This window comes from Lissotriton helveticus, chromosome 7 (genome assembly GCF_964261635.1).
Source record: "Lissotriton helveticus chromosome 7, aLisHel1.1, whole genome shotgun sequence".
Classification (NCBI taxonomy): domain Eukaryota; kingdom Metazoa; phylum Chordata; class Amphibia; order Caudata; family Salamandridae; genus Lissotriton; species Lissotriton helveticus.
Genome location: NC_136068.1, coordinates 1611840013 through 1611912101, shown reverse-complemented (window position 1 = coordinate 1611912101; position 72089 = coordinate 1611840013). Strand labels below are relative to the sequence as shown.

At 47.0% G+C, this 72089-nt stretch overlaps 1 protein-coding gene across 1 annotated transcript; it reads right to left on the bottom strand.

Moving 5' to 3' along the window:
* Positions 1 to 41269: 41269 nt before the first annotated feature.
* Positions 41270 to 63831, bottom strand: LOC144767571 (achaete-scute homolog 1-like). The gene is made up of 2 exons (XM_078650991.1): positions 63193 to 63831; positions 41270 to 42319 (listed from the first exon to the last, which is right to left on the bottom strand). The coding sequence occupies exon 1, from the start codon at positions 63702 to 63704 to the stop codon at positions 63201 to 63203; it is 504 nt and encodes a 167-aa protein (XP_078507117.1). The 5' UTR covers positions 63705 to 63831; the 3' UTR covers positions 41270 to 42319; positions 63193 to 63200.
* Positions 63832 to 72089: the final 8258 nt, after the last annotated feature.

The window sequence follows — 72089 nt, the reverse complement described above, 5'->3', positions numbered from 1 at the left end:
AAAGCAAACAATTAATAAACAGGACGGGAACAGAGGAGGGATAATATTAGCCTCCGTGCCTTAAATAAAATCATGATTTTCTACCCATTAAAACTGTGGAAAATCTGCATTTTATAGTAAGACCTGGAGGCCAATATTATGCATGTTCAATGTTCATCCAAAACTCTATCCAACACATTTTCCACAAGTTTAAAATAGAACCTCTTGGCGCCGGTCTTGGAGCGGACCTGGGCGGATATTAAAACGTGGTCCCGTATGCCCCTGACTATATATGGCAGAGCGGCCATTTTTAAAATGATGGCCCTGCCTCGGTTACTTTACCAGCTGCAAAATCACCCCTATCATGTCTCACCTCACTGGTTCAAACAGGTGGATTCCGCTTTAGGTCAATTCTTGTGGGCGGGCGGCTCGGTCAGGGTGGCGTTGCGTACATGCTTTCGGTCTACGTATTGTGGTGGACTGGCGACCTCGGATGTCCTCTTCTACTATCAAGCCTCACATCTCCTAGTATTGAATGAATGGTGGTATGGGGACAGGGGGGACCCAGCCTATGCCCGCGAGCGGTTCCTGATGGGTCCTCAAACATTACACACTATTCTATATATGGCACAGAGGCGTAGAGCACTGCCACCGGTTACACAGGTAGTGTTCGACATTTGGAGACAGGCCCTGTGGCGAATGGGGTGGTGGCAGACTGACTGCAGAAACTTCCCTCTGGCCTAACGGCCGCCTTCCTGTCCTGGTGACACTGCAGGGCTTTACAGGGTGGGACAACATAGGGATCTCCAAATTGGGGGATGTCATGTCGGGAACATCACTTAAGTCGTTCCAGGAACTGAGTGCAGAATATGATATGCCCCGCACCCAATTTTTCAGATACTTACAGTTCCGCCAAACTCTTACCCCCCACCTGGAGGGGTTGACCTCACTCCCCGAGTTTAGTCCATTAGAAGCTAGGGTTTTCATGGGAGTGATAGAGACAGAGAAAATATCACATATGTACCAGTTCCTAATCATACACTGCTCTTCCACGTTGCAAAAGCTGAGGGAGACTTTGGAGGAAGACATTGGAGTACTGGAGGAGGAGGACTGGAGTGAGGCTCTCACAAGTCCTAGAGGTGCTGCCATTTCAGTCCGCCTTAGGCTTATCCGATTTAAATACCTGCATAGGGTGTACTTTACTAGGCGGAGGCTGTGGTGGGCGGGCCTTATTGCATCTCCGGAATGTACTAGATGTGGTCGGGAGGAGGGGACATTCCTGCACACGGTGTGGAGTTGCAACCAATTAGACAGGTTCTGGAGCGGGGTGTGAAACGGTTTGGATGAGGCCCTGGGGTGGGTGCTCCCACGTACACCACAATTAGGCCTATTGCATGTGATGGAGGGGGTGGGGGGTAACCTGTACAAGAGGCATTTACTGCTGCTGGGGCTCACAGTGGCCCAAAGAGATATAGCCAGGGCATGGAAGGACCCAAGGGCCCCGTCGGTAGTGGCATGGAAGAGAGGACTGGACTTTTGTATGGGGATGGAGAAGCCCATCTTTCTTGCCCGGGGATGCCCACGTAAGCACTATAAAATTTGGAAGTGTTGGGCCGATTATAGGGGTCAATGGCTCGAACCTCCGCCTGAACAGGACCCAATACTGGACATTTAAGGGCGCTGGGGCCTTGGATGTGCGTGTGCTGCTCGCCGAAAAGTTACCAACCGTGCGTCGGGGGGGATCCGGGAGCGGGGGGAAGGGGCATTCGGGGGGGGGGAGGGAGGGTTGTTTATTGCATTACTCATGTTCTCTTGTTACCTATGTAAAATATCAATGACGGATGGCGATGTCACTTATGCATACATTTGGCTGGCAGATACCTCTGGGGTACGGAGCTCTGCGATTGGTTTGTGATCTGTCAATAAAATCTGTTTTAAAAAAAAATAAAAATAGAACCTCTTAAACGTTGAGTCATTAGACCAATCTGATGCTTTCATAATCCCACTTAAACTAAAACCTCTCATAAAAGCTTTGCTAGCCACAGCCCCTCTAACAGATGATGCCCCAAAAGCACTCACATCAACAACTGCCTTTGACATAACCTCTCTCACCCACCTTGCCAGCGTAGGAGTTGACATAGCCCTAAAAGGCTTCCTATAAGAAATCAAAAGTTGAGAACCACCTCCTTGCCTCAAATCAACAGTTCTTTTTTCATAATCTCGAAGACAACCAACCACACACAAATTATCATGCCCCTCTAAAAGAGGATAAAAAATCGTCCTACACATAGTCTTTGTCCTTTCCTTAACTCAAAGCACACACCCTCAGGCTGATAACACCTTGAATCCACCTCTAAAGCCCTAATATCAGAAACTCTTCTAAACGAAACCAAGCAGAGAAGCCAGCCAACTTCCATGACAAAAATGTAAGCTCCAAAGACGAATTAACACCCCAACTATCCAATTCCTTCAGAACCACTGAGACATCCCAAAGCACACCATACTTAGCCTTTGGAGGCAGAGCCACTCTAACACTCTAAATCAATCTTTTAACCAACACATGTTGCCCCACTAGCAGACCACTCACCAAAACATGACCTGCTGAAATTGCAGATCTGCTTATGTTAACAGTATTGTAAGCCAATCCACTCTTATACAGTTCCGATAAATAATTTACCACCTCCACTACTGGTGCTGATACGGAATCCAAATTCCTCTCAGCACACCAACCAGACCATCTTCCCCAAGCTGATCTATAAACCTTGGTTGTTCCCTTAGACCATGATTCCGCGATAAGATCCTCAGCCTCTTTTGATAGTCCATGCAAGTGTCATGCTCTCCTGAAATCAGCCATGCCACCAACCTTAACTGACCTGACACGACCAAATCGTGAACATTTCCCTCCGGATCCAGAATTATCTCTCTTAAACTCGGCAACAACACTGGATCCTCCACTACCAGACTCATCATATCCGGAAACCACACCTGAGCTCTCCAGAAAGGCGTTATCATGACTAACTCTGCCTTCTTCCTCCTGACTTTCATCAACACCCTCTGAATCAATGAGAAAAGAGGAAAAGCATAATTTCTTCCTATTTTCCAATCCTGAAGAAAAGCATATATCCCCATCGCCTCTGGATCTGGTTTCCAACTGTAAAAATCCTTCAGCTGACAATTCAGTCTATCCGCAAAGAGATCCACTCGCAGTGAACCCTATCTCTGCTGTAACCTCATAAAAACCTCTCTGTTTAATCTCCAGTTGCTCACGTCCCTGAGATACCTTGAATACCAATCCGCTTCTATGTTGCTCAACCCCAGAATATACTGAGCCTGAACCATAATCTCCTTCTCTAAGCAAAACTTCCAAAATTCCTTTGCCAAATCCGCTGAAACCCTTCGATCTCGGGCCTCCCAACTTGTTCATATATCTCACTGCTGAGAAGTTGTCCATTTTCAACAGGACACAAAATTTCACTTGATCCTTCAGGAAACTCTTTACTGCAAATGATCCCGCCAGAAGCTCAAGGCAATATATATGCATCACCCTCTCCTTCTTTGAACATTGTCCTCCTGTTGACACCATGCCACACCGTGCTCCCCATCCATGCAAACTCGCATCCGATTCTATTTCTATTTCTGACATCTCCTCAAAGATCGCCGTTCCATTCCAGGCTGCCAGACTCATCAACCGCCAATTCAACTCTTCCTTTGATTCCTGATTTAACATCACCTTCTCTGAATACTTCGCCCCTCTTCTCAGATGATAACCCTTCAACCTCTGCAACGCTCTGTAATGAAGAAGAGCTGGAAAGGTCACCTGAATCGACGCAGATAACAGACCCAGTAACCAAGCTAATTGCCTCAATGTAATCCATTTAGCATTCCTCACTCTTTTCACCTCCTTCCTGATTTTCCTCACCTTCTCCATAGGCAACTTCAACACACATTCCAAAGTCTGTATCTGAAAACCTAAAAACTGCATCTTCTGCTGAGGCTTCACACATGATTTCTCTTTGTTCACCACAAAACCTATATCCTCCAGAACCCTCACAGCAAACTCTGTTTGTTCCCTTGCTAATTCCTTCTCTACTGCCATGATCAACACATCGTCCTGATAGACAATCATACGTATTCCCCTTGACCTCAACCAAGCTACCACTGGCCTCATCACTTCTGTAAAGCACCATGGGGCTGAAGTCAACCCAAATGGGAGACTCTTGAACCTCCAAAACCTTCCTTTCCACCTGAACTGTAGATAATCTCTTTGCTCTTCGAACATCGGTATAGTCAGATAGGCATCCTTCAAATCCAACCTTGTCAACCAATCCCCTTTCCTTAACAGCTCCCTCAACATATGGATGCCCTCCATCTTGAAATGATTGTAAGAAACCCAATCGTTCAACTCTCTCAGATTGATTACCCGCTGCATACCTTTTTCCTTCTTCTCCACTAAAAATACATTGCTTATGAAACTGCCTTTCACTTTCTTGCCGGTTCTATTGCCCCTTTTGCCTCCAATGCCTCCAATGCCTCTATTTCTTTCTTTACCATGTCCTCCATCTCCTCTGAGAACCTCAGAATATTCGGAGGCCTCTCTTGCACTGGAGTCTGCAAAAAATCTATTTTGTAACCTGACACTGTTTCCAAAACCCAGGGATCCTGTGTAATTTCTCTCCATCTCGAAACAAAATGGGTTAGTCTGCCGCCCAACTTTATTTGGATAGAAATAGGGTCTTCAAAACAGCTTACCTGAGGCACCCCTTGACCGCCTCTCCGATCGCATGCCTCTCGCTCTGCTTCGTTGCCTTTGTGGGAAAAAACTTCCCTGCCCCCATCTCGAACTGTTGAAGTTTGAACCAAAACCGGTTCCATAGGGTCTGAAACCTCTTTCAAAGTTTCCTCTAGAAACACCTTGTCCATGGCCAGGGAATCGACCCCGCATTCGTCCGGCAACGCCAAAAACTCTACTCATATCTTTTTGCGCCTTCTCTAGTGAGCTAAAAGTTCCCACATATCTGGACATATCTTTTACAAAATCGTCACCAAAAAGTAATCCATCACTACGTTCCCCTAGCTCCTTACTAGCAAGATCCGCCAACTTCGGATCTATTTTTAAAAGAATACTTTTCCTTCTTTCAATGCAAAGCGCAGTGTTTGAATTACCAAGAAGGCATATAGCCCTCTAGACCCAGTGACGCATTTCTGCCACATCAATTCCCATATTATTGGAATGCGCCTCCTCACACATGTCAAAAGATTTTGTCAGGGGCCCCAATACATCCAGGAGTCTATCTTGGCATCCCTTTAATCCTTGTTCAAGACCTCTTCCAGGGTCTTTACCTGTTTTGTTTATGAATGCCAACATTTTCTGGTTCAGCTCAGGGGTGTAAGCAACCTTACTTTCCAGACTTGGCCTAGGACATTCGCTCCTCATCCTAGTTCTCACATCCTTTGGTATTTCCCTTCTAATCCAATACCCCACTTATTTGGCTACATGCTTCACAGGAGCCCATTGCAGAGAGAGTGGATGTTGTATCAAAAGAGGATCAAACATCTCTTCCCCTTGTGGATCTACAAAGTAATTTTCCTCTATTTTAAACTTTCTCTCCTTCACCTTTCTCCTCTTAAGTGGAACCTCCTCCACACACAACTCTTCTATACATGAGCTACATGTAAGTTCAACATCACCACTAGAGGAGCTAAAATCACAAGCCACCACTGTGTGTTTTACTTTATGCGCCTTTATAGCGCTCCCTTTTGCCTTGATAAACCTTCCGTTCTTTCCCCTTCCTTACTGTTTCAACATGCTTTCTCTTCTGAGTTTTTTTCTTCCCCTGGCTAGTCCCCCCTGCTACCACTTCCATCTCTTCAGTGGTCCAGAAGTTCTCATCCTAGCCAGATCTTTGTCTTCTTTGCATTGTTTTTTCTAAACTATTTTCAATTTTTTTTGTCGAGAGACACAGACATCTCTCCAAACAATTTTTCCATGTGGCTCTTCATTCTTTCCTCAAAACTTCCTTCTGTACTTTCCATTTTATCAACAGAATAAAATTGTATCTCCTATTCCAAACCTTTCCAATTTACTTTCAACCAAAAAATCACATAAACAATCTGACCACAGCTCAGCCTAAAGCTTCCTTTAAATTGAAATTTTGTATTTACCAAACACTGACAACTTATCACAAACTGTCCTCTTATAGTAAAACTGCCAAACCTCTCTCCTCACGTAATCAAACTCGATCTGCACGTGAACTGTTGACCAAAGTCTGACAGACTCTGTGTTAACCCCAAAATATGGGCGACAAAAAAAATCCATTATTTCTAATGCACCTTCCCAACTAAACAAAATGGCCACATGAGTTGGGTCTTTTATTAATCATGGGCAGTGTAGTCTTTTATTAATCAAGGACTTTGTTTTTGTTTATTATTCAGAGACAGCTGGATCTTTTATTAGTCACGGACAGAGGGGTATTTTATTAATCAGGGGCAGTGGGGTCTTTTAATCAGCCATGGAAGTGGGATCTTTAATAAATCAGGGGCAGTGGAGTATTTGTAATCGGAGGGAGTGAGGTGAGCGTCTTTTATTAATCAGGGGCAGTGGGGACTTTTATTAGTCATGGATAGTGAGGTCTTTTATTATGCACGGACAGTGGGTTCTTTTATTAATCAGGGAGAGCGGGGTCTTTTATTATTCGCGTACAGTGGGGTCTTTTATTATTGATGGACAGTGGGGTCTTTTATTATTGACGGACAATGGAATCTTGTATTAGTCACGGACAGTGTGTTCTTTCATTAATCAGGGACAGTGGGGTCTTTTATTAATGAGGGACAGTGGAGTCTTTTATTATTCACGGAAAGTGGGTTCTTTTATTAATCAGACAGAGTGGGGTATTTTATTATTCCCGGACAGTGTTTTTTTTATTTAATCAAGAACAGTGTGATATTTTATTATTCATGGACAGTGGGGTGCAGATGGTCCTGGCCTTTTACCTCTAGCCACAAAGTATAATGAAATCGTAGCCGTGCTGGGGAGTGTTAGGACACACAACGGAACGTCCTCGCAAACGGAGCAAACTGATTACTGGAACTACAACTCCCGAGACCTCCACGCCGAAGACTACAATTCCCAGGGGGGCACCGCGCGGGACGTACGCATGCGCCGCCATAAAACAAACACCGGTGGCAGGACGCGGCTTCGGATATTCCGTGTTCCTGTTTCCGAACTCTACCACTGGACCTTACAGAAGGAGAGACCTGACGCCGAACAAGGGGTTTGCTGCCGGAGACCTTCGGTTCCGGGTAAGCCGCTTGTGTTTTGTCTACTGTCAAGGAGCTGCCGTCCCCGCTCGAGGTTTGACGAGCGCGAGGGACGCTGACCATCCTGTACTCTCTAGCAGTCCCCGCTCGAGGGTTCTCGAGTGAGAAGAATGCGGTCCCGTGTTCTTGCCCTGTCCCCGCTCGAGGGTTACCGAGAATAGAGTAACCGGACCTTCTAGTACACTTGTCTCAGTCCCCGCTCGAGGGTTATCGAGTGTGAGAGACGCCAACGCCACAGACACTTGTCTCAGTCCCCGCTCGAGGGTTATCGAGCGTGAGAGACGCCAACGCTACAGTTACTTTTGACTCCATCCCCGCTCGAGGGTTATCGAGCGTGAGAGACGCCAACGCCACAGATACTTTTGACTCAGTCCTCGCTCGAGGGTTATTGAGCGTGAGAGACGACAACGCTACATATCCTTTTGCCCCAGTCCCCGCTCGAGGGTAATCGAGCGTGAGGGACGCGGTCCAGTGTTATTGCCTAGTCCCCACTCGAGGGTACTCGAGGAGGGGGAAGCTGAAAGCTGCAGCACCAGGGAGCCCTCATACCACGCGTGCTTGCCCTCCGTTGGAGAGTGTCGGGACCGACACCCATGCGGAGGACGAACTGAGGAGAACCATCACACTCAGCTTAATACTCGAGTGGCATTGTCGGCCACTGCTTAGCACGGTGTCCTCTGTTGGTGAATGCCGGGACCGGCATTCGTGCAGAGGACGGTTGGATAAGGGTTCATTGAACCAGCAAAGGGTGTACTTGACACTTTGCCCGTATTCGTGCTGTTCACCCATTACAGGCAATACAGTGCAACAAATAAAGCTGATTTAAGACAACCTACAGGTCTGTTCTCTGTTGTGAGTTAGAGCGTTGGTGTGCTGTTCTTCGTTACCCAATCCTGAGGAACGAGGAGATTACAGGGAGGGCTGTGCTTGAATTATTTTGCAGCGCCCGCCTTTCACTGGAGCGTACCATGGGGCTGACGAACAACTGAAATACACAGCAGTCAACAGCTCTAAAACAAATGGCTGCTGGAAAAGAGTCCCGTTGTTAGATGTTTTCTAAGCGGTGTAAGGTCTGTGGCAGGCCCTGGAGGTGCGGGTGCCTTCCAGCTTTGGCCGCTGCTTTGACAGAGTGCGGCCACCCAGCGTTACTAGGGGACTTCGAGAAAGGCGGGCTGACATCGGCCCCGCCGCAAGTATGGTGGAGCACCGCCCCCCCCACACACACACGCTCCATGGTGAGGCACACCCCCGCCACGTCACTATGACGTGGTGGGCGTGCCTTATCATGGATTGGATACAGGGGTTCCCAGTGACCCGGAAGAGACTGAATCGCTTCCGGGTCACTGGGGAGCAGGGGTCAGGCCGGTTAGAACCGGCATGACTATCAGGGGGTTTAAAAGGCCGGGGAGTGCGGGAGTCTGCCTATTTGACCCCGCTCTCCACGGTCTGCCCCCCAGTCTCTAGGAGGCTGTAATTATCTTTCGTTTTGTTTTTCAGGTCACGTGGACGGGCTCAGGAGTATCGGCGAGGATTTGCAGAGGTGGTTTTTTCTCTTCTCGCCCCCTTGCAGGTACGCGTGCTGCAGGTGGAGAGCGGCAGCCGGAGATCCGTTTACAAGGCAACGTCGAGATCGGATCTCATAGTTGGAGCCAGTCCTGCAGTTACGGGCGGACGCTTGGTCGTGCAAGGCGCTCACGTACCGGGCGGGAGGTTGGAGGGGTCTGCAGGGGTCTGCAGTGGAGAGGGGCAGGCTGCATGTGCACAGGGAGCTCCTCGGGTAATGCTACTCCTTTTGCTCTGCCAGATGCCTTCTGTTGCCCCATAGCGCTGAACCACCTAAGCGAGGCGTATAATGAGAAACAAATCCAGGTCACCTCCGGGTGTGAGCGCGATTGGGAAGACAGCGCGGATATGTGAAAATTAACGTTTTTTGTGGAATTTTTACCATTTTAAGGGGCATATCGAAGTATATTCCACAAAGTCCTGTAAGAGGGGTGCCGAAGCTTGACTGGACTCAATAGGGAGTACATACATCGCCTACCATTCATAAAGTGGGGCAACTTTTTTGATCGATGTGAGGGGCACATGAACCGGCTCTTATTGTGATAATTATGTATTGAGAGCAGAGGGGGGCTGTGCAATGGTTTTGACCAAGGGCTTCCCCGGTGCTGGTTAACCCTGGCAAGTTACTGAAGTTATTCAATAAGAGGGCACATTGGGGCTATGCATTTCACCTGTATTAGCTGCAACAATATTAAGGTGTGGGAATTACCGCCTGAATTGTCTAAATGCTGCGTGGTTGGATACTCGCTATAAGGGTGTCAAGGTTTTAAAAATTTCCTTTTCATTCTCACAGATTACTTGTGCTGTTTCTCTGGTCAAGGGCGCTCATTGGACATTTCAGAGCATATTATTCACAGAGGGCACAGACAGGCCTGCATTCACTGCTTCTGTGGGCCGCCGAGTTTGAGGTTACTCACCCAACACCCAGGTTGGCTGGTGTGGTGCAGCTCCAGTTGCGTGGTGCTCACGGCCGGTTTGTGTTCCTCCAACAGTCCTCAGGTAAGGACCTGGACAAATTCCAGGCCTGGCAAACTGTATAGGGAGACTCTTAGAGGGAGTGATCACTTAAGTACAGATAACATTGTGTTTGCGGTGTTATTACCTACCAGTGTGTAAGTTACCTCTCAATTGTTGGCCCAGCAGCTATGGCTAGTAAGCGTGGGGCAAAGCGTTCCCGCATGGAACATATGTTGGAGTCAATGATACGTAGGATGCAGACGATGAATAGGAGATGGGGAAAGGTGGAAAAAATGGGGCAGAGCCTTGCAGAACTTAGACAAAGAGTGGGAAGGCAGGGTGAGCCGGTGGGCAGGCCTAAACAAACCATAGTGCCCCCAAAGCCCAGGGGGGAATTAGACCCGCTCCCCAGGCGGGCGAGGCCCAAGAAGGGGAAGACTCAGGACATAGCCCCCATGCCTTGTCAGCCGCTAGGGGAGGATCCTTTGGGTGAGGGCCCCTCAGGAGTTACGATGGCACCAGTGAGCCCTACACCCATGGCAGTGGTCCCTACAATGACTCCATTGGCACCTGCACCCATCACAGTGGTGCCCACGCCAAGTACGGTAGGTACCGCCCCAACACCGGTGGTCCCCGCAACAATACCTGTAGTGCCTACACCTAGCCCAGGGATACCAGTACTGAGTGCAGTGGTCCCTACCCCAGTCACAGTACCAACAGGTAGCAATCAGGTCCCACAGGAGCTGGTGGCACAGATAGCAGCAGTACTCCCATGGCTGGGAAGGGGGAGATGTTGCCAATGTCAGTAGGGGCTAAGGAAGTGGGGGAGGACCCGTTGGCAGAAGCGAGGAAGTTGGTGGCGAAGATTATTGCAACCCCAAGCGGGTCGCCAGGTGAAGGGCCAGGGACTCCATTTCTCCCACAACCTACAGGGGTGGTGCCATTAGCAGGAGACAGCAAAGAGCTGCCATCGGCCAGCAATGAAAAGGACAAAGTGTCGGAGCCAGCTGGAGTTGTGGCTACAGGTAAGGAAGTGACATTGCCATTGCTGGGAGCGGGTGTGCTAACCACAGGAAGGGAGCATTTAGCCAGACATGTAACACGTGAAGTGAAGGAATGGGTATGGTCTGGTGCTTACATTAATATTTTCTCCCTGCTGGTGGATGATAGGGAAATGGAATAATCAAGGAAGCAAAAAGATTGGATGCTTCCTAGTAAATGGAGCGCTGAACTGTTGAAATTCAGGGTAGAGGAGAGTTTGAGCAACTGGATTAGGGCCTTCTCTGTATTTATGGTGATAATAGCTGAGCGTTGACCTACTCTACAAGCAGAAATGGCTTGTTACCAGAGCAGGATTACTATGTCTCACAATAAGTATGGGGGCGTACGATGGAAAGATTATGACATTAATTTCAGGAAGCCCAAAGCAGTTGACCCATCACTTTCCTGGGACAGAGTTGACACACTTTCCTGGTTGGATCAGTTTGGGCCAGGGCAGCCGGGTAGCGCAGTCCAACAGGCAAAAAAGGGTAACACATTTCAAGGGTCACAGCCCTTTCGGCCGCCCCAAACCTCGGCCGGGGGCCCTAGTCCCGGGACAGGGGGGGGGGGGGGGCGGAAGGGGACATGTTGGGATTTTAATAGACGGACATGTACCAGGGCCCAAGGCACTTGTAAGTTCAGACACACATGTTCTTTCTACAACAACCCTTCTCACCCAGAATCCAAATGTCTCAAGAAAGCGGGCCATAGGGGAAAGAAGAAGCAGGATTGACGAGGGGACACAACTGGTGACACACTCCCCCATTGATGTTATGGCAATGACCCCTTCGTTAAACAAGTACCCTGATCAGGTCACAGTTAGGACTTTAAAAGAGGGTTTTTTGTACGGTTTCAGGATTCCTGCATTGAACTACATAGGGGGCAGCTGAGTGTAAAAATCAACTCTCTGTAAGGACCAATCCGGGGGTAGCAGCTGCAAAGATTGACAAGGAATTACGCTTGGCCAGAATAACTGGTCCTTTTGACCACGTCCCTGTACACAATTTTGTATGCTCGCCCCTTGGGGTGGTCCCAAAAAAGGAGGAGGGGGAGTTCAGGTTGATTCATAATCCGTCAGCCCCTAGAGGCAAGTCATTAAATAACGCCATCAATGAGGAAACCTGTAGTGTAAAATATGCCTTCTTTGACCAGGCGGTGGATATGCTAAGGGTGTTGGGCCCAGGGGCTTTGCTCGCGAAATCTGATATTGAGTCTGCTTTTCGGTTGCTGCCTGTACATCCTCTGTATCACCACCTTTTGGGTTTTAAATTCCGTGACAAATTCTACATGGATATGTGCCTACCCATGGGTTGCTCTGTTTCCTGCGCTTACTTTGAAAAATTCAGTTCATTCTTGGAATGGGTTTTTAGACGGGAGACAGGGCACCAATATGTGATGCATTATCTGGATGACTTTCTCTTCTTGGGGTCGGCAGGCTCCCGGGAGTGTGTTTGGGCATTGCAGGAATTTTGCGTGCTCATGCGTACCTTCGGGGTTCCTTTGGCGCCGGGGAAGACCGTGGGTCCAGCGACCACAATAGAATTTTTAGGCATTGAGTTAGACTCAGTCCAGGGATGTTTCCGGTTACCTAAAGAAAAAATTACAAAATTCAGAGCCACACTGCAGCAATGCTTGGCAAAAGACAAAGTAACTTTACATCAGCTGCAACAAACGGTGGGTCAGTTGAACTTTGCATTAAGAGTCATACCTATGGCATGCCCATTCTCCCGCTCCATCTCCCAGGCCATGGCAGGTCTCCAAGAAAATCACCATCACACAAGACTGTCATCTGAGGTTCGCCAGGACATGCGGATTTGGATCGCATTTCTGGAGGGTTTTAACGGCAGGGTAGTGTGGCCTGGTCCTCCCACTTCTTCCACGGAGTTAGGTTATGGACTGACGCTGCGGGCAGTGTGGGATTTGGTGCTGAATGGGTGGCGCAACATTGGCCAGCATGGTGGGTGGAGAATGGTGTGACAGTCAATATTGGTTTTCTGGAAATCTGTCCCATCTGGGTGACACTGACGGTGTGGCCTCATCAGCTGCGTAATCAATCTGTGATTTTCTGGTCAGACAACATGACGGTGGTTGAATGCATTAACCAGCAGGCTGCACGGTGTAAAATGATCCGTCGCCTGTTGAAAGAGATTGTGCTGTTGTGTACGAAGCTCAACATACAGTTTAGGGCTAAACATGTCCCGGGGGTAATGAATAATGCTGCTGACGCACTCTCTCGCTTCAAGATGCAGGTTTTCAAGGAACACCTACCTTCTGCAGAAGTGACACCAACACTCTTCCCGGAAGTACTCTGGCAGATTGGTGCCTCCAGCTACAGAACCTCGTGGCAGCTAGCCTAGCTCCCAGGACCAGGAAAGACTATGAAGGGGCGTTTTGGTCTTACTGCGCTTTTTTGGGGCAGGGTTGGGAAGATAGCTGGCACAAGACAGGGGCATTCCTCCGGTATATGGACTCTTTAAATAAGGAGGGGCGCTCTGTGGCAACATCCAGGCGTCATGTGGCAGCAGTTTCTTTCTTTGCGCAAATCAAGGACACCAGGGACCCCACTAATAGTTTTATTGTGAGGAAGGCACTGAAGGGGTGGCGGCGCCTCCAGGTGGCCGTTCCAGACACAAGACGCCCTATTGGTTTAGAGCGGCTGACATCACTGCTAGCAGCCCTCGGTGGCATTTGCAGCTCAACAGGGGAGGCATTGCTATTCAGAGCAGCTTTTTCACTGGCCGTTTATGGAGCTTTTAGGGTAGGGGAACTAGTGGCGTACAACAAGCAAGATGTGCAAGGTGGGCTCCAGCTGGAACATGCAAAGAAACAGGGTGATACTTTGCTAATAACCATTAAACAATCCAAAACTGATCAGGAAGCTGTGGCGAAGGGATAGTGCTTCACCGCGCACAGGATAATCCATGCTGTCCAGTGATGCATCTGGAAGCGTTCCTCCGACAGAGGGATAGTGTGGGGGGGCATTGCTAATGCATGCTGACGGTACCCCTCTTACCAAGTTCCAATTTTAAAGGGAATTGGCTATGGCAATAGACAGGACAGGTTTGGATTCAAAAGACTTTGGAACTCATTCATTCAGAATAGGGGCTGCCACAGAAGCAACAGCCAGAGGTTTGCACAGCAACAGTGTGAAGAGAATTGGAAGGTGGTCGTCCAATTGTTATAAGCACTATGTGGGGCTGCACATGTTGTGAGGGTGGCAATTCATGTTGTGCTGATGCCTGTCCTATTTTCTGCTTACATTTCAGTTTCTCAAACCTGTCACGCATGGGGGAAACGGGCATTGATGCTTCATCAGCAAGATACTTCACAACAGCAGGCATGTCCACAGGACACAGGAAGACGAGTTGTTTGGGTCATTCGTCTTTCACTAGTAAGGAGTCTGAAATCAGTTTTTCTTTCAGGTAATTACTGACACAGAGCGGAGCAGGATGGTTTCACGGTTTCTTTCCATGGTAAAGGGGGCCTCTGCCTAAGTCAGTTCAGGGCTTTTGTTACAAAGCTGTTGAGTAGACACAGTCCTCCACCCAGGATAGTTATCTTATATGTGGGTGGGAACGACCTGGTGAAGCTGGGTAGAAGAGATTTGATGGAGGACATAATCACTGAAGTAGGCTGGTTAGCTAAGACATGCCAGGGCTGCACAATAGTTTGGTCTCAGATGGTACCAGATTTAAATGGAGGGGGGCGATTCTGTGAAAGTGTTGTCACTCAACAAAGAGGATCAACAATAAAATGGGGAAATTGTTCAGGTCTCCTCAGCTACAAACCATTGCACACGGGTGTGTCAGGGGGGAGCCATGCTTCTTAAAAGACTGGGTCCACCTGACTAGGCTAGGTAATGAAATCCTGTTGGAAAATATATGGGCTCGGCTAGTGAGTTTTAGGGCAGGGCATGACCTTCCAGTGTAGGAGGGTAGGGGGGCCAGATAGTCGGTCAACTACGCTGGCCTCGTGGCGGTAAGGTCGTGATTGGTGAGCAGTAAATTTAAGGTCCTTAGAGGGCGGCTCCATTCTTGAATGGGGTCGCGCAAGGGGAGGGACAAGTGGTCCCTCCTAGAACTCCAGGGGCGGTACAGCCGGTTGGCTGGATGGGTGCAGGGGAGGGGGGAGTTACGCTTTCTTTAGGTTGGTTGGACACCCCGCACGTGCACAATAACATCAGTAACGGCGCAGAGATGCAAGGGCCCCCTGTAATGGAGTTAATAGAGCATATGGAGGGGAACCGGGGGGGGGGGGGGAGTACCCTCACGGTAAACGGGTGCACGGTAAACTCTGTGCATGCGCACTCCTCCTGGAGGGGGTGGTTAATTGATAAGGATCTGACACCAGTTAGTGACCTTGCCGTAGGCCCAAATAGGATACTCAGAAAAGTAATTAATGTGTGATTATGATTCATAGGTTAGATTCGGATAGGAAGTATCCTGTACTAGAAGTATGTTAAGGTTAGCCATCTGATATCTGTAAATATTAGTTGTAATTAAATGCCATGCAACGTGTTCTGCCTAAATATGTAAATATTGTTTATTTGATTTTATGTTTTAATAAATACGGCTGGGGGTTGTACGACCCCCGCCTCCAAAAAATTCCCTCTCATGTCCATTTTTAATAAATGTTGGTTAAAGTTACAAGGGGGGGGGGATATTTCCAGTAGTCCCTGGCCATAGAGAAAGGCGGGGTCGCAAGTATGGCGGGGCACCGCCCCCACTCTCCCCACACACACATGCTCCATGGTGAGGCGCACGCCCGCCACGTCACTATGACGTGGCGGGCGCGCCTTATCATGGATTGGACACAGGGGTCCCCAGTGACCCAGAAGCGATTGAATCGCTTCCGGGTAACTGGGTAGCAGGGGTCAGGCTGGTTAGTACCGGCATGACTATCAGGGGGTTTAAAAGGCCGGGGAGCGCGGGAGCCTGCCTATTTGACCCCACGCTCCACGGTCTGCCCCCCAGCCTCTAGGAGGCTGTAATTATCTTTCCCCACCCACCATCCCCTAAAGCAGATAATTGTATTGTGTATTGAAGGTTGTTTCATGTGTTTTGTTTCCCAATGTACATGGATGACAGGTGTGTTGTATTTATTATTTTGTTCCTTAAAACTTTATCCCGTTTACAGGTCATCAATCGTCGTATTTATTGCTATTCCTTGGTTAGGTGGTAAGGTCGTGATTGGTGAGCAGTAAATTTAGGGTCCTTAGAGGGCGGCGACATTCTTGAATGGGGTCGCCCAAGGGGAGGGACAAGTGGTCTCTCCTAGAACTCCAGGGGCGGTACAGCCGGTTGGCTGGATGGGTGCGGGTGAGGGGGGAGTCACTCTTTCTTTAGGCTGGTTGGCCACCCCGCACGTGCACAGTGACATCAGTAAACGGCGCAGAGATGCAAGAGCCCCCTGTAATGGAGTTAATAGAGCGTACAGGGGTAACCGGGGAGGGGGGTTGGGGGGGAAGTACCCTCATGGTAAACGGGCCCTCTGCGCATGCGCATTCCTCCTGGAGGGCGTGGTTAATTGATAAGGATCTGACACCAGCTAGCGACATTGTCGTAGGCCCAAATAGGATACGCAGAAAAGTAATTAATGTGTGATTATGATTCATAGGTTAGATTCGGATAGGACATACCTTGTACTAGAAGTATGTTAAGGTTAGCCATCTGATATCTGTAAATATTAATTGTAATCAAATGTCATGCAACGTTTTCTGCATAAATATGTAAATATTGTTTATTTCAATTTTATTTGATTTTATGTTTTCATAAATACGGCCGGGGGTTGTACGACCCCCGCCTCCAAAGAAATCCCTCTCATGTCCATTTTTAATAAATGTTGGTTAAAGTCACAGGGGGGGATATTTCTGGTAGTCCCTGGCCATATAGGAACTCAGGACTAACTGGCAGCTGATCACAATAAGGGCTCACGGTTTTATGGTATATTTTTCTTTAACATTTCCCTCTGTATTTATGCATTTTTTTGACCATCTTATTAGTATTTATCCATATTTATTTTGTGTTTTGTAAATAAATAGTTGTAAAACTGCATATTTCCACGTTTATTTAACTGATAAACGCGTACTAATACTTTGATATCTGTTCTGTTGCAGCAAATTAATCAGCCAACTCTAACAGAACACATCACAGCTAAATGTTAGCCTTATTCCACAAGCATATGTTAAAATATACCTTTATTTAAGGAAATGTAATCCCGATCCTTAACTTCCCATGTTGTCTAAACTGGAATTCATGAGAATTCATGAGCGGAGAGGCGCTTAATAGAATTCCAACTTTCTGTATTTATCTGCTTTTATAAATAAATGCAGACAAAAAGTACATTGTTTGTTGTTAAAGTGTATTCTATGCTTTACGGGCAGGCAATGTAGAGACCTCAGAGCCTCAAAGAGGTGATACCAGGGGACCACAGGGTTCCCGGTTCGATCCCTGGCTCCAGCGGCAGGTTAACCCAGCACCATGTGACTCTGGGCAATAGCTTGCTTAATCTTCCCGAGGGCCCCCAGCGCCGGGACACCTCCATCGGAGGGAGCTGTGCACTTTACAAATGCTGGCATTTACATTTACAAATGGAGTTGAAAAAAGGTCAGTTCTTTACAACTGCCTTTACGTGGTCTTTCATTGTTAAGTCAGGATCAGTTTTTACTCCCAGAGAAGTTATGCTATTAGCCAATTTAGGCATGTGTCCTACTAAAAGAAGGCAAAAGGGAGTTCCAACACTGGAGAAGGAAAGAACAGTCTAAAGATTTCAGTTTTCTCTCTGTTTAACTTTAATTGAATTTGAGTCATCCATTCATCTGTTTTTAAAGGGATAGAAAGGATATGGTCAGCCTCTTGATTTAGACTGAAGATAAATTGAGTATCATCAGCATAGAACAGTGTTTTAAAACCTTAAGAAAAGACGGATGGATGAATGAGTGAAAGGGTGGATGGATGTATGGATTGATGGATGAATGTGTGAAAGGATGAATATAAGGAGTGAAAGAATGAATGGATAAGTGAAAGGAGGGTGGGTGGATGGATGAAGGGGTGGATAGATTGATAAATGAAAAGGTGAAAAGATGGATAATTGAAAGGGCGGATGGACTATGAGAGAAAAGATGGATGAGTGAAAGGTGAAAGGGATGGATGAGTGGATGAATGGGTGGTAGGGTGGGTGGATGAGTGAAAGCATGGCTGAGTGAAAGAGTAGATGAGTAGAAGGGAGGATGGATGGAGTGAAAGAGTGGATTGAAAGAGTGAATGGAAAGGATGGGTGGATTAAAATCAAGAGGGGAATTATACAGGGTTGTGTTTTGCACCTTTTTTGTTTCCTCTTTTTATTTATGAGATCGACGATGCCCTAATCAGGGTCTGTGGGCCTACACGTCCATCGTACCCGGATGTTCGGTCGCCAAGTTGTTGTACGCTGATGGCGCTGTGCTGATGTCAAGGACTTCCGGCGGCTTGCAGAGACAGTTTGACACATTTGCTGATTTTACGAAAATTATGATTAATACATTTTAAACATACACAATGGCATGTGGTAAAAAGATGCAAAAGTGTAGGTTCCCCAATTTAGAGTGTGAACTAATTTTGTTATTTGGGAATCCTATTCTGTAATATTGGCTCATGGACCCAACATATACAAAATGCCCACTTGACAAAGGAATCGAGTTTGTGAAGGAGTCTTAAGGTTCGCCTGCAAACTTGGCAGCCGTTCAAAGGGCCTCATTATGAGTTTGGTGGTGCAGGAGCGGAACCGCCCGCTCCGCCTAACCTATGTTTAAACCGCTGGCCAGATTAGGAGTTTTCTCCCTTCTGATGGGCTGCGTTTTGGCGTTTCCACGCCAGTGCCTATAAAATTGGCACTGCAATAGGAACATGGAAGAGGTGTGGCGCAGAGGCCAGGATGCCTGACTCCGGACCACAGGGTTCATGGTTTGATCCCCAGCTCCGGCAGCAGGTTAGCCCAGGACCATGTGACTCTGGGCAATAGCTTGCTTAATCTTCCCGACGGCCCCCGGTGCCGGGACACCTCCATTGGAGGTAGCTGTGCGCTTTACAAATGCTGGCATTTACATTTACATTTACCCCCCTGGTGTGGATCCACATGGTGTGAGGCACCGTTTCCTCACGTCACACTTTTAATGGCGGTTCCACCGCCATGAAAAATGTGGCGGTGAGGAAACTCGTAATATGCTTAACCGCCCGCAGTGGCTCCACCAAACATAATGCGGCCTCAAGACCGGCGCATCACCGCCAGGGATCAGCGGTCCCAGGGTGGCCCGACCACCCTGGTCACAATAAGATGGTAAGAAGACAGCCACTGCCGCTCCCCTGCGAGTCTGGCGATCCTTGGGCCACCAGACTCGTAATAAGGCCCTAAGAAATTATCGCCATATTTAAGGCAAGAGCGCTGTCGGCTGTCATGTATGGTGGAGGCCTTCTGGGCTATACGCCCTGCAGACCCCTTCAGGTTGAGGAGAATGTTGTTCTTCGGCATCTGTTGTGTACTCTGGCCTCCATACCTTCATTTACTGTTTATAAGGAGGGTGGGCTAACCAACCTGGAGGACTCAATTTTGCTGAAGTCTACACTACTTTGGCATTCTATCTGGGCCGAAGCGTAAACTAGTTTTACCAAGCCAATTATTTCAGATTTGTAAGCATTTGCCTCGTTTCTAAAATCCCCTCTTACATTAACAAATCTTTTTAATCACTATTCGATTTGCCCATACCGCCTGATCCATATAGTATGTTAGTTTTTGATAACAGTGTAATTAAGGCTTCCTTTCTCAGTATTAAACACGAAAATAGAGTAATTTCCTATGTGTCAAATATTTCTCAGGAAGATTACCAACAATATCTGTCCCTGGTGACCATTACCCAACACTGCTTTATTTTAACTAGGTAGCCGTTGGGCTTAGCACATTTTCTTGTTGCCTTCCCCATTATGAATTAACGGCCACTGGAAATTATCCCATGCCCATTTGATGGCATTTCGAAGCAAAGCACCCAGCACTTTCTCTTATTTTGCAGCTTTTATGATGGTCTAAAAAGATATTATCTGAAACCGATCCTCCTTGCGCAGAATAAAAGGCGACTATTATGCTCCATTACGATACTTGTATGTACTGAAGGCTCTCCTTATGCCTCAGCATTATTTTTTACATATGGGTCATGATTCAAATTAGGAAACTTATTTCCTTTTAACTTATAGTATGAGGTTGGAGCCAAGGATTTTTAACTGTGCTATTTTTATCTTGTATACTGTATATTTCTTTAAATGTTTTATTACTCATGAGATAGTGTTCTCTGTACGTTATTGAAATATCATGATTGTGCTGAATAAAGATTTTGAATCGAAAGAGTGGACAGATGGATGGTTGGATGAGTGAAATGATGGCTGTAAGGGAGGATGAGTAACAGAAGAAAGGATAGATATGTCGATTGCATGTGGCTGCTCTACAACGAGTTCTATACATACGATGCCCCTGATGATTGCATCATCTGTTTGTAACATTCTCATTTATGTTATGTTCATGATTATGTGCTGAATACCTACGCTCATACCCGCCATGCCTGTCTACAACTGTGCTCTGTTTTTCGTGGAATTTGTTGCTTTGCATGACGTGTCATGAGTTCTAAAAGCTTAATAAACACATTTGCAACACAAAAATGGATAGGCGATTGAAAGGGACTGTGAATGAATGGATGAATGATAATTGAAAGAGTGATGGATAAGTGAAAGGGTGGATAGATGGATGATGAGAGAAAGGATGGATGAGTCGATGAAAGGCAGGACAGATGGATGATTGAAGGATGGATTGGGCAGGATGGGTAGATGGAGTGAAAGGGTGGATGGAGGGAAAGGGAGGATAGATGAGTGAAAGAATGGATGAGTAACAGGATGGATGGATGAGTAAAAAGATGGATGGATGAATGAGTGAAACTGGATGAACGGATGTATGAATGAAAAGGTGGCTAGATAATGGGTGGATGGGCTTAATAGATAGGTTAGGAAATGGATGGATAGGTTTGGATATGGGTGGGTGCACATATGGACGGACAGATGGAATGGTAAAAGATTGAATAATGGGTGAAAGAATGAATTGATAACAACAGGTTAAGGTTAAACAGTGGATATCAGCGGGTGGAAGGATGAAAGGATAAATGGATAGATGCTTGAATGGAAGAGACAAGAGTGCTCTTATCGGGATGGTTGCGACGACTTGTTACACTTGCTTTGTGCCATAAGACGTTTGGTTTAAAGTGGGGGGTATTTAACTTTTCGGGCTACTCTCTGCGTAAATGCAAACCTGGTTTGGATGAAGAATGTCAGGTTTGTCCTTCGAAAATCTCGACAGTCTGCCCACTCTATTTAGTGTCGGGCAGACTCTCCTGTTTCTACCAGCAGACTTGCTGGCTCTGCCAATGAAAACCTTACACATTAAGGCCCCTAGGACTCGGAGTTGTATGTGTAAGTGCGTCAGACCATGTGAAGTATTAATTGGAGGTAGTTAGGGTAGGCCTTACTCCTGTACCATTTTGGAAGAAGTACACCAACCCTCTGTGCACATCCAGTATTATCACAACTATCTCAACCATGTACCTTAGAGAGAGAATGTCAAGATGGTGATCTCATGTATCACTCATCTATGTATGGCACTGTGTTTTCTTACTATGGGGATAACGCTCTCCGTTGTGCGCGTCACTGTAATGTGGTAAACTTGTCATGGATCCTTTGGGAAGGGCCATGATGGATGGGGTTTACTTATTCATCCGTAGCTGATTAAATGTAATGATGTTTAGCGTGATCTACATCTGCAAGAAGTTTCTGCTAGATGTACTAACAGATCACATTTGTGTTAAATATTGCATTGTTTGAAAGCTACAAACTGTTATATTATTATTTGGTTAAAAGTCAACATTGTGCAGTGTAACCCAGTGGACATGATTTTTATGAGGACACACCTTTTGTTATCAACAGTCAAGCAATAAAGAGAGAGAATACTTACTAATATAATGTAATGCCCATTACACCATTCAGTTAATATTTGTTATTTTTTCAAATAAGAGTTCTCAAAGCCTAGTCAATTACTTTCATTCGTCGAGAATAGATAAGTGACCCACTTCATTTTGAGGGAATGTTCATTTAGTAAAATCATGATGAATGAAAGGAGAAAATATCCCAATAACAGATATAACTAATAGATAGATAGGGGCAGATTTATGAAGGCCTTGCGCCACCGGTGCGTCACTTTTTCCCATGTTAAAAATGACGCACCGGCGGCGCAAGGCCTTCATAAATCTGCCCCATAGTTTTTTTTCGTACACATAGAAAATATTACTCTTACCTCAGAACGGAAAACAATAGTAACGCAGTATATGGAGGAGAGATGATACATTTGTTAGGTCATATTGGGGTGTAGTTCACTCTTGTACATAGCTAGATATACGAATACATGCGCTATTGGTGGTAGGTATTGATATTGCCAGGTAGACCTTATAAAAGATCCAATCTGCCACTCTATTAAGTCATTTAAGCTGATGGTACTTAGGTTTAGTATTCAACAGATCTCTTTCTCTGTGTGAAAGTTTTCAGTGTAGTTCCCTCTCCAGTCTACATGGATACCCCAAGGGCTACCCAGTATATATTGTTTTTTGAATTAGGTTTGTCCACATAAAGTTCAAAAAGTGGTTTGCCACTTTTATAACTGTTCATAACAAATGTATTGTCCTCATTGCTATCCTCTTTTTTACTGGGTTACAGGAGCTGTAGTGTTGTCACTTGTCATCACAAAATAACGTTCAGGATGGAATCTATGACATAATATCGACAGACAGAATATAGACATACAAAAATATCGACACAAAAATATCGAAATCAAAAATATCGGAGTTCTATCTACATAAAGGTAAGTACAAAAATATCGAAAAAATATATAGTAATACAAAAATATCGAAGTTGAAAATATTGTTTTTTTTAAATGTATTAATAATAATGTAAAAATAATTTGAACATACATATAATTTAGCAAATTAAAAATATAAACATTAAAACATATTAAAAAATTAATAACTAATACATACACATTTAAAATAAATTAAAAACGACATGTAAATTATTATATATACTTACTCTACATATTGCAACAGTAGGAAAAGCGTTGGATAGCGTAGGGGTAAAAATTACTATTCCCACTCCAGAGAGTGCAACAGTAGGGAAAGCGTTGGATAGCGTAGGGGTAAAAATTACTATTCCCACTTCAGAGAGTGCAACAGTAGGGAAAGCGTTGGATAGCGTAGGGGTACAAATTACTATTCCCACTCCAGAGGGTGCAACAGTAGGGAAAGCGTTGGATAGCGTAGGGGTAAAAATTACTATTCCCACTCCAGAGAGTGCAACAGTAGGGAAAGCGTTGGATAGCGTAGGGGTAAAAATTATTATTCCCACTCCAGAGAGTGCAACAGTAGGGAAAGCGTTGGATAGCAGAGGGGTAAAAATTACTATTCCCACTCCAGAGGGTGCAACAGTAGGGAAAGCGTTGGATAGCGGAGGGGTAAAAATTACTATTCCCACTCCAGAGAGTGCAACAGTAGGGAAAGCGTTGGATAGCGTAGGGGTAAAAATTACTATTCCCACTCCAGAGAGTGCAACAGTAGGGAAAGCGTTGGATAGCATAGGGGTAAAAATTACTATCCCCACTCCAGAGGGTGCAACAGTAGGGAAAGCATTGGATAGCGTAGGGGTAAAAATTACTATTCCCACTCCAGAGAGAGCAACAGTAGGGAAAGCGTTGAATAGAGTAGGGGTAAAAATTACTATTCCCACTCCAGAGAGTCAACAGTAGGGAAAGCGTTGGATAGCGTAGGGGGTAAAAATTACTATTCCCCCTCCAGAGGGTGCAACAGTAGGGAAAGCGTTGGATAACGTAGGGGTAAAAACTTACTATTCCCACTCCAGAGGGTGCAACAGTAGGGAAAGCGTTGGATAGCGGAGGGGTAAAAATTACTATTCCCACTCCAGAGAGTGCAACTGTAGGGAAAGCGTTGGATAGCGTAGGGGTAAAAATTACTATTCCCACTCCAAAGGGTGCTACAGTAGGGAAAGCGTTGGATAGCGTAGGGGTAAAAATTACTATTCCCACTCCAAAGTGTGCAACAGTAGGGAAAGCGTTGGATAGCGTAGGGGTAAAAATTACTATTCCCACTCCAAAGGGTGCAACAGTAGGGAAAGAGTTGGATAAAGTAGGGGTACAAATTACTATTCCCACTCCAGAGGGTGCAACAGTAGGGAAAGCGTTGGATAACGTAGGGGTAAAAACGTACTATTCCCACTCCAGAGGGTGCAACAGTAGGGAAAGCGTTGGATAGCGTAGGGGTAGAAATGACTATTCCCACTCCAGAGGGTGCAACAGTAGGGAAAGCGTTGGATAGCGTAGGGGTAAAAATTACTGTTCCCACTCCAGAGGGTGCAACAGTAGGGAAAGCGTTGGATAGCGTAGGGGTAAAAATTACTATTACCACTCAAAAGGGTGCAACAGTAGGGAAAGCGTTGGATAGCGTAGGGGTAAAAATTACTATTCCCACTCCAGAGGGTGCAACAGTAGGGAAAGCGTTGGATAGCGTAGGGGTAAAAATTACTATTCCCACTCCAGAGAGTCAACAGTAGGGAAAGCGTTGGATAGCGTAGGGGTAAAAATTACTATTCCCACTCCAGAGGGTGCAACAGTAGGGAAAGCGTTGGATAGCGTAGGGGTAAAAATTACTATTCCCACTCCAGAGGGTGCAACAGTAGGGAAAGCGTTGGATAGCGTAGGGGTAAAAATTACTATTCCCACTCCAGAGGGTGCAACAGTAGGGAAAGCGTTGGATAGCGTAGGGGTAAAAATTACTATTCCCACTCCAAAGGGTGCAACAGTAGGGAAAGCGTTGGATAACGTAGGGGTAAAAATTACTATTTCCACTCCAGAGGGTGAAACAGTAGGGAAAGCGTTGGATAACGTAGGGGTAAAAATTACTATTCCCACTCCAGAGGGTGCAACAGTAGGGAAAGCGTTGAATAGCATAGGGGTAAAAACTTACTATTCCCACTCCAGAGGGTGCAACAGTAGGGAAAGCGTTGGATAGCGTAGGGGTAAAAATTACTGTTCCCACTCCAGAGGGTGCAACAGTAGGGAAAACGTTGGATAGCGTAGGGGTAGAAATTACTATTCCCACTCAAAAGGGTGCAACAGTAGGGAAAGCGTTGGATAGCATGGGGGTAAAAATTACTATTCCCACTCAAAAGGGTGCAACAGTAGGGAAAGCGTTGGATAGCGTAGGGGTAAAAATTACTATTCCCACTCCAGAGGGTGCAACAGTAGGGAAAGTGTTGGATAGCGTAGGGGTAAAAATTATTATTCCCACTCCAGAGAGTGCAACAGTAGGGAAAGCGTTGGATAGCGTAGGGGTAAAAATTACTATTCCCACTCCAGAGAGTCAACAGTAGGGAAAGCGTTGGATAGCGTAGGGGTAAAAATTACTATTCCCACTCCAGAGGGTGCAACAGTAGGGAAAGCGTTGGATAGCGGAGGGGTAACAATTACTATTCCCACTCCAGAGAGTGCAACAGTAGGGAAAGCGTTGGATAGCGTAGGGGTAAAAATTACTATTCCCACTCCAAAGGGTGCAACAGTAGGGAAAGCGTTGGATAGCGTAGGGGTAAAAATTACTATTCCCACTCCAAAGTGTGCAACAGTAGGGAAAGCGTTGGATAGCGTAGGGGTAAAAATTACTATTCCCACTCAAAAGGGTGCAACAGTAGGGAAAGCGTTGGATAGCGTAGGGGTAAAAATTACTGTTCCCACTCCAGAGGGTGCAACAGTAGGGAAAGCGTTGGATAGCGTAGGGGTAAAAATTACTATTCCCACTCAAAAGGGTGCAACAGTAGGGAAAGCGTTGGATAGCGTAGGGGTAAAAATTACTGTTCCCACTCCAGAGGGTGCAACAGTAGGGAAAGCGTTGGATAGCGTAGGGGTAAAAACTTACTATTCCCACTCAAAAGGGTGCAACAGTAGGGAAAGCGTTGGATAGCGTAGGGGTAAAAATTACTATTCCCACTCCAGAGGGTGCAACAGTAGGGAAAGCGTTGGATAGCGCAGGGGTAAAAATTACTATTCCCACTCCAGAGAGTCAACAGTAGGGAAAGCGTTGGATAGCGTAGGGGTAAAAATTACTATTCCCACTCCAGAGGGTGCAACAGTAGGGAAAGCGTTGGATAGCGTAGGGGTAAAAATTACAATTCCCACTCCAGAGAGTGCAACAGTAGGGAAAGCGTTGGATAGCTTAGGGGTAAAAATTACTATTCCCACTCCAGAGAGTGCAACAGTAGGGAAAGCGTTGGATAGAGTAGGGGTAACAATTACTATTCCCACTCCAGAGAGTCAACAGTAGGGAAAGAGTTGGATAGCGTAGGGGTAAAAATGACTATTCCCACTCCAGAGAGTGCAACAGTAGGGAAAGCGTTGAATAGCGTAGGGGTAAAAATTACTATTCCCACTCCAAAGGGTGCAACAGTAGGGAAAGCGTTGGATAGCGTAGGGGTAAAAATTACTATTCCCACTCCAAAGGGTGCAACAGTAGGGAAAGCGTTGGATAGCGTAGGGGTAAAAATTACTATTACCACTCCAAAGTGTGCAACAGTAGGGAAAGCGTTGAATAGCGTAGGGGTAAAAATTACTATTCCCACTCCAGAGGGTGCAACAGTAGGGAAAGCGTTGGATAGCGTAGGGGTAAAAATTACTATTCCCACTCCAGAGAGTGCAACAGTAGGGAAAGCGTTGGATAGCGTAGTGGTAAAAATTACTATTCCCACACCAGAGAGTGCAACAGTAGGGAAAGCGATGGATAGCGTAGGGGTAAAAATTACTATTCCCACTCCAGAGGGTACAACAGTAGGGAAAGGGTTGGATAGCGTAGGGGTAAAAATTACTATTCCCACTCCAGAGAGTGCAACAGTAGGGAAAGCGTTGGATAGCGTAGGGGTAAAAATTACTATTCCCACTCCAGAGAGTCAACAGTAGGGAAAGCGTTGGATAGCGTAGGGGTAAAAATTACTATTCCCACTCCAGAGGGTGCAACAGTAGGGAAAGCGTTGGATAGCGGAGGGGTAAAAATTACTATTCCCACTCCAGAGAGTGCAACAGTAGGGAAAGCGTTGGATAGCGTAGGGGTAAAAATTACTATTCCCACTCCAAAGGGTGCAACAGTAGGGAAAGCGTTGGATAGCGTAGGGGTAAAAATTACTATTCCCACTCCAAAGTGTGCAACAGTAGGGAAAGCGTTGGATAGCGTAGGGGTAAAAGTTACTATTCCCACTCCAAAGGGTGCAACAGTAGGGAAAGCGTTGGATAACGTAGGGGTACAAATTACTATTCCCACTCCAGAGGGTGCAACAGTAAGGAAAGCGTTGGATAACGTAGGGGTAAAAATTACTATTCCCACTCCAGAGGGTGCAACAGTAGGGAAAGCGTTGGATAGCATAGGGGTAAAAATTACTATTCCCACTCCAGAGGGTGCAACAGTAGGGAAAGCGTTGGATAGCGTAGGGGTCAAAATTACTGTTCCCACTCCAGAGGGTGCAACAGTAGGGAAAGCGTTGGATAGCGTAGGGGTAAAAATTACTATTCCCACTCAAAAGGGTGCAACAGTAGGGAAAGCGTTGGATAGCGTAGGGGTAAAAATTACTGTTCCCACTCCAGAGGGTGCAACAGTAGGGAAAGCGTTGGATAGCGTAGGGGTAAAAATTACTATTCCCATTTCAGAGGGTGCAACAGTAGGGAAAGCGTTGGATAGCGTAGGGGTAAAAATTACTATTCCCACTCCAGAGAGTGCAACAGTAGGGAAAGCGTTGGATAGCTTAGGGGTAAAAATTACTATTCCCACTCCAGAGAGTGCAACAGTAGGGAAAGCGTTGGATAGCGTAGGGGTAAAAATTACTATTCCCACTCCAGAGAGTCAACAGTAGGGAAAGCGTTGGATAGCGTAGGGGTAAAAATTACTATTCCCACTCCAGAGGGTGCAACAGTAGGGAAAGCGTTGGATAGCGTAGGGGTAAAAATGAATATTCCCACTCCAGAGAGTGCAACAGTAGGGAAAGCGTTGGATAGCGTAGGGGTAAAAATTACTATTCCCACTCCAAAGGGTGCAACAGTAGGGAAAGCGTTGGATAGCGTAGGGGTAAAAATTACTATTCCCACTCCAAAGTGTGCAACAGTAGGGAAAGCGTTGGATAGCGTAGGGGTAAAAATTACTATTCCCACTCCAAAGGGTGCAACTGTAGGGAAAGCGTTGGATAACGTAGGGGTAAAAATTACTATTCCCACTCCAAAGGGTGCAACAGTAGGGAAAGCGTTGGATAGCGTAGGGGTAAAAATTACTATTCCCACTCCAAAGTGTGCAACAGTAGGGAAAGCGTTGGATAGCGTAGGGGTAAAAATTACTATTCCCACTCCAAAGGGTGCAACTGTAGGGAAAGCGTTGGATAACGTAGGGGTAAAAATTACTATTCCCACTCAAGAGGGTGCAACAGTAGGGAAAGCGTTGGATAGCGTAGGGGTAAAAATTACTATTCCCACTCCAAAGTGTGCAACAGTAGGGAAAGCGTTGGATAGCGTAGGGGTAAAAATTACTATTCCCACTCCAAAGGGTGCAACTGTAGGGAAAGCGTTGGATAACGTAGGGGTAAAAATTACTATTCCCACTCCAAAGGGTGCAACAGTAGGGAAAGCGTTGGATAGCGTAGGGGTAAAAATTACTATTCCCACTCCAAAGTGTGCAACAGTAGGGAAAGCGTTGGATAGCGTAGGGGTAAAAATTACTATTCCCACTCCAAAGGGTGCAACTGTAGGGAAAGCGTTGGATAACGTAGGGGTAAAAATTACTATTCCCACTCAAGAGGGTGCAACAGTAGGGAAAGCGTTGGATAACGTAGGGGTAAAAATTACTATTCCCACTCCAGAGGGTGCAACAGTAGGGAAAGCGTTGAATAGCGTAGGGGTAAAAATTACTATTCCCACTCCAGAGGGTGCAACAGTAGGTAAAGCGTTGGATAGCGTAGGGGTAAAAATTACTGTTCCCACTCCAGAGGGTGCAACAGTAGGGAAAACTTTGGATAGCGTAGGGGTAAAAATTACTATTCCCACTCAAAAGGGTGCAACAGTAGGGAAAGCGTTGGATAGCGTAGGGGTAAAAATTATGATTCCCACTCCAGAGGGTGCAACAGTAGGGAAAGCGTTGGATAGCGTAGGGGTAAAAATTACTATTCCCACTCCAGAGGGTGCAACAGTAGGGAAAGCGTTGGATAGCATGGGGGAAAAAATTACTTCCCACACTACTCCCCCTTTAACACACAACACACTACACATACAAAAAACCACAAATAATATAAATATCAATTAATAAATTAATAACAATTAATATTAAATTGATGTAATTATAAATGAGCTAATTAACACATATTAATTACCAATTAAAATTTAATTACCAATTAATTAACAAGATATTTACAAGAATAAGCAATTAATACATTATTTATAATTAATATTATGAAATAATTTAAAAAAATGAATAACCAATTAATTAATTAACAATTAATTAACAATAAATACCAATAAATAAATACAATCTCTTTAAATAATTTAATTTAATTATGTCACACGCTATTCTCCTATAAACACACAACCCACTACACATAAATAAATCACATAAAAAATGTAATTGTCATTTAATCACTTAATAATTAATTACCAGTTAATTATTAATTAGCAATAACAAAAAATTAAAAATATTAGTACATTTACTGTAATTAATTTAATTAACTAATTAATAATAATTAATTACCAATTCATTATTAATTAACAATAAGAAAAAATAATAAACATTACTACATTAACTCTAATTCATTTAATTAACTAATTAAAAATGAATTACCAAAAAATAATAAATACTACTACATTAACTCTAATTCATTTAATTAACTAATTAATAATAATTAATTACCTATTAATTATTAATTAATAATTATGTATTAATCAAAAATATTTAAAAAAACATATTAATCAATCAATTATAATTAAATTACTTCCCACCCTATTCCCCTATAAACCCACAACCCGCTCTGATACTAAAACGCAAAATTTAAACAAAATTACTAATTCTAAACATACATTAAAAAACATGTTTAACAAACATATAAACAACATAATAAAATACATAACACTAAACAAAATTTCGATATTACTAACATACATACCTTAATATCGATATTCTGTCTATCGATATTATTGCACATCGATATTCTATACCATCGAAATTAAAACATCGATATTATTGTATATCGATATTTTAATTTCGATATTTTGTCTCTCTACCTCAGGATGTTAATGCTTTTGCTGGAGGTGGTTCCAATATTGCAAGGTATGATAAAATATTTATATTTTGGTAATTGCAGCACAGGCTCCTCTTCTAATACAAAAAGTTATCAGATTGGGTTAGATATGGCTACATAAACCATTACATTGAACCAGCATACTTGGAAAAAGCAAGCGTGCAGGAAATCTTTATTTACATTTTATATATAAACCTATGTTGTGCTACCCCTGGTGGGGTTGCCGCATGGGAACCCCCAGTCTACATTCACAGGTGCCCAGCTGGCCAAGTGGTTGGAGGCTGGGCAAGATAATGTTTGGGACTGCTATCTGGATAAGGAGCTGATTCCTTTCACGTATTTGGCGGATGATTGCGGACTTCCCCCCCCCCGGGTCAGTTCCTGCACTAGGAGGCGCTGACGCGCACATTTGCGCACCTGTGGGGTACTGGGAGGAGGGAGCCTGACACGCACCCTGTCCTCCATGCGTTGTTCACTTGTAGCACCGCAGGCCACCTGGTGAAATGGCTCTATATCGCATTAGTGGAAGCTTCCATTGGCCCCCTTGATGGCTTACGGGCGCGTTGGGATAGGATTGGTGGCAGAGTCCTTACCGACGCTGAGTGGCGCAAGGTGCTGAACTATTCTGGGAAGATCTTCCGGAACACTCGGTTGAAATACATCCAATTCAACTACATTCATATGACCTATATGACGCCCCACCGGCTTAATGAGACATATTGAATTGAATTGAATTCGTACTTGTATAGCGCACTTATACCCTGAGGTGTCTTGGCGATGTACACATACCGCTGTGGAACCCTTCCTGGTTTTTCCCTGTGAGATGCCCACTCCTGGGCACCCCCAAGGTGAAGCCAGGCATCCCAGCGCTGTTGGGGCCGTTGTGGATACTAAGCAAGCTATTGCCCAGAGTTGCAGAGTGGGAGCCATGATTAGATTAGGCACCGAGGCGAGAATTATCAGGTCTGAGGAAATTGAGCCCAAGACCCGCCGAGGCGGGAATTGAACCCTGGTCCCGGGCCAGACCTCTGCATGAGGGTCTGCCACTCTAACCATTGAGCCACACTTCTCCATATGGAGGGGAGGTGCGACAGTGCCCCAGATGTGCTCTCCCGGATCCAGAGGACCACAGATTGCGGTCTGGAACAGAGATGTTATTGCATGGGCTGGAGCGGAGGGCAGAGTGCTGGTATGGGATGAAGCCAGGGGAGTGAGATTGCTCCCAATAGCTGAACAGTGTAGAGAGGCACTAACCGAGTGGGAGAAACCCGCGGGAACCGGTAGTGAGGGTCAGAAAGTGGTCCACACACAGATGCCATGGTCCGAGTCTCGCATGCGGGGTCTCCTAGTGCCCCAGGGAATTGATTTTTGAGAAAGAAAAATGAGGATGTCCGGGCCTGAGTAGTCCGCGAGTATGGCCGAGTACAGGAGAGTTTCCAGCTGTGGGAGGGGGCCCCTAATCCCGCTCACGGGAGGTTTTATAGTTAAAAAATTCCAACGGATAGCAGTGCCCAGATATGTTCACACCACTCCTCTGCATGTGGTGCTTAGTTTCCACTATCCCTTTTTTTCTTTTCTTTTTTTCCTTTCTTTGTTACTCTTTTTCTTCCCTAATTCCCTTCTTTCTATTGATCTTTGGTTTCGAATACTGATAATGGCATACAATGATTACATTTTCAATAGCTATTTATGCGTTAGCTTGTGGTTGGACGACTTACCTGGTACTTATCATGATGTACTCGGTTTGGGTGGAACATACACCCCAGAAAGTAGTCAATGATTGATGATACACCACGTCTTACTTCTTAGTTTGTTTTTATTGTACCCAATGTACGGATAAATAAAAATGCTAATAAAAATATCTGTAAAAAAACAAAAAGCCTATGTTTTTCAAGAAAGGGAGGATTGCTTAGCCCTGTATGCACACCTCTCCCACATTTTGCCTCAGTAAGAGGCTGATCTATAGCTGACTGGGCCATGGATGGAATCAACGTCCACCCATGGCTGAAACTGGTTTTGTTAAGCCAGCACAGTGTAAAGTTGCCACATTCAGTTTTGTTTCTGATTGCTCGCTACCAGTATTTTAGACTGCTTCCCCTTCATGTCCTAATATCTCCTCAGTTCCCCTGTAGGCCTACATGTGATTGATGATGCCCCTGTCCTTCTACTTGTCTAACTCCCCACTTCCTTTCTATTTCCCTGTAGAGCTACTGTGAATGACTCACCCCAACCTTACTGGCTTGTCAGAAGTCCCAATGTATCCTGATGTGACAGCATTTCCCTAAGAACCTACATGCATCTACCACAGACCCATCCCTCCTGGCCTTTCAGAAGCCCCATAGTATCCTGCTTTGTATTCATGTCCTTTCAGGTCTACCTGTGATTGGTGGCAGATCCCATCATATTCTGATATTGCTCCATGTTCCTGTAGGCCATGGTCTGGCTCTTTTCCAGTCCCAGTGAGCTCTCACCGGCCATACATGAGACATAAACCATGGAGAAACTAGTATTTCACTGAATACTGTTAGGAAAGGCAATTTACCAAAACAGCATTTATCTGTCACATTATGAGTCCAAATTACCCAAATTGACAAGTCTATTCATGTCAGTAATCTGCATTGTACTGTGCACTGCAAAGGTAGACTCTCAATCTAACGTGCCAGCACACCTTAAGTCACAAAGGCACATGACCTGCAAATCTGTCCTCTTGACTTTGACAAACGAAATCTTGGATAGAGATGGGCATGTTCTGTGCTATTTGTCCCAATGGATAATATAATTCCTAGGTAACATATGATCACAGTAACACGAATGCAATACAAGAAATGAGTTCAGAAGTTGACTTATCTATATCAAAAACAACGATTTTTAATCGTAAAAACAAATACATTAGCGGGATTTCTCCTATATCCTGGGGCCCTCTACATCCAAAAAAGATTAATACATCACATATTTTTATTGAGAAGTTTATTGGTGGCAACTCCTGATGAAGGCACTCTCAGTGCCGAAACGCGCGTCGAAGAATTAATCTCTGCCACTTGTTATTTTTAAAATATAATATAATTTTTTGTGATATGAATTTACCATTGTCATGAACTTGATGTCTTTTTAATAGAATGCTAATGTATTTGTTTTTACGATTAAAAATCATTGTTTTTGATATATATGTCACCTTCTGAACTCATTTCTTGTATTGCATTCGTGTTACTGTGATCATATGTTGCCTAGGAATTAAATTCTCCATTGTGTCTTTGGCCTGTCCTAGGAATTACATTATTCTACAGGGGGTTCTTGATATTCACCTGTGCTATTTGTCCTCCACGCATCACAAATGCAAGCTATACCCTAGAGTAACCAGTTATCCAGTGCCTAATTTGTGCAAGTGTTAGCTGGGGCTCAGGACCTTAACTCGTTTTACATCAGCAGTTCATAATTGCAATGACTGCTGAGTGAGCAGACGGTTGTACTTGTAGCTCGAAAGAACTGCAGCAGCAGCTAATTTTGTGTGACGAGCACATATCTTTTTTTTAAATGGCACACTGCCACCAAAAATGGACAGTGGTGCCAGTGCCACAAAAAAAGGATCTCCCTAGCCCAGTTGCACTCTTTAGCTAGGAAAGCCAGCGGTTCGCCTCCCCTGCCCTAGTAGAAGTGACCCAGCACGAGGCAGCATAGTTCTGTCCTTCCTGCTCGCCTGCTGCTGAACGCCTGCCCAGTGTGGGAGCCGCTGGCTAGCCTAGCATTCGGATGGCAGGGTTTAGATATATCACCAGAGCAAAACAAGCAGGAGCTCTCAGGTTGTCCCAAGGCAGTCAAGTGAAACATCTAGGTTTTATTCGTGGAAGTCTTTTTTTGTTTTCAAGTTTCAAACCAAGACAACAAAGACTAGCGATTTATGAAATAAAAGTACCAAGTTATAATCTGCTTATCTCTGCATATGTGCCGAATGCTACTTTTTGAAACAAATGGCATGATGCAAATTATGTAATTGTATTTCTGTCTTGATGTGCAAACCCAGCTGTGGAGCAACATAGTGCTGAACACAACAATCGGGCTAATATACAAATTATACCAGAGGACGAGACACGTGGCCCTGTTGGTGGCATGGGGCAAGGGTGGTTGGTGGCATGGTGGTGACCCATGAAAATATTTGGGCCCTAGAAATTGTTTTATTACAAGTTAAGAATAGCAGCTCGTAAACTTACCTAACACAAGGGACCAGATTTCCAACACTCTCATGCAACTACACACAACATCCAAAGTTGCTGTGTTGCGTGAGAGGGAAAGAGAAGGACAGCCCCTTATCGACAGAGATATGGCACTATCCTCCTGCCTCCCTATCGCTGGCACACAATCGGGCTGCCGCGTGCCACACACACACACCTTTGCACTATAGGGCAAAGGTGTCTGCATGAATCTAGCACAGGTTTTGTACTGGAAGGGGATCCTTCCAGTACAAAATACTATTCTTAGACGGACTTTACAACTTCTCCTACTTTGTATGTCAGCTGTACAGTGCAGCACACATGCAGTCAAAAAAGAAAGGTGAAATTAAAGCATTTCTCCTTTTAACAATAGCCTTCAAGTCACATTTATTTTTGGTGCACAACCCTGCCTACTATTGTTAGTAGATAGAGTTTAGCATCAAAAACCTTGGGTGGTATTAGAGGAACACGCATATACCACCACCCATGCAACACCCCATAACATAGAGCAGTGCCTCACGCTGATTTGTGTAACCTTTTCCTACAAATCAATCCAAACACCAATTTGCGTTGGTTTGTAAATCCCCAAAACGATTTTTCATTAGGTCTGCGTTAAAAATGACTGCAAACCCAATGCAAAACCTTTGTAAATCTGAGCCTAGATCTTGAGTTGTAGAAGTTCAGTTCAAGCTACCTTGGGCTATGAGAAATATTGAGGACCTTGAGGATCATGAGTTGGGCCCCTCTAATCCTGATGCTTCTGCCCACTTGTGCACCTGAACACCCGAGGTAGAGTATCCCCAGCTCTCCTTCCCTCCAGCTTCCTTTCCAGCTGCACACTGTAGACACTCTTTACAGGGTAGAGGCAATCTCCTGGGTCCCGGTGTATCACTATGGCTTGCCATAACATTTCTAGAAACACGTATTTCGTTCTCCAACTCTCTTTTTCCCAGTTCCTCTCACAGTTGCTTTTAATCCTTCCCACACACACTTATAACATCCTATTTCTGTAGATCCCTCCTGCTACCCCTGCTGGCATATTGCTTCGCTAAGCCAGATAGCTAAGGCTGGCTAGCAACTCGGCGCATCTGCTTTATCTGTTGAGATCTATAATTTTCACATTTCGTATCCTGTTTCTCCTTCTTCCTCACTCTCTCCCGGTCTCTCTTTTACATCTTGCTCATACCCCTATTGAGTTGACCTCAGGATGATGTACAACACTTTACAAATTACCAACGTAACATGATATAACATAGCACAGTCGCTGATTACATCTGGGCCTTGCTTAGCTCCCCCAAAACTGAACATATACTCTTCCCCTTCGCTGCGTGTGCCCTCTGTTTGCCCATAGGGCTGGTGTGCATGTGCTCCCTGGGAAGTGGAACATAATTGTGCCATATCTCATTCCAGCGGGGACTGACCTAGGGTGAAGGGCTGCCAGGAACACTGCTTGCCATAGAGTTTCTTGGGTGACAGAAACACCTCCAGTTTGAAGAGCCAGTGAAGAGTCCAGGACCACCTGCCCCAGAAACTGGTGGCACTACAAGTGACTGACAAATGAAAAATGGAGTAACGGATCCAGCGTACCAGAAGAGACCTTTGCTGACAGCAACAAACAATGCAAGCAAGCTAGCCCTTGAGTAATGCCAATGCTTTTTGGGGGTCTACAGCCCTATCCAAATTAAAGTCCTGCAACCATTTGTCACCTGCATCCTTACTCACCAGACAATGACACCTGGGAGCAGACCCTGTCACTGGTGAGCTGTGGGGGTGACTTGAGATATCTGGAAGTCGCACAAGGCCTTTTTAGGGATCCAAGTTCAATTGTGAAATGGCATACTGTTGCGTCAGAAGAAGTTTATTAACCCCGAGTGAGTAATACACTTCTGCCGAGCTGTGGTTATAGGACCAAGGTAAATCATTACTTTTGACTATGATTGGAGCACACAGGTGGAAGTAAAAATATATACCCTTTCCATCCTATAGCCTGTCAGGGAAATTTACCCACAAAGGATGTATCCTCAGTCCCAAGGACTTTCAGGGTTGCTGCTAGCACTCCGGTACGTCTCCGGTATTACCACATACCAGAATGACAAGTGGGACTACGCAGGGAACGTGGTTCTCGTACACATGCCTACGTAAGCCTTTATAGGACTCTATGGGAAATATAACTGAGGCGATAAATGCACCGACTGGTAAAAAGTGGGGTCATGCAGGGTCTACTGGGAGTCATATCTAGGGTACTACAAATCCTGTTGTGAGACAGAGCTGGTCAAACGGCTGCTCTAGTCATGCTTGACTTGAGTGTTGCTTTTGACACTGTCTCTCATGATCTGCTATTAGAAGGCTACATCGCGCAGGGGTGGTGGGCATGGCATTGGGTTGGCTGGCTAATTTCCTAGAGGGTCGTACCTTCCAAGTCACCCTACAATCATTTGTTTCAACTTTTGACAGATGAAACAGGGCGTGCCACAGGGCTCAGCTTTGAGCCCGACCCTCTTCAATCTGTATAAGGGCCTGCTAGTGGACTTCTTGGAAAACCATGGAGTGCAGACGGTGTTATAATTGGACGACACACAACTGATTCTTTCTTTGGCCCAAGACAACGGCCAAGGGGCAGAGGATTTTAAGCTTTGTTTAGCTGACTTGTCTAACTGGAGAAAAAAGAGCTGCCTGAGATTAAATACTAGCAAAACCGATATGTTAGTGGTAGGGAAGCAACTTTCTATCTGGTCCTCGATCTGGTGGCCCAGTGAGTTGGGTTCCCCACCGTCCCCAACCCACAACGTTAAAAATGTTGGAGTTTGGTTTGACTCTACCCTATCTTTCTGGGACCAAACCTCCACACTCACAGGTACCTGTTTTGAGATCCTAAAAATTATCAGGAAAACCTTGGGCTTATTCTGGATTGTGCATATAAAACGGCTGTCCAGGCCCTTGTAGCTTTGAGACAGGACTCTTGCAACACCGTTTATTTGGGGGCCTCCAAGAGGAGCATACATATGCTTCAGGGGGTGCCAAAGGTGACCGCACGTATGCTGCTGAACATCCCCAATTGTTCTCCCACAGGGCGAACTCTGTAAACCCTTTAGAGGGTCTCTATAGAGGAAAGGATATCCTTTAAAGCCTTGTGTTATGTTTACAGAATAATGCAGGGCAAAGGCCCGAGAGACCTTCTTCCACTGATTCAACCATACAATGCTTTGCGCTGTCTGAGATCTGCTGGAACAGGACTAGTCGGTGTCCCCAAATTCAACAGAAAGCGCTTTGGCAGTAACTCGTTTAGGTTCCTGGCAGCCAAACAGTGGAACTTACTTCTCCTACATCCCAGACCGGAGCCCTCTGAAATGGGTTTCTGAAAACATCTTAAAACCTGGTTGTTTAGGAGAAGTCTAAATCAATACTAGTGTCCGCCCAGTCTTCCTCTCCCAATCCTGTCAGAATTCAGCTCAGGGACACTCCGAACTGGAGTAGCCATGTGCTTTACAAGCTGCCAACATAAACCTAAGCTGTAGTAATACCTGCAACACTAAGAGCCATCTCTGTGATACGGCAGAATTACTAAATACAACCACCTACAAATAATAAAATTGCTATAGTGGTATAAATCCAACTGTCTAATGCAACTGTGGCAACACTGGGCCTACTGGTACATACAACAAGGCAGTAGATGGACTACTCAGAGGTGAAAGTGGAGCAGTAGAAGGACTACCAAGAGGCACAGCTTGGGGAATAAGGAATGTAAAAGGGGTCTGTGCAATAATTAGCCTTATGTCAGATTAACAATAACCAAAATATCATCTGTCATAAATATTGTCTCCTAAATATTGTTTACAAAAATATTACTCAATTAGATGGGGATCTTCTATATTAACTCCAGAAGGGCAATATCTTTGTAGACCATATTTAGGACACTGGGCCCGATTCACAGAACTAACTTAAGACAAAATCCTAAACGTACTACTTTTGGCATTCACAGAAGTTAGGATTTTGTCTTAAGACAAACTTAAGACAGACTTAAGACAGACTTAAGACAAACTTAAGACAAAATCCTAACTTAAGTCTGTCTTAAGACAAACTTAAGACAAAATCCTAACTTCTGTGAATACCAAAAGTAGTAAGTTTAGGATTTTGTCTTAAGTTAGTTCTGTGAATCGGGCCCACTATTTTTTGTCAGACAATATTTAGGACACAATATTTTGGTACCATACTACAAATGGCCTTACGCTGCAAACAATTTATGGATTATATGGCCTCTTGCAGGCATAGATAGAGCGATTGCACTACTGTACTACACAGCTAGGATGATCAATACACACCTGCCTGGCAGAAACAGCGTGGATAATAAATGGAATGCTGGGAGCTGTTATTAGGATAAATACAAATCCTACGAAGGATAACAACTATGGCAATTTAAGTCCTACTCGAAAGGTATCCTTGTAGATATAAATCCTACTGGGGCAGACAGTGATAGAAATACAAGCCCTACAGGGAGACAAGAGTGAGGGAACTATCAGGCCTACTGAGAGACAGGACAAGGGTAATGCATGGCCTATTGACAGACAGGACCTGGGCAATACATGTCCTAGTGAGAGACAGAAAAAGGGCAATACATGGCCTACTGGGAGACAGAGCAAGTTCATTACATGGCCTTCTGGGAGACAGAACAATGTTAATGCATGGCCTATTGCAAGGTAGGACAAGGGCAATACATGGCCTACTGGGAGACTGAACAATAACAATACATGGCCTATGGAGAGACAGGACAAGGGCAATACATGGTCTACTGGGAGACAGAGCGAGGGCACTACATGGTCTACTGGTAGGCCGGACAAGGGCAATACATGGCCCACTGTAAGGCAGCACAAAAGCAACACATAACCTATAGGTAGACACAACAAGAACAATACATGGCTTAGTGCGAGTCAGAACCATGGCAATACACGATCTACTGGGGCACAAGGGCAACACATGGCCTATTGAGAGACAGAGCAAGGCTGATACGTGGGCTATTGGGAAACAGAGGAAGGGCAATACAAGGATTACTGGGATATAAAGCAATGGCAATATATGGCCTGCTGGGAAACAAAGCAAGGGCAATACTTGGCCTATTAGGAGATAGTGCAATGGTAGTACAGGGCCTACTGGGAGGCATTTCAAGTGTAATACATGGACAACTGGGAAATACTGTTCCTAATGCGAGACAATTTGGGCAATACAGGGATATATGGGAGACGCAACTTAGAAAATACAAAGTATAGTTAATAAACAACTAAGGTAGAAGCTAGAGTAGGGACACAACACGGCCGAAGTGAGGCATACTGGAGACACAGCTAGGAAAATATATCATTGAAAATGCTAGATCTTACCTGAATTAAATTTCTAACATGAACAATACATCAGCATGGCTTTGCAAATCCCTTGCAGATTACACTCACTAATTGGATGGAATGATCAATGGCCTGCGATAGAGATGGGCCACAAAACTAAACCAGAAACCCAGAAAGGCCAGAGCCTGACAACAGTATGCTGTGAGGGCAACAGAGTCAAAAAATCAGAAAATTACATCCTCCTCCACTGTCTGGCATACCATGACATTCGGTACCCTATATGCCCGCGTTCTACAATCAGTTTCTCTTGCGCTGCCTGGCATCAGGACATCCAGAACCCTCAATACCTACGTTCTACAATCACTTCCTCCTCCGCTCCATGGCACACAAGGACATCTGGAATCCTCGATTACTACGTTCTACAATCACTTCCTCCTCCGCTGCCTGACATAACCGGACATCCAGAACCGTCAATTACTATGTTTCTCAATTGCTTCCTTCTCCGCTGCCTGGTATAGCAATACACCTGGAACCTTCCATACATATGTTCTACAATCACTTCCTCCTCTGCTGCCTGCCATACCAGGACATCAGGAACCCTCAAGGACTACATTCTACAAGGAAAATGTTCACTTCCAAAGAAAAATCGAAGGTAGCCTTATTCTTGAGAATACCAAAAGCAGCAAGGGAGCAAAGTATGTCTCTGTCACAATGCACAGCCGTGTCTACCCCCAGGAAAATTTGTGGGATGGGAAAGCCTGACAGGGGATAGGTAGGGAAAAGAGAGTGGGTCGGTGTTAAGGCACTACTTAAGGAGCCAGGAGAGGTGGGTTCAGCCTCATCCTGCGCACCACTGGTTATTGGGGAAAGGTTTAGTGACAACCACCCACCCACCGTACACAATTTGGAGGGCAGTGGTGGAGACTGTTTAGATCAGCGAATGCCATAATAGGAAAGGTTGCAGAGGGTAGGCGGTAGTTGAGGGGGGTGGAGAGTCAAATGCGAGCGTATCCACCCCTCAGGGGTGGGATGAAGGAAGGTAACACAGGTGAATGTAGATGGTGTGCAGGATTCTTGGATAAGGACAAGAAAGCTTCATTGGATGAAGTTTTTGGTAGGGGAAGTGAGAGATAGATTGGGGACTGGAGGAAGCTCAGTGAGTGAAAGGGGAAAGATTAAGGCTAGGTTTGGGGTGTTGGGGTGAAAGCTTGGTGAGAAGTGAGAATTGTTCGATGATGAAGGGGATGACGGATCAATGATATTTTGATGTTATGTTATTGTTGTTTCAAGGCTGAATAACTGTTTTCGCAGCCCTGTCCTAATAAATGGCCTTTTACGCTTAATTGGTGGTATGGTGTGTGATTATTCAACGAAGAGACAACAACGAGAATTAACGAGAAACAATAAAGAAATATGCACAACTGAGAAGCAAACAGCCCAAAAAGGCAGTATAAACATGTATAATTTGTGTACAGTTTTACGTATCCCATGAGTTCTCTTTAAAAATACCTGTCTGACATATCAAGCTAATAAAGTACTTTGTCTTTTACAGCATTTCATTTCTCTGAAGAAGGGTGAGGCAGTGTACGGGGGCTAACAGGGGCTCCCTGGGGCTCTGCCTCTCACCTGTAACCAGAGTAGGCCATCAGTTGTAAAGTACACAGAGATACCAGAGGTTGAAAACAGAAACCTGTTCTCACTAGAAATACAGGTTCTCTGAAAGTACATATTTCAAAGTGCAGCAGTGGTTCTATTTCGAGATAGTGCTTCCTGGTACCCTTGGCAGGCAGGGACATGCTGGTGCGATTCCAGGCAAGGTCTGTGAGTCTTATGAGTTACTCGTAAGCACGTCAGCAGTCAAACCTTCCAAGAGATGGAGCCATGTAATGTACTTTTCTAAATAATTTACTGTACATTGAACAGAGTGGCTGTACGTGATCATGCAGCAGCCATCATATAATACAAGAATATTCCATGTACAAGTCTTCTGGTGAGAAGAGCAGGAGCAGCCATGGTTCTTCGGGTATCCTTTGCGACTCTACAGAGATCTCCCATCAACAGAGGGTTGGCCGGTCCAGGACTTGGTCCACACTGCGAAAATCAAAGCATTGTGTTTGAAAGTATATACTCCGCTCCACTTGATAGGGCCGGGCCATCCTGCATTAGACTCTATGGATGCCAAGAACGTCCACCTTATAGAGTAAACGGAAAACCACTGAAGTTCAAGTCAGAAGAAACTTCCCGCAGGACATCATGACTAGTTGACAGGCTAGGGTCAGGGATCAGCCTGCTGTCCTCAATTCCCCCAAACCTGGGAGCTCCCCGCTGTGGGCCTACATAGACCAGAGCACCCAGGGTGGGTGGCCGCCATCTTGACTGGTTAGTTCCAGCATACTGCGGGCCAGCACTGGACTCTAAGGTTCGACTTCACCGATGTGCACTGAGTATTCCATTCTCACAATTTGTCCTCCAGGTCCAATTCAGGAGAGGCCGTCTGCAGGAAGAAAGGGCATGACTTAGAAGAGGTTTAGTGAAGACAAGCAGTGGAAGGAGTACGTAGACATCATTCACAACATTGGTCCTGTCACTCTAGTCTAATAGGGATGGGGAGCATCGTGAAGTTTGTGTTTACGTAAAGTAGTTCAGGGTGAATCTTGGAAAGGTTGTGTACGTGTGTATGTCCAACCTGCCTTCCCTGAATGTGCTACTCACCAGCTGTTATGGTTGGTGAGGGCATGAGATGGTGGGGAACGTCCCAATGTGTCAGGGATCTCTTTACCTGTAGAAAAGGTATGGAGGTCTGGAAGACTGCCAGAGCCAAGCCCCCTTTTAGCGAAGGAGTTGTTTGTTTGGGATTTTTAAAGTGGTTCTACGATTACAGCTGTTTTGGAATATTTGCTCCACATGTGCTGCATTGTCCCCGCTTAACTGCAGTGCCTAAGTCGGGGTGGACCCGGTTGGACGGAGCTCCACCATTATTTTTGGAGAGAGAACTCTGTCCCCCTTCCCGCATGCCAAAGGAAGCTGAGAGGTGTAACCTTGTGCCCCATCACTGCATCTGCTTGCATTTGTAAACACTGTATGTGTGTAATGTAGCCTCAGGAAGCTTTTAAGCCCCATCACACAGGCAACATCCCCTTTATTTGTGAGAGACGTCAGGTCAGGGGTTAATTATGAATCCCCTATCTGAGAAGTAACACAGAACTTCAAACCATTGACCCTTTTATCACCCTATGAACTGGAAATGTGCCGCGATTTTGTACTTCGGCAGTGGATAAAGCAGAAAACAAGCATGCATTGACAGCAAGTTAGCTTATTTTTAAAAAAATACACCAAGCACGTTTTGTTTACTCTCTAAATACAGTTTAAAATGAAATCCCAAGTTCCACATGTTTGCTTACAAATAGTCTCCATTTCGGCCAATTTAAGCTCAATTACACACTAATGTGTGGAAACATGCATGTGATCTATCACAAAGAAAACAAATTAGAAAATGTTCTTTTCACATTTTTGCATGATTATGTAAACGTGTTTTTGTAAAATCGGCATGGTCCATTACGAGTGAGGAATGTAATAACGAGATTACAAGGGAGGAATGTTATAATGGGATTACATTACTTTTTGTAACATCACTTCCTATGACATCCTTTCTGCCCATTAACTTTGTGTTTTGTCACTCACATTTGCGTGCTTTCAATTCGCCAACTTTATTTGTTTTAGCTAGTCCTGCTTGTGTTTGTCACTCTCACGGCCAGCTTACCACCTCTCTGATTGGCTCCTTCTATGCTTCTACCAATATCTTCATTTTTAGAACTATTTTTATCTTTTCCTTGAGGCACTCCATGATAATGCATGTGTTTTCCAGCTGTATCGCTTGGGTGCTTCCCTTCCCAGCCCGCACTCCAATCTGTTTCCTTTCCCTTGTTCTCTGTCTCCTCTCCCGTGCTCCATGTTGTTGTCTCTCATCTGAGTCCTTCTCCCCTGTCTTCCCTCTTTCTGTGTTGATTCGTCCTTTGCTTTTCAACGCCCCCTTCCTCCATTGTCTTTGTTGCTTTTTCACCACCAACCCCAGATAAAGCTGCTGCTTAGTGTTCACCCACGTTCCCCTCGCTCCTTTGCTATTCGTGTTTAGTGCCTTCCTGTCCACCCTATCTCTGTTGTTTTTCCTCACACATCGCTTGTCAATGTTGCTTATTGCCCACCCACCCTTCGTTACCATAATTGTTTCCCTGTCCACCCTCAGTAGCTGCTTTCCCCCCGCCCACCCTCCATTGCTGGTTTCTAAAATCCATTGCCCTTGTTGCTTTCTCCCACTTTCACTTTTTAAGCTCTTTGTGAAACTGGCTTTGCCAGTAGGTCTCAAAGGTGAGACCTGATGGCTAGAGGCATCTGGGCACCTGAAAGGCCATTTCTGTGACAATACCAGAGAGAGGAGGTCAGCCGTGGAAACCTGAGCCGTGGGGCACTGATGCTCCATCCACACGAATCCCTAAACTATGACTGCAAGCTTCAGAGAATCTGCTGTCCAGTTCTAATACCCGAGTCAGAGTAGACATTTTACTGACGTGTACAATGAGCCTTAGAGACAGTTGTCTATTTGACAAATAAGCTGCATATGTCGGCTTCTTTACCCTGGAGCGTGGTTCAAAACCTGTGAATGTTAGTGTAATGTTAATCGCTGTTTTGATAGTGAGGGAGAGATCTCGTATGAGCAGCACAGAAAGAGGCCATTTGGAAGAGCCTGACGCGATTTATAGTCAGTGAGGCTTGGATTCAGTTGAAGGGAGAAGGGGGCCTCATGGTCAGTCTATGGGGACTGAGCATGAGGGCCATGGTCCAGTGCTGTCACTCTGGACTCAGCAGGAATGGCCTGGTCCAGTGGCGTCACTGTGGGTAGGGCTGGCTTTAGCGCTGGTGGTGTCCAGCGCGCCAGTCTTTGTTGGCATCCCCCAGTTCCCTCACTCCCACCCTCAGCACTTCTCATCTCTCCACAGACCCTCGCTCGCATGCATTTCATTTCTTTTCAAGCGCTACTCATACCAGCGTGGGGTGTCAGAGCACTTTACGTCACACACACAATGAATCATATGTGTAAATCAATGTGTAGGAAACGTTAATAATACAATGAGGACTACAAGGTGTAGGAGTCACATGCCATCCATACTGGTGGGCAGTATTTTTAAGAGTACTTGGTCTCGAGAAACACAGTCAAAATATTTAAAACGTAGCATAGTGTTTGGGGGTCTGCTTTACTAATAAGAATGAATTTCTACCCAAAAAAACCTTTTTATCAACATTAGGATAAAGAAATACTGGGGAAAATACATAATGTATTAACCTATTCCTTGTAGTTCTCATTCAGCTCGTTGAGGCTAGTTCATAGCTCACTGTGTTATATTAGGATTGTAAATTATAAACTGTAAGTAACAAAAGGGTCGATGTGAAAAAAGCAGAACCCACTGAGCTATGTATATAACATACAATTCTATGATCTGCATGATACACTTCTTTGCAGCAGGTATATTAAGCCTCTATGCTACTTTATGATGAGCCAAAATGCCATGAGGCAAAATTTTATCTCTTTTCAGCAAGTAAATTAATCACCCACATTATCTTGACATCGTTATTGGTGTCTGAAAATTGCTTGACAAGAAAGGAACTCTGCAGCAGGAGCTTTTAAACCCATAAGTTATTTTCAAAACACAGCGCCCCCCAGCTCCGCACCCGGTGCAGTGGCACAGGTCGCACTTCCCTAAAGACAGCCCTGACTGTGGGTTCAGCAGAAGATTCCTGGTCCAATGGTGTCCCTGTAGCTTCAGCAGGGGAGGCTTAATCCAGTGCAGACACTCTGGACCCAGTGCAGGGGGTGGTGAAGGTGGATCAAGAGCTGGTCCAGTGATGTCACTGTGGACTCATCTGGAAGGGCTCGGTGCAGTGGTGTCTGTCACTGTGGGCTCATCTGGAAGGGCTCGGTGCAGTGGTGTCTGTCACTGTGGGCTCATCTGGAAGGGCTTGGTGCAGTGGTGTCTGTCACTGTGTGCTCAGCAGGAAGGGCTCTTCCAGTTAAACCACTAAGGTCCCAGCAGGAGGGGCCTGGTCCAGTAATGTCACTGCGGACTCAGTAGAGGGAGCCTGGTCAGTGGTGTCAGTGTTGGGTCAGCAGGAGGGGCGTGGTCTAGTGGTGTCACTGAGGGCCTGGTAAAAAAGGGCCTGATCTAGTAAAGTCACTGTGAACCCAATGAGGATGTGAACCCAGAAGGAGTGCCGTCACTGTGGGCTCAGCAGGAGTGACCCAATCCTGTGCTGTTCCTGTTTGGTGCCACCCGCACCTCGGGGTGGGCACCCTTAGTTGCATCCGGCAGAAGCCCCTACCTCTCCCCAGTGCTCTAGCAGAGATTACTGCTCGGGCTGGCCAGTTACGTCATCGGAAGGCGCAAGGCTCCCCAAAGGGAACTATAATGGGCAGATTGGAGCAGGGTCATTCTCTTTGTCCCCTCCATTTTCTCCAAAGGTGCGGACTGGCAGCAGGTTACCCACCCAACCATCTCTAGAGCAGAAGGGTCCCTGGCTGAAAAATAGCGGAGGATACAGAGAAGTGGACTTTTATCTGGACTGACTGACCCTTGCACAGTGGAAGCATTCAGTTGGGCATTTGGCTGGCCGGAGGAGGGACTGGCCTGCTGGTGGTCCTGGACTCTCCATCCTACACAAGATGCCCTAGTTATGAACTTTTGGGGGTTGCACCTGTGTTTCAGGTACCTCAGTGGGGCCGATGCATTATGCGGTGCCTTTGTGTGGTAGTTACCTCCGTAATGGAGGTTTGGAGAAAGTTGCTACTAATGACTGCTGGTCAATGTGTTCGATCAATGTTGCAAGAATGCCCAGGGTGGAACTCAGGGGTCAGTGCCAGTTAGGACATGCTGGCACAACAAACAGGGGGTTTTCACCACAATGTGCATATCTTAATGTTTGCTGCAATGTTTATAATGTAAATACAGTCTCTCGCCTAATGTATACACACTGTAGAAGCTACCCTGAAGTAATGGTCACTTACGTTATGTAACTGTAACCCTACAAACACTATATAGATAGAGTGCTAGACATCTCAATAAATGTTAAGGACTGTCCTCACACACCACCAGGTGTCATGCTCCATCATAGGCAGTCCTTGCTCTCTAAAAACACGGTTTGATAGAGAGCGGGCCTACACCTGAAGACATGGAGGCACTTCTAATCATTTAAGTGAAGGCCTGTGCAAAAAGTGAGTAAAAAAACCTATGCATTACCCAAATCACATTTAATCATATGGTATTACTTGGTATTAAAAGCAGAAGTGTGGGGATTAGGGGAACTATTACCCCATCACCACTATTGTCGTCAATATGTTTCTGCCATTGGCTCGAATGATACTAGACATGATAAAATGGATCAATGTTTCAGATGTGCGTTCAAAGACAGACACTCTGTGTTCCTATGCATACTTCCACTCATACTCTTACTGCCTCAAGGTGTGTCCCTCGCCGTACACCTACGGATGTCCACTCCTTCTCCCCGACGATGTTGGAATGGAGATTTCCTTGTTGGATATATAGGTGTACCGTAATCATGTAATGAGCTGAACTGCAGCACCTGTGAGCAACTTTGACTAACGTGGTCAATTCGTTGCCAGATCCGGTGTCTGAAACGCCCACACCTAGAGGTCTCGTAGTGCTGCAGTAAACCAATGGGTGTGGTCGGTAAGCGCGGCTTTAGCCGTTTGTACCAGCGCCGTGATCTAACGAAACACCTGTGGCCATGTACAATAGCGCTAGTGTGTTTCGCCTAATGTAAACTTCTGAATCTGGTTTGCATCTCATTGTCCTTCAAAAAATTTTAAGAAAGGATTGATGTCGCTTATGCTTGAGTAAATGATCAAGTTAATGTGAATAAAGGACTGCGCATGCCACAAACTGTGTTGTCATTCCTTGCTTCCATCTACCGCCAGCCTTCCAATTGTTTACAGCTCATCTGCTCTTTTTTCTCTTTGAATGTTTAATACATAATGAAGGTAATCAGTTGTATCTATGTATTTTATATGTTTGTATATATGTTTGTCATGGATATGTGATTATGTTGTAGTATGTTTCATGGATTAATATTTATCAGAACATTTACAAAAATATACTTTGAGAGTGATCAACAAAATATTCTGCACTCAAAAAATTTATTTAATAATCTGAATAAAGAGTTTTTTACAAACCTACATTGTTCAACAACATAGTCATGTGTGTATAGTTAATGCTCTTTGTTGTTGTTTGGTACGTAGCCTGAAACTTATAACCTATAATTAATGAATAACTTGCATTTAGCATCTTTCTTCCCCCTATTGTCACTCCTTGAGACGTGATTGCGGGGGAGGGTTTGAGTAGTGGGCGAATCGCACATTGTATGAATACTATGTTGGATAATCAGAAAGACAGCAGATCAGTGACGCGACTGTAGGCAGAGCAGCAGAGAGCTGTTCCAGTGCTGTAGCCGTGGACCCAATAGGTAAATCAGGTGCTGTCACTGTAAGGGTGGACAGAAGGGGCCTCACCCAGTGCTGTCATTGCAGTAGGACCAGAAAGAGAATGGTTCAGTGAAGTCACCGTGGCCTGGTCAGGAGCAGCCCGTCCTGGGGTGTCACTGCTTTGAGCAGAAATAACCAATCCAGTGCTGCTACTGTGGGCTTAAAAGACAGGAGTCCTGGGGTGTGACTGGGTCCTGGCCAAGGTCTAGTGCAGTCACTGTGGGCTCGGTAGGAGGGGGCAAATCCATTGCTGTTAGTGTGGGCTAAACTAGGGGAGGGGGCTTGTTCCAGTGGCTGCGTTGCCCATGAGGAGATGCAGAAACTGCACTCTGCCATGAGGAGGCAGGGAGATGAGGTGCCTCCGAGGAGCTGTGGCAGAGGCAGCAGTTTACGTATGCTGCAGAAATGAAATGAAAAAGAAACTTCTAAAGCGCTCTGCGGCCAAGCGGCTTCCTGGCGCTAAGGATCACAACATTGTCTACCAAGAGGGCACGAAAGAAGGGGTTTTAGTCTGGGAAAGCCTGAAGAAAGAAGAAAGTTTTAAGAGCTTTGCGAAAATGAGAAAAGATAGGAATAGAGCGAATAGAGAGAGGGAGAGTGTTCCAGATCTGAGGGGCCCGCACAGAAAAGCGGGTGCCACCTGTGCGGGATTTACGAAAACGGGGGACGTGAAGAAAAGTGAGAGAGATGAACAGCCTGCGACCGTCCCTGAAGGAAGGACGCGATCCAGGAGAGGGCAGAGCCCTGGATGCCCGCTGCGCTGACACGGTCACGAAGGATGGCATGATCGACCGTGTCAAACGCAGCGGACAGATCCTAAAGGACTAAGGCCTGGGGAAGATTGCTATCGGCCTTGCCCTTCAGTTCATCCAGGACCGCAAGGACCACGCCCTCGGTTGAGTGGCCTGGTCGAAAGCCAGCCTGGTGAGAGGCCAGGATGTTATTCTCCTCTATGTAGGAAGAGAGGCAAGATGTCACATGGCTCTCAAGAATTTTCCCTAGATAGGGAAGAAGGGAGATCGGCCTAAAGTTCGATGGAAGGGTCCAGGCCGGACCCTTCCCGGCCTGGAGGCCGCAGAGGAGGCTCGCATTCGGAGCATACCCCAACAAGAGGAGATGAGGAGGGTGCAATGTATTCTATCATGAGGAGACAGAGAAGGTGTAGTGTATCCTTTGTGGAAGCAGGGCTGGTTCAGTGTCGCTCAAGTGGAGGTAGAGGGGGTGTGGCGTCTCCTTTTTGGAAGCAGGCAGATGCAGTAACATCCAAGAGGGGATGGGACAAGTGCACAGTCACTCAGGTAAAGACAGAACATATGCAGACCCTTCTATGTGGCAAGTGTGCTGTGTTTAGAAGGAGATGGGGCAGGTGCAGTGTCACTCAGGAGGACATCGGGCAGGTGCAGTGTCACTCAGGAGGAGATGGGGCAGGTGCGGTGTCACTCAGGAGGAGATGGGGCGGGTGCAGTGTCACTCAGGAGGACATCGGGCAGGTGCAGTGTCACTCAGGAGGAGATGGGGCTGGTGCAGTGTCACTCAGGAGGACATGGGGCAGGTGCAGTGTCATTCAGGAGGAGATGGGGCAGGTGCAGTGTCACTCAAGAGGAGATGGGGCAGGAGCAGTGTCACTCAGGAGGAGATGGGGCAGGAGCAGTGTCACTCAGGAGGACATGGGGCAGGTACAGTGTCATTCAGGAGGAGATGGGGCAGGTGCGGTGTTACTCAGGAGGACATGGGGCAGGTCCAGTGTCACTCAGGAGGAGATGGGGCAGGTGCAGTGTCACTCAGGAGGAGATGGGGCAGGTGCAGTGTCACTCAGGAGGACATGGAGCAGGTGCAGTGTCACTCAGGAGGAGATGGGGCAGGTGCAGTGTCACTCAAGAGGAGATGGGGCAGGAGCAGTGTCACTCAGGAGGAGATGGGGCAGGAGCAGTGTCACTCAGGAGGACATGGGGCAGGTACAGTGTCACTCAGGAGGAGATGGGGCAGGTGCGGTGTCACTCAGGAGGAGATGGGGCAGGTGCGGTGTCACTCAGGAGGAGATGGGGCAGGTGCAGTGTCACTCAGGAGGAGACGGAGCAGGTGCAGTGTTACTCAGGAGGACATGGGGCAGGTGCAGTGTCACTCAGGAGGACATGGGGCAGGTACAGTGTCACTCAGGAGGAGATGGGGCAGGTGCGGTGTCACTCAGGAGGAGATGGGGCAGGTGCGGTGTCACTCAGGAGGAGATGGGGCAGGTGCAGTGTCACTCAGGAGGAGACGGAGCAGGTGCAGTGTTACTCAGGAGGACATGGGGCAGGTGCAGTGTCACTCAGGAGGACATGGGGCAGGTACAGTGTCACTCAGGAGGAGATGGGGCAGGTGCGGTGTCACTCAGGAGGAGATGGGGCAGGTGCGGTGTCACTCAGGAGGAGATGGGGCAGGTGCAGTGTCACTCAGGAGGAGACGGAGCAGGTGCAGTGTTACTCAGGAGGACATGGGGCAGGCGCAGTGTCACTCAGGAGGAGACGGAGCAGGTGCAGTGTTACTCAGGAGGACATGGGGCAGGTACAGTGTCACTCAGGAGGAGATGGGGCAGGTGCGGTGTCACTCAGGAGGAGATGGGGCAGGTGCAGTGTCACTCAGGAGGAGACGGAGCAGGTGCAGTGTTACTCAGGAGGACATGGGGCAGGTGCAGTGTCACTCAGGAGGAGATGGGGCAGGTGCGGTGTCACTCAGAAGGAGATGGGACAGGTGCAGTGTATTCTAAGCAGAATTTGGGCAGGTGCAGTGTCACTCAGGAGGAGATGGAGCACGTGCAGTGTCACTCAGAAGGAGATGGGACAGGTGCAGTGTCTTCTAGGAAGAGATTAGGCAGGTGCAGTGTCACTCAGGAGTAGATGAGACAGGTGCAGGGTCTCTTGGAAGAGATGGAGCAGGTTGCAGTGCCACACAAGTGAAGCTGGCACAGGGGAAGTATTTCCTATGAGGAGCTGTAGGCAGTGCAGTGCCACTGAGTAGGAGATGGGGCAAGTACGGTGCCTTCTAAGAAGAGATTTGGCAGGCGCAGTGTCACTCAGGAAAAGATGGAGCAGGAGCAGTGTCACTAAGGAAGTGTTGGGGCAGGTGCAGCATTTCCTGTGAGGGGATGTCAGAGGTGCAGTGTTACAAAGGTGGGGGTGGACGAGGTGTCGTGTCTCCTTTGAGGAGATGATAGAGGTGCAGTGCCATACAAGAAGGGATGGGACAATTGAAGTCACTCAGATGGAGAGAGAACATGTGCAGACTCTTCTACTAGGAGATGGGACAAGTGCAGTGTCACTCAGGAGACAGGGCAGGTGCAGTGTCACTCAGGAGGTGAGGGGGCAGGTGCAGTGTCACTCAGGAGGCGATGGGGCAGGTGTAGTGTTACTCAGGAGGAGATGGGGAAGATGCAGTGTCTGAAACCTGTCGCGGGTTTCAGAGTTGGGCATCCCTGGGCTGGCACATCAATGGCTTTCCTCCTTCCTGTCAGGTCGATCCCAAAGGATCCAGTTGGCTGATCGGGTATCCAATATTGGCGCTGTAACGTGTAGTGTCCCTCAAGGTTCTGCGTTGTCTCCCCTCCTTTTCAATATCTATCTACAGCCTCTGGTGGCTGCATTGGCCCACATGGAGTGGCAAGTTTTCAATTACGCTGATGGTACACAAATTATCATTTGGATTGACAACTCTCCCACGGATCATGCACGGATGCAAAGCATGCTGAGGTACACAGTCAATTGGATAACAGCAAATTCACTAAAAATTAACCCCGATAAAACCGAGGTACTGGTCATCACCACGGGTAACAACCCATGGAGTGACCTCTTTTGGCCACGAGAGCTAGGCACCACTCCCACGCCAGCCCCGGTCATAAAAAGTCTTAGAATAAAAATAGATGCCAAGCTCTCTATGTCATTCCAGGTATCTACCATGGCAAGGACATGTGTGGGCCTACTGAGACAGCTACGTAGACTCGCCCCCCTTCTCTCATTTACAGCACTACAAAATTGCTGTGTCTGCAATGATTATGTCAAGTTAGATTATGGCAACTCTCTGTACATTGGCCTTCCTGAGAAGCTGCTAACAAACCTCCAAGTGGTCATGAATGAAGCTGCCAGACTGATTTTCAGGCTCCCAAGACGGGCACATGCCACCCCCCTACTGCAGCAGCTGCACTGGGTCCCGATCAAACAGCGAACCAGGTTCAAAGGTCTATGCATAGCCCATAAAGCCATCCACGGTCGGGCCCAGCCTACATCAAGGACCTCCTTGTAAACTATGCGCCAGGGCGTACCCTTCGATCATCTGATACTGGCCTTTTGGCCTGCCCCTGCTTTAATTAATCCTCCAAAGGGGGCAGAGCCTTTTCCCCAATGATCCCTCAACTCTGGAATAAGCTGCCGGCAAGCATTTGCAGGGAACCCACCCTTCTTCCATTGAGGAAAAAACTTAAAAAGCTTCTTTTTACTGAAGCCCGGGGCACAACCTAGGCTAAATTTCGGTGCATACATATGCAGATGTGGTGAGGTTGGGTTCTCTCTCATAGTGCTAAGAGACCTGTCGGTGATTATGCGCTCTAGAAATCTCAGTTAACATTAACATTCTAAGAAGAAATTGTGAAGGTGCTGTGTCATTCAGGAGGAAATGGGGCAGGTGCAGTGCCACGCGAGTGAAGATGGGACATATGCAGCGTTTCCTATGAGGAGATGTAGCAGGTGCAGTGTTATGCAGGTGGGGTGGAGCAGGTGAAGTGTCTCCTTTGAGGAGATGATAGCAGGGCACCAGGGCCGGCTCTAGGGCGGTGAGATCGGTGCCACCACACCAGGCGCTGCCTTGGGGGCATCATTTTTACAAGTAATATTATTTTAACAGCACCAACCTGCTGGCACATTCCCGGCCTCCACCAATTTTTGTAGGCATCAATTAAAACGTCACGATAACTCCAGTGATGATTTATCGTGTTCCTGAAAGAGACTGGAGGTTTGTCTAGTGGAAGATTTGACTAATCAAAGAGTAGTACAGAGGGTTAAAATGCCTGCTGCTAAGAACATGTACCATTCAGATAAAAAAGTGCATGTAATGTAAATAGGTCAGTGGGTTACTGTTTCTGTAAGAGAGCTCCTTTTGTTACTCGTCGTTTGTAAGTCACAATCGTAATATAAAACATTGAGCTATTAACCCCTTCGACGCTCATGACGAGCTCAGCTCGTCATGAGTTACGCCTCTCGTACGCTCATGACGAGCTGAGCTCGTCATGAACCGCGGGTTTTCGCAAAAGTCAGCGCACAGCGGGAAAATGCGCCGCACGCGTGGGGTTAATTGTCATCAAAGAGCTGTGTGTAAACTGCAAGGTATAGGTTAGAGCTATATGTTTTTTTGCCCAGTCTTTCATTATCCTAATTTTGCAAAAAACGTTCATGTGGGTGGGAAACAATTCCTGTTATTAAAGAGAACCCCCAACAGTGGTGTTACATTTTAAATTTTGAATTTGGGCATTTCCAGAATAAGGACTCTTAAACTATATTGCCTACCAGTATCGAGGACACGTTACTCCTATACACTGATTTACACATCTATGAGTGTCTTTGTGCCATGTGTGGGTGATGTAAAGTGCTCTGACACGTTACACTGGTATGAGTGGTGCTATAAAACTAAATGAATCCGAGAGACAGTGGTTCTGGAGACTTGAAGGGCACTGTTAAAGGGCGGTGGTGAGGGAATCCGTGGCCGAGGTGGTCATTGGGGGGAGCCAACAGAAATTGTCGCACAGGGGGCCACCAGCGCTAAACCCCGCCCTGAGGTGCACTGCCAATCAAGAGGGCATGGGACAATTGCAGTCACTCAGATGGAGACAGAACATGTACACTCTTATTCAAGAAAATGGGGCAGGCATAGTGTCACTCAGGTGGAGATGGGGCAGCAGCAGTGCCACTCAGGAGGAGATGGGGCAGGTGCAGAGTCACTCTGGAGGAGATGGGACAGGAGCATTGTCACTCTGGAGGAGATGGGGCAGGTGCAGTGTCACTCTGGAGGAGATGGGGCAGGTGCAGTGTCACTCTGGAGGAGATGGGGCAGGTGCAGAGTCACTCTGGAGGAGATGGGGCAGGTGCAGTGTCACTCTGGAGGAGATGGGGCAGGTGCCAGGCCCGGACTGGCCATAGCGGGCACCGGGCAATCCCCCGGTGCGCCGCAAGGGTGGGGGCCGGTTTTGAGCCCCTGGGGACCGATTTTGTTACAGTGCCGTTTTTGCAAAATCAGCCCTGCAACAAAACCGGCCCTGGCAAAGCGCTCGTCGGCACCTCCAACCCCCCGAGTGGGCAGGGGGGGCCGGCCGAGCACTTTGCCAGGGCCGGTTTTGGTTCCCAGTCCGGCCCTGGCAGGTGCAGAGTCACGTAGGAGGAGTTGGGGGCAGGTGCAGTGTGACTCAGAAGGAGAGGGGTCAGGGGCAGTGTTTTTTAATAAGAGATTAGGTAGCTGCAGGTGCCGAGTCACTCGGGAGCAGATGGGACATGTGCAGTGTCTAAGAAGAGATTGGGCAGGTGCATTGTCACTCAGGAGGAGATGGGGTAATTGGAGTGTCAATCGGGAGGAGGTGGGACAGGTGTGGTTTTCTCTAAGAAGAGATTAGTCAGGTGCAGTGTCACTCAGGAGGAGATGGAGCAGGAGCTGTGTCACTCAAGCGAATATGGGACAAGTGTAGCATTTCCCATGACATGAGACTGTTGCGGTCTCTTCTAAGAGGAGATCAGGCAGGTGCAGTGTCACTCAGGAGGAGGTGGGACAGGTCTGGTGTCACACAGGAGGAGGTGAGACTGGTGTAGCATTTCCTACGAGGAGATGGGACAGGTGCAGTGTCTTCTAAGCCGTGCCACTCAGGATAAGATAGAGCAGGTGCAGTGTCACTCAGGGCAAGATGGGGCATGTGCAGCTTTTCCTATGAGGAGATGTAGCAGGTGCAGTGTGATGCATGTGGATGAGGTGTAGTGTCTCCTTTGAGGAGATGATAGAGGGACAGTGCCATACAAGGCGGGATGGGACAATGTCAGTAAGTCAGTTGGAGGCAAAACATGTGCAGACTATTTTACTAGGAGATGGGGCAGGCGCAGCGTCACTCAGAAGGGGACAGGGCAGGTGCAGTGTCACTCAGGAAGAGATGGAGCAGGTGCAGTGTTACTCAGGAGGAGATAGGGCAAGTATGGAGCCACTCAGGAGGAGATAGGGCAGGTGCAGTGTCACTCAGGAGGAGATGGGGCAGGTGCAGTGTCACTCAGGAGGAGATAGGGCAAGTATGGAACCACTCAAGAGGAGATAGGGCAGGTGCAGTGTCACTCAGGAGGAGATAGGGCAGGTGCAGTGTCACTCAGGAAGAGCTGGAGCAGGTGCAGTGTCACTCAGGAGGAGATAGGGCAAGTATGGAGCCACTCAGGAGGAGATAGGGCAGGTGCAGTGTCACTCAGGAGGAGATGGGGCAGGTGCAGTGTATTTTAATAAGAGATTAGGTAGCTGCAGTGTCACTCATGAGGAGATGGAGCTGGTGCGGTGTCACTCAGGAGGAGACATGTTAGGTGCAGGTGCAGTGACTTCTAAAAAGACATGGGGCATGTGCGGGGTCACTCAGGAGGAGATGGGGCAGGTGCGGTGTCGCTCAGGAGGAAATGGGCCAGGTGCGAGGTCACTCGGGAGGAGATGGGGCAGGTGCAGCATTTCTTATGAGGAGATGTAGCAGGTGCAGTGTTTTGCAGGTGGATGAGGTGTAGTGTCTCCTTTGAGGAGATAATAGAGGGGATGGGACAAGTGCAGTCACTTAATTGTAGGAAGAACGTGTGCAGACTATTTTCCGAGGATATAGAGATGTGCAGCGTCACTCAGGAGGAGACAAGGTAGGTGCAGTGTCACTCAGGAGGAGATGGGTAATGAGCAGTGTCTTCTAAGAAGAGATTGTGCAGGTGCAGTGTCACTCAGGAGCAGTTGGGACAGGTGCAGTGACTTCTAAGAAGAGATGGGGCAAGTGTAGTGTCACTGAGGAGGAGATGGGGCAGGCATAGTGTCACTCAAGAGGATGGGGCAGGTGCGGTGTCACTGAGGAGGAGATGGGGCTGGTGCAGTGTCACTGAGGAGGAGATGGGGCAGGTGCGGTGTCACTCAGGAGGAGATGGTGCAAGTCCAGTGTCACTCAGGAGGAGATGGGGCAGGTGCGGTGTCACTCAGGAGGAGATGGGACAGGTGCAGTGTCACTCAGGAGGAGATGGGGCAGGTGTGGTGTCACTCAGGAGGAGATGGGGCTGGTGCAGTGTGATTCAGGAGGAGAGGGGTCGAGAGCAGTGTCTTTTAATAAGAGATTAGGTAGCTGCAGTGTCACTCAGGAGGAGATGGAGCATGTGCAGTGTCACTCAGGAGGAGATGGGGCAGGTGCAGTGACTTCTAAGAAGAGATGGGGCAGGTGCGGTGTCACTCAGGAGCAGATGGGACAGGTGCAGTGACTTCTAAGAAGAGATGGGGCAGGTGCGGGGTCACTCAGGAGGAGATGGGCAGGTGCAGTGTCACTCAGGAGGAGATGGGCAGGTGCGGTGTCACTCAGGAGGAGATGGGGCAGGTGCGGGGTCACTCAGGAGGAGATGGGGCAGGTGCAGTGTCACTCAGTGTGAGATTGGGCAAGTGCGGCGTCACTCAGGAGGGTATGGGGCAGGTGCAGTGTCACTCAAGAGGAGATGGGGCAGGTGCAGTGTGACTCAGAAGGAGACAAGGTAGGTGCAGTGTCACTCTGGAGCAGATGGGACAGGTGCAGTGACTTCTAAGAAGAGATGGGGCAGGTGCAGTGTCACTCAGGATGAGATGGGGCGGGTGCGGAGTACCTCAAGAGGAGATGGGGCAGGTGCAGTGTCACTCAGGAGGAGATTGGGCAGGTGCAGTGTCACTCAGGAGGAGATGGGGCGGGTGCAGCATTTCTTATGAGGAGATGTAGCAGGTGCAGTGTTTTGCAGGTGGATGCGGTGTAGTGTCTCCTTTGAGGAGATAATGGAGGGGATGGGACAAGTGCAGTCACTCAATTGAAAGGAAGAACTTGTGCAGAATCTTTTCCGAGGAGATAGAGAGGTGCAGGGCCACTCAGAAGGAGACATGGTAGGTGCAGTGTCACTCAGGAGGAGACAAGGTAGGTGCAGTGTCACTCAGGAGGAGACAAGGTAGGTGCAGTGTCACTCAGGAGGAGATGGGTAATGAGCAGTGTCTTCTAAGAAGAGATTGTGCAGGTGCAGTGTCACTCAGGAGCAGTTGGGACAGGTGCAGTGACTTCTAAGAAGAGATGGGGCAAGTGTAGTGTCACTGAGGAGGAGATGGGGCAGGTGCGGTGTCACTCAGGAGGATGGGGCAGGTGCGGTGCCACTGAGGAGGAGATGGGGCAGGTGCAGTGTCACTGAGGAGGAGTTGGGGCAGATGCGGTGTCACTCAGGAGGAGATGGGGCAGGTGCAGTGTCACACAGAACAAGACGTGGTGGGTGCAGTGTCACTCAGGAGGAGATGGGGCAGGTGCGGTGTCACTCAGGAGGAGATGGGGCAGGTACAGTGTCACGCAGGAGGAGTTGGGGCAGTTGCAGTGTGACTCAGGAGGAGAGGGGTGGAGAGCAGTGTATTTTATTAAGAGAATAGGTAGCTGCTTGGGAGATGTGGCAGGTGCAGTGTTACTCTGGAGCAGATGGGACAGGTGCAGTGACTTCTAAGAAGAGATGGGGCAGGTGCGGTGTCCCTCAGGAGGAGATGGGGCAGGTGCGGTGTCACTCAGGAGGAGATGGGGCAGGTGCGGTGTCACTCAGGAGGAGATGGGGCAGGTGCAGTGTCACTCAGGGTGAGATTGGGCAAGTGCGGTGTCACTCAGGAGGAGATGGGCAGGTGCGGTGTCACTCAGGAGGAGATGGGGCAGGTGCGGGGTCACTCAGGAGGAGATGGGGCAGGTGCAGTGTCACTCAGGGTGAGATTGGGCAAGTGCGGTGTCACTCAGGAGGGTATGGGGCAGGTGCAGGGTCACTCAAGAGGAGATGGGGCAGGTGCAGTGTCACGCAGGAGGAGTTGGGGCAGGTGCAGTGTGACTCAGAAGGAGACAAGGTAGGTGCAGTGTCACTCTGGAGCAGATGGGACAGGTGCAGTGACTTCTAAGAAGAGATGGGGCAGGTGCAGTGTCACTCAGGATGAGATGGGGCAGGTGCGGAGTACCTCAAGAGGAGATGGGGCAGGTGCAGTGTCACTCAGGAGGAGATTGGGCAGGTGCAGTGTCACTCAGGAGGAGATGGGGCAGGTGCAGCATTTCTTATGAGGAGATGTAGCAGGTGCAGTGTTTTGCAGGTGGATGAGGTGTAGTGTCTCCTTTGAGGAGATAATGGAGGGGATGGGACAAGTGCAGTCACTCAATTGAAAGGAAGAACTTGTGCAGAATCTTTTCCGAGGAGATAGAGAGGTGCAGGGCCACTCAGAAGGAGACATGGTAGGTGCAGTGTCACTCAGGAGGAGACAAGGTAGGTGCAGTGTCACTCAGGAGGAGATGGGTAATGAGCAGTGTCTTCTAAGAAGAGATTGTGCAGGTGCAGTGTCACTCAGGAGCAGTTGGGACAGGTGCAGTGACTTCTAAGAAGAGATGGGGCAAGTGTAGTGTCACTGAGGAGGAGATGGGGCAGGTGCGGTGTCACTCAGGCGGATGGGGCAGGTGCGGTGCCACTGAGGAGGAGATGGGGCAGGTGCAGTGTCACTGAGGAGGAGTTGGGGCAGATGCGGTGTCACTCAGGAGGAGATGGGGCAGGTGCAGTGTCACACAGAACAAGACGTGGTGGGTGCAGTGTCACTCAGGAGGAGATGGGGCAGGTGCGGTGTCACTCAGGAGGAGATGGGGCAGGTGCAGTGTCACGCAGGAGGAGTTGGGGCAGTTGCAGTGTGACTCAGGAGTAGAGGGGTGGAGAGCAGTGTATTTTATTAAGAGAATAGGTAGCTGCTTGGGAGATGTGGCAGGTGCAGTGTCACTCTGGAGCAGATGGGACAGGTGCAGTGACTTCTAAGAAGAGATGGGGCAGGTGCGGTGTCACTCAGGAGGAGATGGGGCAGGTGCGGAGGAGATGGGGCAGGTGCGGTGTCACTCAGGAGGAGATGGGGCAGGTGCGGTGTCACTCAGGAGGAGATGGGGCAGGTGCAGTGTCACTCAGGGTGAGATTGGGCAAGTGCGGTGTCACTCAGGAGGAGATGGAGCAGGTGCAGTGTCACTTAGAAGGAGACATGTTAGGGGCAGTGTCACTCAGGAAGAGATGGGGCAGGTGCAGTGTCACTCAGAAGGAAACAAGGTAGGTGGAGTGTCTCTCGGGAGCAGATGGGACAGGTGCAGTGACTTCTAAGAAGAAATGGGGTAGGTGAAGTGTCACTCAGGATGAGATGGGGCAGGTGTGGTGTCACTGAGGAGGAGATGGGGCAGGTGCAGTGTCACTCAGGAGGAGGGGGGTCGGGAGAAGTGTCTTTTAATAAGAGATTAGGGTGCTGCAGTGTCACTCAGGAGGAGATGGAGCATGTGCAATGTCACAAAGAACAGGACGGGGCAGGTGCAGTGTCACTCAGGAGGAGATGGGGCAGGTGCAGCGTCACGCAGGAGGTGTTGGGGCAGGTGCAGTGTTACGCAGGTGGTGGTGGTGGGGCAGGTAAAGTGTTCCCTTTGAGGAGATGATAGAAGTGCAGTGCCATACAAGACGGGATGGGACAATATCAGTCACTCAGTTGGAGACAGAACATGTGCAGACCCTTTCACTAGGAGATGCTGCAGGTAGGTGCAGTGTCACTAAGGAGACAAGGCACGTGCAGTGTCACTCAGGAGGCGAGGGGGCAGGTACAGTGTCACTCGGGAGCAGATGGCGCAAGTTATTTTCTCTGTTAAGGAGATGGGGCAAGTGCAGTGTCACTCAGGAGATGGGGCAGGAGTAGTGTATTCTAAGAAGAGATTAGGTAGGGACAGTGTCACTTAGGGGAAGATGGGGCACGTGCAGTGTCACTCAGGAGGAGATGGGGCAGGTGCAGCATTTCCTATGAGCAGAAGAGACAGGTGCGGTGTCTTCTAAGAAGAGATTGTGCAGGTGCAGTGTCACTCAGGGGCAGATGGGACAAGACAGTGACTTCTAAGAAGAGATGGGACAGGTGCAGAGACTTCTAAGAAGAGATGGGGCAGGTGCAGTGTCACTCAGGATGAGATGGGGCAGGTGCGGAGTACCTCAAGAGGAGATGGGGCAGGTGCAGTGTCACTCAGGAGGAGATTGGGCAGGTGCAGTGTCACTCAGGAGGAGATGGGGCAGGTGCAGCATTTCTTATGAGGAGATGTAGCAGGTGCAGTGTTTTGCAGGTGGATGAGGTGTAGTGTCTCCTTTGAGGAGATAATAGAGGGGATGGGACAAGTGCAGTCACTCAATTGTAGGAAGAACTTGTGCAGAATCTTTTCCGAGGAGATAGAGAGGTGCAGGGTCACTCAGAAGGAGACATGGTAGGTGCAGTGTCACTCAGGAGGAGACAAGGTAGGTGCAGTGTCACTCAGGAGGAGATGGGGCAGGTGCAGCATTTCCTATGAGCAGAAGAGACAGGTGCGGTGTCTTCTAAGAAGAGATTGTGCAGGTGCAGTGTCACTCAGGAGCAGATGGGACAGGACAGTGACTTCTAAGAAGAGATGGGACAGGTGCAGTGTCACTCAGGAGGAGATGGGGCAGGAGCAGTGTCACTCAGGAGGAGATGGGGCAGGTGCAGTGTCACTCAGGAGTAGTTGGAGCAGGCGCAGTGTCACTCAGGAGTAGTTGGGGCAGGTGCAGTGTCTTTTAGCATATCCTATTAGGAGATGTAGGGTATGGGAGAATGTCAGTCACTCAGTTGGAGGCAAAACATGTGCATACTCTTCTCCGAGGAGATGGAGCAAGAGCAGTGTCACTCAGGAGGAGATGGAGCAGGAGCAGTGTCACTCAGGAGGAGATGGAGCAGGAGCAGTGTCACTCAGGAGGAGATGGGGCAAGTGTATTTTTTCTGTAATGGAGGAGGAGCAGGTGCAGTGACCAGTAGCGGCTGTTACCATACGGGGTGAGCGGAGGGAAGTATAAAAAAAACACTTACCTGTTTACGGCTGCAACCTTTCCTCCATCAACCAGGCTAGCGCTACTCTTGTGGCATAGCAAGCATGGGACCCACGTCTTGGCATACCCTTCCCACTTAGGGCGACAAATGCAAAAAGAACAGATGATGGGCTCTTGTTTTCGGTCCAGGGAGGACCTGACCTGGCAGTTCGGGCTGGTCTCTTCCCATGAGGAGCAGGGTAAAGACTGATTTGCATATGGCTGGGTCCAGTCTGAGGTGGCATGGTTAACAAAAAATAAGATGGATTAAACCCAGAACTGTGACTGGGGTGAATGTTTGCGTTGTTCAGCATTCCGTCCATCATTTGTTCTTTTTGCTTTTATCTCTAGCTGTGAGCACTGTGTGATTGTCAGTTTGAGAGTCTGTTGTAGGATAACACTGAAGGACCACCCCCAGCTGTCCACTGTCTGATAGCCAGTCTGAGATGATGCTGTGGGATAGCAGAGAGTGACTACCCCAGCTGCGCATTGTGTGAAGGAGGGTTAGGGGAATTGGCCAACCCGTAGCTGTGCACTGTGTGATAATCAGTTTGAGATGCGGCTGCTGCAAGGTACTAGAGAGTGGCCACTCCCAGCAAAGCACGGTAGGAAAGGAGGCGGGTAAGGGAGACTTGTTTATCTCCAACCGTGCACTTTGTCATGGCGAATCCGAGATGCTACTGGGGGTAGCAGAGTGACTAGCCCCAGCTGTGCACTGTGTAAAAGGAAGAGGAGTAGAGTTAAAGTGAACGATCTCCGGGTGCGCACAGTGTGATAGTCAGTCTGAAGTATTGCTGGAGGGAAGCAGAGATTGACTACCCCCATGTGCGCACTGTGTGATACTCAGTCTGAAAGTGCTGTGTGAACTCTATTTTCAGCTGTGCATTGTGTGACAGTCAGTTTAAGATGCTGCCAGATGGTAGCAAAGTGTGACTACCCCTGATGTGCACTGTGTGACAGTAAGTTTACGGTGCTGCTGGTGGATGGATAACAAAGAGTGACTGATCCAGCTGTGCATTGAGTGAAGGAGAGTTAGGGTAACTTACCTGCCTTCAGCTGTCCATTCCTCCAGATGGAAATGCTCCATCGTGTGATGAGAGGGGGCAAAGAGAGGGTGAGCCTGACAGTGCGATGCTGCTCCAGGGGAGAGAGTGGCTATCCTAAGGCGCTACTCCAAGCTGTGTACCGTGTGAGGAAAGGGGGCGCAGAAAGGGTGACTATATAGTGTGCGATGCCAGCTGCGCCCCATGCAGTGGGAAGGGGTGCAGAGAGGGGAATGGCAGTGTGTGAGCTTCGGTATAAGCTAAGAGTGACTGACCTGCAGCGCTACCCCCAGCTGTGCACCGTGTGATAGCCAGGAGAGCAGAGAGGGACTGGCAGTGTGTGAGGTGCGGCATAAGCTAAGAGTGACTGACCTGCAGCGCTACCCCCAGCTGTGCACCGTGTGAAAGCCAGGGGAGCAGAGAAGGCGACTGGCAGTGTGTGAGATGTGGCATAAGTAGAGAGGGACTGACCTGCGGCGCTACCCCCAGCTGTGCACCGTGTGATAGTCAAGGGTGCAGAGAGGGGGATGCAAGTGTGTGAGATGTGGCATAAGTTGAGAGTGACTGACCTGCGGCGCTACCCCCAGCTGTGCACCGTGTGATAGGCAGGGGTGCAGAGAGGGGACTGGTAGTGTGTGAGATGTGGCATAAGTAGAGAGGGACTGACCTGCGGCGCTACCCCCAGCTGTGCACCGTGTGGTAGTCGGAGACGCTGCCGGAGTCCTGGGATCCCTCCTCGGCGGACGAGGCGCAGGAGCCGGGGGAGCGCGGGAGGGAGTCGGCCGAGGTGCTGCTGTGCGGCGAGAGGCCGTCGGAGGTGGAGAGGCGCTCCCCCAGCAGGCCCTGCAGCTCCCGGATGTAGTCGACGGCCGAGCGCAGCGTCTCCACCTTGCTCATCTTGCGGCTCGCGCCCTGGGCCTGGGGCACGTGGCGCCGCAGGTGCGCGAAGCCCAGGTTCACCAGCTTGACCCGGTTGCGCTCGCGCTCGTTGCGCCGCTCGGAGGTGGCCGAGACCAGGGGGTGGGGGCTGCCGCCGCAGGTGCTGGGGGCGCGGCGCTTGGGGCCCCGGGCCCTGGTGGGCGGTGGGGGCCTGGCTGCCGGTGCCCCCTTCCTCCTGGCCCTCGGTTGGCCTTCAGTCCCTGCGGCGGGCGGCACGCTCTGCGCCCCGGGCAGGTCCATGCTCTGCCCAGGGCAGGTTGGTGCGCGCGAGAGCAGGTACTTCAGACCGGGCTTCTTGGCAGGGACTCGATTTTTGTCTTTTTTCACGAAGGAGTTCGAGAATCGTGTTTTGCTTCCGTGCCCCCACCTGTGGTGTCCTGGAATGAAGCAGGATCTGTTTGAAGGATGTATCTCCACCCCGCTGCCAGCCCAGACTTGCCTCGCACCACTCAGCCACCATCCCGGGCCTGTGTGTCAATCTCCCATCACAGCGGCTCCCGGCCAACCTGCTCCGCGCCTTTTATTCGCTTTTCATTAACTCCAGTCTCTTCTTTTCATACAGAAAGAGCACAGAATGGCCGGAGGGAAGGGAGTGGGCCGAGGAGGGTCGACGCGCCCCTGTAGCCAGAGGGATGGAGGCAGATACCTTATATTAAAAAAAAGGCGCAGCTTATCAGGCAGGGTATAAGGTGCACGAGGCGCCTGTACTATATTAAAAACAATCTTCAATAATCAATGTAGCCAGAAGGCAGCCCATGCAGTAAGCATTTCATAACAAACCATGTAATAAGAAGGTCCCCATCAGTTTATTTGCATTTGGGGGGGAAAACCTATTCATGAGTCCTTTCCCCAAGATCCTTTGTTATGAGTGTTCAGGAAACACCACTGCACTAAGAGTATTGTAAAATAACTGATGCATCTGATAGAGATTTCTCGCTGCAGATTCCTTACCTTTGAATTTCCCAGGTGTCAGGCTGGATCCAGAAACTTTTGCATTAGCAGTAAATCCTGAGTGCCGTTGGGTGGCTCCGTTCGCCTTTACGTGATGTTGTCGGCATCATTAGCGTCAGTTAAGGCATTGCTGCCGTCTATATAGGCACCATCCGGGTGCGCGGACATCAGTTCTTTTCTTTCCGTGCCAGTTAAGTGCTGATCCGAAGAAGAGCTAGCCTGTCTTTTTTCGACATCTTGTCAACAAAAAGTTTTCCTTGTGTGTCAAGGATGTCATCTAGACGTACAAGGTTTAAGCTGTGGCACTTGTCACTGTGCCATGTCGGTAACTGACCCCCATCTCATCTGCTTGTAGTGCCTCGAGCATGACCACCAGTGCCGGTAGCAGAGGAAGTGCTGCAGGGCGGTGAGGCGGACCGGGGGAGGGCCAGGGTGGAGGAGTAGTGGAGTCGGGCGTACGACGACTAGGAGTAAAGTAAGTAAATAAATAAATAGATAGCAGGTAATTATCGTCCCATCTCCTTACTTGATGCCTCAGTAAAGGTGATGAGTCGAATTATGCTGCAGAGGCTGGAAACCTGGGCAAGTGAAAAGGAAATTTTAACCAGGGTCCTATATGGTTTTAGAAAAGGCATGGGGACATTAGAACAGTGTGTAAACTTAGATCTTTTAATTAATAAATACACAAAAGTTAAAGAAGGGAACCTGTTTTTATGTTTTGCGGACTTGAGTAGTGCGTTTGACCTAGTTGATCATTGTATACTATGGCAGATCCTGATAGACGCTGGAGCACCAAAGGAGATTGTAAATTTTTTGGCCAGGCTATACGAGAGACTGTCATGTAAGGTGCGCTATGGATCCTCAGGTGAATGTACCCCTTTCTTCAAAGTTTCAAGAGGCATCCGACAGGGTTGTGTTCTGGCCCCTCTTTTATTTTCTCTTTTTATTAACCAAATTGATCTTATATTGTGCCAGACCCCTGCCGATGCACCTTTGATTGGAGGCAAACCGGTGCCAATTTTATTGTATGCGGATGACACTGTGTTATTATCCTGCACACAGATTGGCCTACAGCGCCTCATTGATAGATTTATGACGTTCATAGAGAGTAGGAAGCTACTTGTAAATAAATCTAAAACCTTTGTAATGTCCTGCGGGATGAAAGCTAAGAAATCCAATCCCACCTTTTTTATTGATAAGGACAAAATGTCAATAGTAAAAACTTTTGTTATCTAGGAATCACCTTTGCTAATAATGGGTCATGGCAACCCGAGTTTGATAATATCAGCCTAAAAACGAAGAGATCCACTAATAGCATCTTTAGATTCTCATGCAAACTTGGGGTGAGGAGCATTAAAGATATGACGATCATTTATAACGTAAAATGTGTGTCCTCAGCCCTATATGGTGCGGGGGTTTGGGGTCATAGTGTTGGATCAAATGCACAGAGAGACGAAAATAAGTTCCTTAGAAAACTGTTATGTGTACCACTCTCAGCATCAGTGGATCTGATCCATGAAGAAGTGGGAATAGAATTTATCTCGGACTTGGCAGCATTACGCCCTTTGCTGCTCTGGCGCTCTATTTGGGCCAAGCCGGAAACCGGATTCACCCAGGAGATAATTCTTGACTGCCTCAGACTGGATCATTTTACACAAATATCCTGGCTTAAGTATATACATCATTGGTTCCACCTTCTCTTTCAGTTTGACACTTTTCTTGACCCCAAATCCGTGGTATCAATTCCTAAAAAAGTCATCAAACAAAGGTTTCTAAGCTATAAAAAAGAAGGTCGTGCAAAGGTGTCTGGAAAGTTGCAATCTGTGATGTTTTATCGGGACCTTAATTTACCTATTGGTTTCCAACCTTATCTCTCTGATGTCACTCGTAATTCCCACCGGTTTGTTTTAACTCGCTTACGATTGGGTATCGTTCACCACCTTGTTGTATTCCCCACAATGAATTCTAGATCCGCTCTAGCATGCCCTTGTGACAATGTCTCTCGCCAGAGCTGTTGTCATTTCTTATTGTTTTGTAAATTTTACTATTTCTTTAGGGTAACATATTTAAAACCCATCTTTTTAAGATTCAACGTTCGCTCTACAAAGAATGCTTTACATCTGCTTAGCTCCCTAGAGAACTTGGATATTTGCTTCTTTGTAGCGACATACATATTAAAATGTACAGCTGCCAGGAAAGCCATAGTTTTATGAGTTTTATGATATTCCGGACTATGTCCTGTTTCACTATGGCTCCCTGTCTGTATATTTTACTAGATATACAGCTGCCAGGATAACCATAGTTTTATGATATCTCAGATTGTGTTTTGTCCTATTTTGGTTTCCTGTCTGTATACCGATTTATTTATTTATTTATGTGCAACTTATCGTATGTACAATGTACGCTACATGTTTCTTTAAATCTGGCCTAAATAGCTTTTGTACTGTATATACTCAAGTTTGGTCTTATTATGCTTTTAGAATCCCCGCCTACTATGCATCCGATGGTTCTCTTCTGATCGTTTTAATTGTCATGTCCTTGATGCCTTACTTTTAGTAATGTTTGTTATATTCGTATGTGTTCTGCTTGTATGATTTGTGTCACAAATCTAATAAAGCTTTGAAACGAAACGAAACGCAATAAATAATACTATTTACCTTGCGCTCGCTTCATCGCCCGCAGCACTCCCTCTGCGAGCCGCCACTGGTGACCACGACACAAAGTCGTGCTGGGAGTGAAGGGCCATGGCGCCGAAGGCCTTGAGGGAGCGTTCTTTGAAGCTTCTTGCTGCCCGACAGTCGACACTGTTGATCATGACTCCTTAGAAACTCCTCTCCAATAAGTGCATTCCAAAAGAACTGATGCAATTAGAACTTTCCAAAGTCATCGATGTAAGAACATTCCCCATGTCACCCTTGTAACACAGGACCCCATATCACCCATGTAATAAGAATATTACCCATGTAAGGAAAGATTTCTCCCATGTAATAAAAATGCCATTCCCAGCAGAGCCGCGTGAGGGGACACATGGATACCGACTCCTACTGAGTTCGTTGCAGACTGGCACGACACCCCCAACGTGAGAAGGCTCATGAGGTTTACAACATTGATAAGACAAGCAATGCAATTAGCATTTTACTTTGGATTTTCCGCCGTAGGTACATTGTAGCCTGCTTTTCATTTTCATTTTCACTTTTCTGTAAATATCAACCACATTTTTACATAGTGAAACGTGAGTAAGGTGGGGATTTGTGCTCCCCGTCCTGAAGAAGGAGTTGATCTCCGAAACATGTCGACGCACACATGAGGTGGTGTACATAACGTTACATAGACACCTCACACTTCACATTTTTAATAGTACCAGCCCGGGGGCCTATTAAAGATTTTTAGTCCAACCCCACGAGCCAGGCACTTTTTAACTTTCCACTCACTAATAACCCCACCACTCACTCACATCAAACCCTCACACGCACCACGCATAGTCATTGTAATAAGTGCTCCTGCGCAGTCGTAGGTCGCAGCACGCCGCATCCCGTAGAGGGGTGCGAAGACCCCAATGATGAAGCATGACACCAAGGGTGTTTTTGGTGTGTGAGGGGTATTTTAAAAACACTAAGTGCTCCCCACCATTGTAGGGAAAAAATTTTGAGAACTATAGGTGGATTCTTTTTGTTTATACAAGCTTAACTAGGGAGTACGAATCCACTCGTGAAACTCTCTCTCCCTTACTTGTTATTTTCAAAAAACGCCATTCCCCAGTTTTCCATGTAGTAAGAACACTCCCAAACACTTTATCTGCTAGGAGCTTTTGGAAAAAAATATGTAATGGCAGCATGCTTGAATAACCTATGTATTAAGAGTATTCCTCAGTAACCCATGTCATAAAATAATTCCCTAATATTATCTAATGAAGTGAAAGCATTCACATTCTCCAATAACCTATGTAATAATCGAATTTCATAGGTAATCATCTAATAAGAGCACTCCACAACAACCCGTGTTATAAGAACATTCCCCATTGCCTTATTTGATAAGAGCATTCTGGAAAATCCAATGTAATAAGAACTTTATCCAATATCCTTTGTGATTAGAGTATTCTACACTTACGCATGTAATAAGAGCATTCCAGAATAACCACTGTAATATGATCAATCAATATGATCAATCCACAGTGACTGATGTAAGAAGAGGATTCCCCCTATCACCAATGCAAAAAACGTCGCTCATATAATTCATGTAATGAGAACATTGTCTAATTACATTTGTAATAAGAACTTTCACTTGTACCTCCTGGAACAAGAGTGTTCCATAACAACAACTCCTATAGTAGGATTTCCCAATGTGATAAGAGCATTGTGGGAAAAACACAAGTAGAAGTAGCATTGCCCCGTCACACAAGCAATAACACATTCCACATAACACTGATGTAATAGGGACCTCATCCAAAACCCTATGTAATGAGAGCATTTCCTAATAAAAACAGCAATAAAATCATTCCCTGATAGTTCACACTTCTTCACAGATTCTAAACTAGCCTGCATAATTCAAGTCTTACTCAATAACCCCAACAATAAAAAATTCCATGACAACCCATGGAAATAAAGCTTTCCCTTTAAAATCCAAGTAACATAAACAGCCTCCTATTGTCCCTGTAATCAGAGCCTATCCCAATAACCCTAGTAATTTAACACTCCCAATAGGCCATATAATAACAGTAATCATGACTGACACACTATTAGCCTGTTGCGCAAAGTTTTCCCCCTGCTCCCAGATTCTTTCAGGAGAACTCTGGTACAGGCTCTTGTGTTAAGTCGGATCGACTATTGCAACGGCCTACTACTTTCTGCAAATAAGGGTGTGCTAACACGGCGGCCCGTTTAGTCCTGAATGTCCCCCCAAGAACGGCATCTCAACCTCTCCCGGAACAACTGCATTGGCTCTCAATCCGGCAGAGAACGAAGTTTAAAATATGCTGTTTAATACATAAAAGTCTTAACGGACAAGGGCCTGCCTACCTGGAAAAGAAATGTACCCCATATATTCTGACCTGTTCTCTCAGATCCAGCGACCACCTTCTTTTGGTGGTACCCCGTGCTAGAAAGGCCAGGCATGGTGGTAAAGCTTTATCTATAACGGGACCCTCACTGTGGAACAAACTCCCTTTGTCCCTCAGACAGTGCTCAGAGCATCTAAAATTTAGAAAGCAGCTCAAAACCCTGCTGTTCAGTAATCAGATCTAAATTGTGCGGTTGTCATTCTGTTCTCTTTGTTCTTGGCTCCTAAGCGCAGAGATACTCCACTGGGAGTCGATTCAAGCGCTCTATAAACCCGCAAACAAATAAATAAATAAATAATAAGTGTATTCCTCAATAACCCCAGAAATAAGAGCATTTTCTATTATGCCATGCAATAAGGGCATTCCACAATAACCCATGTAATTAGAGGTAAAAAACTCTTGTGTCAGAAATATTGTTGAATAGAATATCGTCCAAAACAAGGTAAGAATATTGTTTTTAAAATAAATATAGACTGTATATTAATATTTAAAAAAAAATGTAATATAGTAAAATGTAATTTAATATAATGTACATTAAATAGTTAACATTTAGTTGGAAATTGGATTACTGGTTGAGCTGAGTGAAACCCTACTCAAGCAGCAACTACCATTTGTGAGGGTGAAATTAACCTGTGCTTAACCCTCTTGTAGCTTGGCACAAAAACAGTCAGGCGTAACATAGAGGAAATGTGTAATGTATGTATGCTGGCCTTCAAATAGTAATATAGTGAAAACACAGCACAAGACAAATCCCACACCAATCCGGAAAAGCAGTGTAAAATGTAGTAAATTATTTGAGACCAAATTGACAAAAATCCAATCAGTAGAACAAGAGAAATACAATTTCAAAGATTTAAGTAAAAATAGTGCCTAGAAGCACAAATCGCCAACTGTGGTTATCTTGTTACGCCGGATTGGGACAAAGTCACAAGTTCAGGCCGACCGCAATGAAGTGAAGACCAGCCACAGAGATCAAGTTAGGCACGCTGAACAAAGTACTTTAAATTTTAGTTGCGGAGGGAGGCGAAGCCCCTCGTCAAGGATGCGTTGCACAACAAAGGGGAAGCAAGATCCTTTCATGGAGATACATCATGCCGCAGCAGTTCCAAAGGAGCTGTGGTGGTGATGCAAGGTCCTTACATGGAGATGTGCCAGCTCCAAGGAGCTGCAGTCGCAATGTGATGTGCTGCGTGGAAATGCATTGCACAGCGGTGGTTCAGAGGTGCTGTAGGCTGCGATGCAAAATCCTGCATATGGGATGCATCGTGCATTGGTTCGGATGTGGATTTTTGTGAGACAGTGCATCACACTACGTCAGTTCTGCTGGGACTACAGATGGGCTGGCAGAGATCCTTCATGCCCATGTCTAAGGGTGCAGGACTGGGGTGGCACCACTTGGGGGGTAGCACTCACTGCTGATTGAGTCCAGGTGCAAGGTTGTTGGAGCCTGTTATATTTCTGAAGCTCTGATCAGGAGGCATCCACTGGCCCTTGTAGTCTCTCTGGTGGTTCTGGGTTCAAGATGCAGGTCCAGTCCTTCATCCAGGCAGCAGGTAAACAGAGTAGCAGTCCTTCTTGCAGAGCAGCACAGCAGTCCTGAGTCTTCCGCACATCCAGAGGTGCACTGAAGAGTTAGACCTGAGGACCCCTTATTTATACCTGGTGCCCACTTTGAAGAAGGATAAGGTTCTGGAGGTTTCACCTTCAGAGGTGCTTGGAATTTTCTGCCTCGCTGGCCTGGCCTCAGATTGTCTGGGGTAAGAATAGTCTAGAGTCAAACCCTTTGTAAGTGTCTTTGTGATGTGCAAGTGTGGTAGGTGACAGCTCCTTCCCCTAATCAAGTCAGAGTTGGCCCATCCTGCCAACCCATGCTTCTTTGTCTCATGAGATCAATACACAAAGATCAACTGTCAGCTACACCTAGTCATTTGTCCCAGGATACAGACAGCAGGCACCAAATGGTTGGTACAAGAAAATGCCAACTTTCTAAAAGTATCATTTTCGGAATATGACTTAAAATCCGACTGTACCATTAAAGAGGGATTTAAATTACTATTCTTTAAACACCAAACTTGACATTCCTACCTGCTCCCAATTTAAGTTATCACTTATGAAATGTAATATGTTAACCCACGTTATCCTATGGGAGAGGCAAGCATTTCTGAAGTGAAAAATGAATGTACAGGTTTTTTACTAGAACATTTAGAACTTAAAAGTGTGTGTCCAGCTTTTTAAATACACTGCACCCTGCCCCATAGCTGTTTAAGGCCAGCCCTAGGGGTGACATGTGTATATAAAGGAAGGTTTAGGCCTGGCAAAGGGTTTATTTTGCCAGTTCAAAATCATAGTTTAAAACTGCACACATAGGCCCTGCAATAGCAGGCCTGATACATATTTAAAAGGCTAGTTGAGTGGGTGGCACAATGATTGCTGCAGGCCCGTTAGTAGCATTTAATTTACAGGCTCTGGGTACATGTAGTACAATTTTACCAGGAACCTACCAGTATTTTAAATATGCAAATTGGGTATAAGGGATGTTTAAGGGAGGGAGCACAAGAACTCAAGCACTGGTTAGTAGTGGTAAAGTGTGCAGTCCTAAAATTCAACAACAAAACCAG

Excerpts from the sequence above, each read along its gene's own strand:
- LOC144767571 (XM_078650991.1), bottom strand. The coding sequence starts at position 63,704 with ATGGACCTGCCCGGGGCGCAGAGCGTGCCGCCCGCCGCAGGGACTGAA.